This window comes from Pundamilia nyererei, unplaced genomic scaffold (assembly GCF_000239375.1).
Source record: "Pundamilia nyererei isolate P.nyererei 1_Seehausen unplaced genomic scaffold, PunNye1.0 scaffold00093, whole genome shotgun sequence".
Taxonomy (NCBI): domain Eukaryota; kingdom Metazoa; phylum Chordata; class Actinopteri; order Cichliformes; family Cichlidae; genus Pundamilia; species Pundamilia nyererei.
In genome coordinates this window covers 629208-693328 of record NW_005187494.1, presented here as the reverse complement: position 1 = coordinate 693328, position 64121 = coordinate 629208, and the positions used below count along the sequence as shown (strand labels likewise).

At 42.0% G+C, this 64121-nt stretch overlaps 1 protein-coding gene across 1 annotated transcript; it reads right to left on the bottom strand.

Moving 5' to 3' along the window:
* Positions 1–5287: 5287 nt before the first annotated feature.
* tmem170b (transmembrane protein 170B) lies at positions 5288–19293 on the bottom strand. Its single transcript, XM_005739719.2, has 3 exons — positions 18636–19293; positions 9924–10094; positions 5288–6230 (listed from the first exon to the last, which is right to left on the bottom strand). The coding sequence occupies exons 1-3, from the start codon at positions 18796–18798 to the stop codon at positions 6100–6102; spliced, it is 465 nt and encodes a 154-aa protein (XP_005739776.1). The 5' UTR covers positions 18799–19293; the 3' UTR covers positions 5288–6099.
* Positions 19294–64121: the final 44828 nt, after the last annotated feature.

Sequence of the window (64121 nt, the reverse complement as noted above, 5' to 3'; positions counted from 1 at the left end):
AAGCTGTGTGCTGTGCCTCACCTGTGCATCCTTATTCATAGCCTGCCCTGTCCTCTGCAGGAACTGAGACATCCTTCAATACATGCACTGAGAGTGATTGAGATTGTGCTGGCAGGAGGAGACACAGAGGCACAGATATAAGAAAACTCCGGAAAATCTCGGTCCCGCCATACATGTGGATGTCACCTACCTGAACATCCTTGCACATGGTTTACTCGTCACAGCAAACAGGACTCAAAGGATCTGTTGCTAATGTCTTGCTCTCAGATACGAGAGGACAGAAGTCTTGCAAATTCCAAGCACTGACAGGTTAGAGGTGTTTTGGTGACATAAGGAAAATACGTTGCTGGTGGATGATCTTTGTACAGTTTCCAAAGAAATCCCAACCTGTCACATATTTTTGCAACAATTTATAAAAAGCTTGTATTTATGTGCTGTACCGGGTGACACGCTGTAATAATACATCGATGCATCAATTTCAGTGTGATTTAAGGTCAGTTAAGAGCATAAACATCATTGTTTCTGCTCCCGAGTTTACCAAACATCCATCAAACACTCATAAATACCACAGCTACATTCCCTGGCCTTTTATGAAACACTTCCTGCCTCCGTAGCGGCCGCTGACTTCTTATCAGTTCACCTCAGCCTCTCTCTCCGATTGGTCGTTGTGGCTGATGAGTGGAAACCAAAGCCGCAGTCACAGGCTCTGTTCTCAGCCATTAAAGAATAAAATAACAAAAAACAAGGTGATAACAACTCGAGACCTTTGTCCTTTTGAGCCCACAAGAATGCTGACTAAATTCCATCACAGTTATTCACAGCCCTCCTCCTCCTCCTCTCCTCCTCGTCCCTGCAGAATTAAAAATACATTACACTCAGCAGCAACGTGTGTGTGCAGTGGGCTGGATATGCAACCCAAAAAAGGGAAAGAAAACCTTGTTCAAGCCAAAGAGGAAAGCAGATCACACGGCTGGAACAGCAACCAAATGTCAAATCAGATATGAGAATGAGCAATTGTGTGTTGGAGTCACAGCCACAATCAAAATGTTTCAGGAGGCGATGCCCCCACCGTTACAATGAGGAGGCATCACGTACCGGAGGTTTTTTTTGGGTATCATACCAGCAAATGAAAACAGCCAACTTCCTCGAGTCTGCGCGGAGACAAAACATGACTTTACCTTCTCTAAAAATGGTTGCTGCGGGAGGGCACGTACAGCAGAGCCAGGGAACGCCGGGAGACGAGCACTGGGCGGAGGCGATGGGCAAAAGACACATTGGCGTTCACAAAGAACAAACAGTGATTGCACAGGAAGACATCTTTACGTTTACAGCTAATAATTAGCCCAACTAAATGTACCTGCATGTAAACATAGAAGACAGATTTCACAGAATATGAGCAATCAGCAAACATGTGGCAGGCCTACTGCCAACAATCACAACAACACAATGTAAAAAATAATGAGAGTTTAAATACATAACAGAGGCTCAAAGCTGCAGTGCAAGCATGTGCGATAACTGCTCAGTAAAGTGCACCATATTCATATGTTAGTGGTTAACAAAGCTAGAAAAATGCTGTGTCTGGCTTATTTTCTGTCATTAAAAAGGTTTGAAATAATGAGGCGAGCACACGGGCAAGTAATCCCTATAAGAGCAAAGCTTGACACAGTTTTTCTGATCTTGGCTCTTCATGATGTCAGTGAGAGCGGATACCCTTAATAAACCCCTTGAATTAAAGCTGAAAGTCTTGATTTCAAATCAACTGAGGTGGTGCTCAAAAGAAAAAAAAGTGCCACCACTCAAATGCTTCTGGACCTGACTGTTCATCTCCATCAAAAGTATCCAAAAGACTAATTTTTTTCTGCTGAATCTACACTTTAAAAACCTTCCTCTTAATTTCTAACCACATACAGTATAAAAGACAGACACAGCCACCATAATGTAACTCACTAGCTGGTGGCCTGATGGAGGACTGCTCACTTGTTAATGATCCTCCTTTCTCACTCAGTGACCAATAATTTACTAAATTAACTTCATTTTTTATTCAGTATGACCTGAAATTATTGACTGAGCCCACAGGAAAGAGTTTCAATGAGGTCACAGAACCAGAGAGCAGAGGGCCGCTGTCCCCGCTGACTCTTCCACACCCAGCAGAGTCGCCCCCTGCTGGCCATCAGTTTACCCAAAGAAGGCGTAGGTTTCCTGGCTATTATGAAAACATATAACGGGGTTGCAGTTAAGACAAATCACACTGATGATGTAGAGGTATCAAAAACTGATGCATTAAATATGATACACATATCATAACATTATCCCCGGGGTCCCTCCACACTCCTGTTTGTGCTGTGAGACGAAGCAGATTGATAAAGAGCAGAAACAACACTCCTGAGCTTTTTATGCTGCAAAAGAGTTTTATTTCAACCGCCTGCTGAGTATGTACAGGAGAACAGTTTGTACATAAATAGGCAATAGTTATAAATATCAGCAGTTTGGCTGGTACAAAATTAAAAAAGAAGATATTGTACATTATCTACAGGAGAAGTGCCACTTTGGGTTTTATGTACAGCTTTGTCTCTGGGTGGATTGTCCATGTTAGTCCATTCACATGTTACCTGAGCTGCGTTGCACATGCAGCCACAGCGGCGGGTACACAGTATGTGTCCGGGGTTGGGAAGAGAGGGGGGCGGGATTTGTGGCATTTGGGCAGCAGCAGACTTGAGGTGGTGGCTGTGGTGGTACGAATGGTGGGTGCAGCTTCTATCATAAGCCTATTGAAAGAGACAGGATTATTGAGCTGGGTGTCTCCCTGCAGCGTGATGGCGTTACTTTTTTAAAAGTCTAGAGGGGATTATTAGTTGCTGGGTGTCTCCTTTAGATATTACAGCGCACACTCACGGTCACACGGCTCAATCACAGAACCTGGAGCGGAAAAACACACACATATATCCGTCATGACCAGTAATGGCACCGGGTGCGAATGCTATTCAGCGGTTAGTTTGTTTATGAAGCACACTGCGGCTATGTACAGCTCTGGATGTGCAGATCTGACAGCATCGAGTCCATTCTTGCAGTTTTAATCGCCACATAAAAAAAATCACTTTATGTAAAGACAGTAAAACTGCTGTCACTTGTAGTAGGTCCTCACACCCCTTCTCCGACCACCAGCGCAATGAAAGAAAACACATGGAAATCCTTTTATTCTAGTCACAAGCACGACTGCGCAGACCGACACCGAACACGGCGACAACGATGCTCATCAGTCTCCTGTGAGCCGCATACGAACATGCACAAAGTGCCCGCAGAAACAGATTTCACCGACAGCAGGTGAGTCACGATTGGTCCCTGAAGGCTGAGCTTACACATTCAAACGGGCGGTGCAGACCACGTGCAGAGCAACCCAGCGGTACAGGAAGAAAATAAACAGGGGGAGGGGCTTCAGGTCGTTTACCTTTTTTTTTTTTGTTCAATATTTCCAAACCCCACAATCATCTCACAGGCATTCAGGCTCCTGCTGCTACTTCATTCCAGTGCAATATCGCCCTCTTGTGTGCTGAGCTGGTAGTGAAGGTAAACTGTTACATCATTACATAATTTACCTTCAGAGCCACAAAACCGCAAAAAAAAGAAAAGAAATAAAAATCACACAATCTGAACAGCACGAGCATATTTTTGAATGTGCAAATGTCCCTAAAAAGTACATAAAACCACTAACTCTTTATGTTGAGTCAGTAAGATGAGAAAACGGGATGAGTAAAGCTGGACTGTGAGCGATACTTTGGTATTTCGACCTCCTGGGTGAAGGTTTGGGCAAAGTTGAACTTTCTTCGGCACCGCCTGTGTCTGGCATCTACATACAGTAACTTCGAGCACAGTCTTCACATTATTTTGTTTTTTTCCAAAGCATCATCATCATCATAATCTGTGTCTGCGTGTGTATAGCATCGGGTCAATGCACACTGATTTAAAACAAGGCAGATTAAAGTCAGTGCAACGTGCAAAGTTAAACTTAAGGAGCATGGGTTCATAAACAAAACAATAAAGAAAAAAGTAGGCATAGAATAAAAGAAGAAGAAGAAGAAGAAAATAAATCAGAGCAGCACAATCTGTGACCTTCTCCGGGGAGGGAGGGATGGCTTTCCACGGGGAGTTTATACTGAAACAGTGCAGACATAAGCAGCACTACGGTGAGCCGAGGAGGACCGGGGCTCCAGAAAATCTGCACCTGCAGGACTCACAGACTCACTCGGAGCGATTTCTCTGGGAATATGCTGATTCTCAAGCAGCAAAGTGACCCTTTTCAATGCTGACGCACCTTTACTCCTCTTACCCTGAATAAGGAAGAATTAATCTATAAAGAGCCAAACCAAATCACTCCCTATTACAGACGCCTCCTGTTTTGTTCAACAAACCGTTTATTCGCCTTCTTGCTAAAAGTTTTGATGATGCCCCTCTGATGTCTGTACCGTGAATATGAAGCTAAGGATGTTTTCAGTCAACAGGATGCCAATCAGGTGTATTTATTTAAACAAAGGGGATCTATCAAACACGTTAGAGCAGGGGTAGGGAACTCCAGGCCTCGAGAGCCGGTGTCCTGCAGGTTTTAGATGTGTCCTTGATCCAAAACAGCTGATTTAAGTGGCTAAATGACCTCCTCAATGTCTTGAAGTTCTCCAGAGGCCTGGTAATGAACTAATCATTTGATTCAGGTGTGTTGACCAACGGCTCTCGAGGCTCTCGAGGCCTGGAGCTCTCTACCACTGCGTTAGAGGGACGTTAGAGGGTAAAATGTAAGAGGGGTGTCAAGGTTTGAGCCTGGCCCGCTGCCTCTCAGCAGGAAGGCGTGCGTGATCTGAACCTCAAAGAAGGATCAAAGAAAAATAAAGGTCATGTGTTGAAAATACAATCCCTGACCGAAGTAAGACCTGAAGCGAGGCGTTCACACGAGGAAACGCGCCGTAATCTCAGAGTCTGAACGCTCCTGTACGGAAGAACGGGCTAAAAACCCCTCCGAGTTGATGCGCAGGACTGATCGATGATTACAGGAACGCTTAGCTGCCTTTACTGCTGCTCATGGGCGTAAAACCTGCATACTGACAGCACAGGTACACCTACTTTTGCCTCACACACACTGGAAATACTGGATGGTCAAATTTCCGTTTCTTTTCTCTAATCTGGTTCTTTTCCAACTTTTCGAATGAAAATATTTTTATTATTACAGCAAATTCCTGCAACTCGATTATCATTATGTCCTGTTATATTATGTTATGTTATATTGTTTAATAGAGATAAATCAGATGCAGGTAGATAACTTTACTGTCTCCCGGCTCCACCTTTGTTTACAGTAAAGACATCAGAGTGACATTGATCTCATCCTCTCTCTCTGTCTGTGGAAGAAAGCCAATAAACACACTCCCCAAACTACTCCTCTGACTCCGCTCAGAGTTGTTGTTGGCACGCTTTAAAATCGATCATCACATGCTGGTTTTCCTCTGCCACTTCGCCAACATTTACAAAGTGCAAAAATTCAAAGCTTCTTCCTGCTCGTGAGTCGGATGCTGCGGCTTTCGAGCCATCTCAGGAGAAGGAGCGAGAAGCTGTATGCAGGCCTAGAGGCGCGGCGGCGGTTCAATACTGATGAAGGTGTTTTACTGCTGATGGACACTGCTGTTCTTTTGTTTGTTTGCCGAACTTTTGTTCCGATCGCCAAAGATCATCAGCTCACGATTACAGGTCGCTGTTTAAAAAATAGATTTTTTTCCCTCCTCCCTCAAAAGTTCAACAGAAAGCCTTTGAGAGTCAGTCGGCCACCGAGGCTTGCTGTTTTCACAGAGAAGGCTTTTGGCACGAAGAAGTGGCATAACTCTGGAAACTCAGAAACATGGCTTTCAGGTCCAGAAGCTGAGGCCGAGCCTCTGCCCGGCGCTGCTCTCTGACACGATGACGACCTTCCTGCACAGTGCAGAGACGCTGGGGGGGGCGCTCTACCCTGGATCCGGCCCTCAAAAGGTCCAGAGGACTTGTGCCTCATGTCCTTCCATAAAAGCAGGCCTAAAGTCTCTGCCCGGCTCGGTTTGCCCGCTTTCACCCCGTCATGGGTTTTCTTCACAGCGTGGCCAGGATCCGCGAGAAGGATATGACGACGGAGAGGGTGGTCTGGCCCACGCCGAGCACCAGCGCCTCCAGCGGTGCCATGCCTTTCCCCGCCACGCGGTAAACGCCCGCCACGGCCGCGCCTGAGGGAGATAAAAAAAATGTAAAAGTCAATGTTAATACAAGATCTGGCAAAGACAAAGACACACACACAGCTGCCTGTCACCATTAAACCCAACTGAACATCCACAGTCAGGGGATCAGCGGACAAACATGTCCCTCCTGGTCTCGCCCTTCTGTCAGTGATGGAGGAGCGTTCGTGCATGCCTCCTCGCGGCCACACTCTGAGCGGACTCGCTGCTCTTCCTGCAGCAGTTCTCACTGCACGCTGTCCGTCTAGTCGTGATTGAGACAAACAGCAGGAGAGGACGTTTCTCTAATCCAGGCACCAAAGCCGAGTGAGCTATTTTTAAACTGCTGGACTCGAAGGCTAAACAAAGTTTACCAGTTAAAGCTACCAGCAGCGCTCCAGCGAATCCTCCCTTCATCAAGGTTATCATATTTACGGTGTGGAGGATGCAATCTCTGCTGCGTTTACAGAAAACAAAGTGATCACGTTACATTTTTCAGTAACAGTAATGTAACAGGTTACTGTGCTATACTCAGCAATTAGATTAGAGTTATATCATGTTGTTACATGCGTTACAAAAGGCTCCTCAGTAATCTGCACGTCAGGCGGATAGAAAGAAAAAATAATGTGTGGAGAAGGAAAACCAGTATTTCTAAAGTAGCATCACACTGGCTTTAAAGTCGGAGTGTTTCTCATCTTTTCTTTGTGTTTGTATTAAAAATTAAAAGAAAAATTGCACGTGTGTCCTGATTGAAAAGAGAAAGAGGTTGGTTTCTGTGTCTAAATCTTCAGCTTTTAGTATCAACAGGGGTTTAGTGTTCAGGTCTTAAACATCAGTCTGGCACTGGAAGGTGCCCGGACCCATTGGCTGCAAACCAAGCCCAAAGGATCACGCCTCTTCCATTGTGCATGACACTAACATTTATTTGTGCTGCTGATATTATGCACTTTGCATTATTACCAAACATCTCCGATTTGGACTCATTTGTCTAAAGGACAATGTGCTTGTGGTTTTCTTAGTTGAAACACACGAAGCTGTTCCATCATGCAAAACCTTCCAAACACAACATAAACTTAAACATGTAACATGTCAACTGAGGCCTGTAGACTCTAAACTGTAGCTCAAATCAGAGTCCTGGACATTTAATGTTATAGAAAAGGACTTTAAACAACTATTAAAGGCTGACATTTCCTCTGTGCTGCATGACCTTTCTTTTACTTCTACTCAGCTGCGACTGCTGCCTTTGCAGTCTCCACACACACACACACACACACACACACACTCTGATTTTGTGCCGGGCTCGCGTACACATGGCTGGTGACGCTGTCAATAGTCTAGCTCACTCTGATTGCTACACATTAATAATAAAGCGGCTTTTCTATTTTTGGGGCACCAGCTCACATCTGTGACGGTGAGTGAGTCATCCACAGAGCCCTACGCTACGATAGACGCAGGTCTATTTACACACCCTGTGCTCTCACACTGATACAGTGAGGGGAAGGTAAAGGCAAATAAACAAAGCCTGGATATCAGCTTCACCTGCAGTGTTTAAAAAAATAATAAAGTGAATATTTTTGTCTTTCAAAAATATGATTTACGAATAAATTCTTTACAAATCCTACCATGTGGATTCATGGATTTTTTTTTTCACATTCTGTCTCTCACAGTTGAAGTGTACCTCTGGTGCAAATTACTGACCTCTGTCATCATGTTAGGTCGGGGAACTTGCACAATCGGTGGCTGACTAAATACTTTTTGCCCCACTGTATTGGATACAAAATACTGATATTTGTCCTAGCTCAAGATAACATATCACACCTGGTATAACAATGAAAACAAGTGCCAGTTATTAAAACGTGCAGACAGCGAACAGATTTCCTCACCGTTTTGATTCACAGTAGAAAATAAATGATTAATGATTCCTGATTTCTGCCTTTTTGGAGTCTTATAGGGTATTTTTACTTCACAGTCACCACAGATGTCATCATATATTATAGATAACTATCTGCACCACTCTACTGTGTTATATTAAGTGTTAACAAAGAGAGATGAATTAGATGGCCTCAGACTAATTACCCCTGGTCTTCAAGGATCCGCTGCCCCTCATTTCTAATGCAGACTTGCAGGTATCATCATTAGTGCTGAAATGTGATACCCATGGACTCTGCAGGGAACGTGACCTGAGGTGCACTGGGACTTTTTACCTTCTTACCCTAATGGATCAGTCACACTAGAGTAAAAATAGGACAGCACCTTTTTTGCGACTAGAAAAAGGAAAAGAAAAATGTTTTGCTCTGAGTGAGTAGTTGCAGCGACCAACAGCTCCTGGCCTGAGGATGCATGCTTACTTTCCACCACTTTCAATCGACTGACTGCACCCCATCTAATCACAGACAGACTTCATCTTATTGCTGTTTTATTGCCGTCTTGACACATCAAATTGTCAGCTGCGTTCATTTTGGTTGTGTTCCATTCTCCAACCACTGTTTTTCCCTACTGTGACTGTAACAGCCTGTCGCTACTTGAGAATTTGTCTCAAAGCCGCCCAAACCTTAACACATTCACTTGGATGTAATGATGTAGCTCTTAGACTTGACTAAAGGAACTGACTGTTAACTTAAAGTGGGGTGGTGTCAAGAAATAAGACTGTATTTTGTTTTTTGTTTTTCCCCATTTGTTCTGAGGTTACTGCAGATATCTGATGAACAGCAACATGTAGAAAATCTGTAGATGCAGCTAAAAGTCTGCTTCAAGCAAAAGACTAAACACCCACATTTAAATCGTTTGAGCATTTGGAACAAAAAAAGGAAACATGCCAGACTTCTCCAAGCAGCTCAAAGACCAGGTAGGAGTGTAATTTGTTAACTTTATACTAGCATGTCACAGCTCATCCCCATACCACCCTAAACACGCCCAATCTCTGCTGATCTTGGCCAGGGTGGGCCTGGTTAGTACTTGGATGGGAGGCTGCCTAGCTGGGGGGGCAGTAACTGTAGCCCAGGAGGAAGCAAAGATGGGAAAGATACTGAACTTGTGCCCGTACAGAACATTACATCACTGGGATGGTTGGTTGGACCACTGACTGCTTAAGAGACAGAGTGAAAGTAGACAGTATATCCTTGATTTCTTAACATAAAACGTTGTAATAGTCAGGTGAAGATTAGTTAGAGGTCTTTGTTACAGTGCATAGACTAATCTAACACTCAGTGGCGTGAATTTAAAAAAAAAAATCTGAATAGGGATTTTACAAAATGTACCTTTAAATGTTATTGTTGTTTGGAATATCTTCAAAGTTAGTGTTTAGGTCATTTGTGTGTGTGTGTGTGTGTGTGTGTGTGTGTGTGGTTGGTATTTTTTGGGTGCAAACTCTTCCTACCAGCGACAACAGTCCAGCCAATCACAAAAATGTTGTTAAATTAAATGAACCCTTATCGTGCCGACACGTTGAAGTTTCCTGGGCCACATAAACAAACAGGCAGGTAAACACAGAAGCAGATTAGTCTAAAAATCTTCCTCCTCCATGTCTCTCTGTCAGCTTCTGTTTTCTTCTAGTTGACACGAGTTAACACACGGTCACCTCACCCAGCGCTCGCTCTGCCTTCCTGTCACCTCTCGTCTTCTTCTGGGTGCTGAACGCCGCACTCTGAGGTCGCTCTAAAAATAACCCGTCAGCAAGAAAACAAAAGGGGAAGTAAATGGGCTTACTAGTGATGACGCCTCCGGAGAGCGAGGCCAGGAAACCCACGCTGACCAGCACCAGGGTGATGAGGCGTCCCCGCTTGTGGCGCTGCAGCATGACTAACATGAGCAGCCCCACCGCCCCGTGGACGAAGAGCGAGGAGAAGAGACACCACAGGAAGACCCAGTACCACATCTCTGCAGGGAGAGAGAGCCAACAACACAGATCAGATACAGCCTGAAAGCACAGGATTTACCGCTTACATTAAAGGTGCTCTACGTACAATTTACCAAAAGCTTTCACCAGCAGGGGGCAGTGTGCTGAAATGTTCTCATCTAAATGCTTTTTTCTTTTACTTGCTGAATTAAGGTTAAACTGACCACCTGCACCATCTATTATATTATAGTATTATATAAAAGTACAGCCCAGCTTCAGAAGTTAAATATCAGGTAATATCTCTCGAGCACAATGCGTAGTTGCTCCAGATATAGTATAAGTATAGCACATAGTAGTATAAGTATATACTACAGTACAGTATGATATAATGTCTTAGGGGTTCTTAATGTAACAACTGCAGCAAATAAATTATCGATTAGTTTCATAAATATTAATCAGACAATTACATTTTTTTAGCCTGAACATCAAACATGGCAACAAATTAGAGAAATCACCGCTTGCACTGAAATAAATATTTTTACATTTTCACATTTTTTTATATTTACTGGTTAATAACAATGATGATGTATAATGATAGTTACTGCAAACATAAAGACTACTTTTTTTCCTATTTGTTGGTTTACATCACCAAAATCAGTCAGCTGGCACATTAAAGTAACAACAATCCCCTATTCTAATATATATGACTTTAACAGAGTACTTTCATTTCTGGTGAAGCATGAAATTAAATATCGATCTGAGGAACAGAAGCAGCTTTCACTTACAAAATGAATTATGAATTGTTTACCAAAGAAACCATCTTGAAGCAGACTGGTCCCAGCTTTTAATGTTTTTATGTGTTTCTGACCGTTTCACAGAGTATATATAAAAGTCGCCTCCTGCTGGTCTGTAAACAGAAAGCACGTTTAAGGCTTCGCTTTTCTTTTTCTATACTTTTACAATGCTTTTCCTTGTGTTGGAGCACTTTAACACAGTTGTATTGGGACTTCTGAATATTCCTTCCACCATCATGGAGCACAAACACAGATGGATGACCTCGACACCCACCGAGGACCAAATGTCAGTGAAATCTGCCTTTAGTGGATAAATCTGTAATGGTCTCTGTAAAACTCTGGCCAAAATAACATTTGAATTCTTAGTCAGAGTCTGTCTGTTGCACTTATTGATAAATTACAAGCTTGATTTAATCTAATTACGTTTTAAAGCAGTGATCATGTCCATCCTTGATGTACAGTGATTTGATTTGACATCACAATGATCAAAACAACCATACTGGGAAACGGTGATTTAAGCCCTTGTGATTTATTTTGCTTCCTTTATTTTAGTGAAATAGCTGCATTTACATATAAAGGTCAGCTTTGGTTTGCATAACGTCGATTACACATGAAACTTGAAACAGGACTTACTAAAGCCAGACTAGGTCAAATATACCCCAACCTTAGCCCTGATTGCGACCGTTGTCATCAAACACCTGCCTCTCTAATACATGTTTTGGTCATGTCCATCCCTCAAACAATACTGGATTAATATTTTTCTGACTTTATCAAAGATCATCCAGCTAACCCTCCAACCTGTGCCCTTAACTGCTTTGTTTGGGGTTCTTCCTGATACAGTTGCCTTGCCGACGCCCCAAGCGGATCTGGTAGCATTTCTCACCTTATTGGCAAGACGCAGAATATTGTTATGTTGGAAGTCAACTTCTCCCCCATCCTGGTAAATCTGGATCAGAGACGCTTTGCATTTTAGCAAACTCAAAAAGATTAAATTCACCCTGCGTGGGTCTATGGCCAAACTTTTTAAGACCTGGCAACCCTTTTTTGACCATGTTCAGACTTTGCGGTCTCGCAACGCTCCCAATTAGCCAGCTCAGACTTTATTATATTTTATTTTATCTTATGTTTAAGTAAGATGTTTAAGTATATGGACTCTATTGTGCCTGCGCCTTATGATGCCATTTACTTACCTACTTTATACATATTTCTTTTCTCTTACAGAATTGACTTATCTCTACAACTAAGCTGACCACTCATTATGTTTGTGTTTTTTTTGTTTGTGTGTTTTGTTTTTTCTGTGTCTGTGTGGGGGTGTGGGCTTTGAAACTCTCCACATCTCTCTTGTACACTCAGGAACTGTTATCTTGTACTCCAGGGTTTGCTACTCGTGTTATTAGATTGGACCCTTTCTTTTTTCTTTTTGTACACCCACTGGTACTCCTATAATTATGAGGTGGGAGTGTATGTTTCATATTGTTTTATGTTCTTCAAAAAGAAAACGGCATATTGTTCAATTTGTCTTTTGTAAAAATGGATGCAGAAACTTTAATAAAAATATCTGAGGAAGAAACAGGACTTAAAGACAACAGGTTTGTAACAGAAAACCTGCTTTATAGATAAAAGCTGCTTATTTACTACTGCAACCTGAACACAGACAGAAGCAGGGGCTTAGTGGGATATCTGTACATCAGCTGCTTTAATTTTTTTTTAACCATCTCAATAAACTTTATCCCAGCTTTCAGCAACAACCTCAGGTTATAAAAAAATATACAGTCAATAAATAAACAGCAAATACACAATAAAAATCAACAAATAAAACTAATTAAATAAGGTCGTATTTGCATCAGGCTATCCTGCTCATCTAGACCTGAAAGAAAACAAGAATAAGCAGTTGTTTTAAAATGACTGAGCTGTACGTGGGAAGTTTGGTTGTTCCAAAAGTTAGGAGCTGCCACTACAAAGACTTTGTAGACTTTGCTTTTAAGCCTGGACTGGACTATCTGGTCAGAGGCTCCGAAAGTTCTGTTAAGTAAGGTGGCACCAAACCAATAAGGCTTTTAAAAACAAGTAAATTTTAAACTGGATCCTGATGGACAGGAAGACAGTGTAAGGAGGCCAGAAAAGGTGTGATCACCATGTTTCTTTCCTGTCTAAAGGCGAGCTGCTGCATTTTCTACAGCCTGCTGACAACGAAGTAACGACTGATCAGAGCCGACAAATAAAGAGCTACGAAAGTCTAAGAGAGGTAATAAAAGCGTGAGACTCTGTCTCAGAGTCATGCAGTGGTGGGAGGCAGGCCTTCACCTTACTGAGCCGCATTAGTGATAAGAAGCTCTTCTGAACAAAAGAGCTTCATGCAAACAAACAAACGCCGACAATAAGTGATCCCGAGGGGGAAGACACAACTTATAATATTCCGTTCTAGTCTTGAAAAATTCACATTTACTGCTTATAAAGAGTGCTTCCAAGATGAAGCACTGCAGCTCAGCCAAGATGCAGAGGTACAGCCGCTGCTGCACGTCTGTGAGGCGAGGGGAGGATTTCAATCTACAGCAGCCTCATCAAAGAGGCAACCGACCGTGGCGATGGACCCGTGGCGGAGATGTATAAAACCGCTCAGAGCGACATTTCAGACAGCGAGCCCGACATGAAGCGGTAAATGGAAAATCTCGTCTGAAACAATAGCATACGGCCGCCTTTTGTGACCATCCTGACTGGAGATAAGCTTTCTGAAAAAAAAAAAAATGTAATCGTAGAAACAAACGTCTGCAAACTAAAAATGCTGTTAATTCCTAAAATGCCAGCAAAATCATCTAATTAGCTTCCACCAAACTCGACTGTTCTCCTAGAATACACATAATGCACCCTGCAGGGTCCAGACTGTGCTGCCGTTATAACGGACTCCACTGAAAATGAGAACAGTAAACAGCATTTAAAAATCACACTCTTCCTCCTCCTCCTCCTCCTCCTCGTTCTCCCTGTCTTTCTGTGGCACAGGCCAGCTTTGTCTAAAAAGGCTCCGGCTTCATTGCACTTTGCCAGCGAGGGGCCTTTGGTTGAACCCCTGGCACCGTGGGAGCCAGAAGGAGCCAGCTGGCTGTGAGATAACTGAAGAAGAAAAGACACCAAGTGAGAAAGGATGACCCAGCCGAAGCATGGCAATGCTGTCTGTGTGTGGGCGCGATGCAAACAGGAAACGTGACATTATTTTGCAGTGTAAACATCACAACGCCCAATTCTATTACCAAGTATTTCTCAGAGCTCTGGGACACGAGGACCTCTTTAGCATATCCATTTAACCGAGCTCCTCCACAGTCCACTGAGTGCCTACATCTACTTATTGATCCGGCAGGCGAGCGCCGGGCCAGGCGGAGAGAGACGTGACAGCGGAGTAACACAATGGCTTTTTGTCTTAAATGACTGAGCACGCAGATCACGCTGCAGTGTATCCACTGCTGTCTTTCTGCAAGCATCCAGCAGCAGAGGAGAGAGGGATATCTGTGATGGGACCCAAGAGTTAAGAGAGACACACATACAGGAAGTACAGGGAGAGAGAGCGCCGCTTAACTGTAGCCCCCGACGACACGAAAGCTGATCAGGATTCAGCATCGTGTAGAGAGAGCCGGCCTTTAATGCAGGCTGGAAAAGATGAAACTCAAAGATCCTGGAGGAGGTTATGCAATGCTAACATCATCGCACACAGACTGTGATATCGCCCACTCGGTCTAAAGAACTACAGACATCCACAGGTTAAACAGACAATCACAAACACCATTAGTTTATGTGTAGTTAAGGGAATGAGTTGGTTAGCAGAAGTCTGAGAAAAAGAAAAGAAAAATGCGGAGTTCAACGTAACTAACGGTGAATGGCAGGTAAGCTGATTGGCCGCAAATGCTAGAAGTTTCTCCTCTAAACCTCACGGTTAGATTCAATATGTAAGGGTTCAGTGAGATCAACTTTGCCAAAAATTTCACAAATGGAGAGGACAGCTGGGATACTCTGTGTTTCTACTTACTGATAAAATAATCCGTATAGTCTTCCACCATCACTGATGGATGGAGGCTGACCCGGACACCTACTGAGGACCAAATGTCAGCGTGATCTCTCTTCTGTAACAGTAACCTGTCATGCTGGTCAGAATAATATTTAATAGCATAGCTGGAGGAAATCTGTTGCATTTCTTGATGAATTACAAGCTCGATTTAGAGAGAAAATGGGTCGGGTGAAATGTTCAGTGGAGACACGAGGCTCGTTATTTATCTCAGCCGACTAAAATTATCCATGGCAGCTCATTTTTTTTGCATTGCAGCAGATGCTGGAAGGTGAGGTGCACATTTAGTTTCAGGGGACAGCAGGCAGCGCAGGTGGTCACGGCTATGAAGAAGCACCTATAGGGTGAGAAATGAGTGCAGTAAAGTGCTGTGTCATGTTCAGAGATAGGAGCGAACACAGGCTAAAACACAGTGAGAGCACAGTATTAACTTCTGCTAATCCGCAACTACAGGCCGAGGTCTTTGTCAGCACGGCGGCTTTAGAGCTCGCCTGTCAACAGGACAGAATTTTAAAAAAGCAGGGGCTCGTGTATTTGGTGCCTCGTCAGAGGTTGGAGTACACAGGCGGCTGCAGAACATGAACCATTCCCGTGTTGAAGCCGCAGCTTCTCGAAGCAGAAGGCTGCCGAGTTCACCTCTCAAGACGACGAAGGATGGGTTTGTCCAAACGTGGAGAGAGGGAGAGCCAGCCTGACACATCTGGCAGTGACTCTGTCCTGTGATGCAGAACAAGAAGAGGACTATGCTAATGTTGATTCCATTTCGGATGATGCTTCTTCTTTTTCGGAGAACCGAGCTACTATGACGTGATGTATCGTTAAATTGTACACATGCACCACACAGAAAAGCATACCTGCTAATTAGTGCAAAGTAAAAGACCAATAAGATAATGCCACTGCAAATGCTCCAAAAGGCACCAACAGCACAAACATGGCAGTGGAGGTGAGGCCCAGCAGACTGTGATCAAATCCAGGTGCCTTGGGAACGCCTGTCACTCAAAGCGACCACGATCTTCACTTTAGCATCCAGATGCATAAATTTATTTACAAAAAGAAAGAAAGAAAAGAAAATTTAAGCCTGTGTTGATAGTTATGATGTGGGAAAACATCCACTGAGGCTGTAAAGATGCTTTTAATGCTTTAAAGTTTATTTTAACACAGGAGTCTATGGGGATTGACTTGTTTTAGGAGAAAGCCTCAAGTGGCCACTGGAGGAACTGCAGCTTTTGCCACTTCAGCATTGGTGCAATGTTTTTAAATCCTGAAGGTTGCTGCTTGGCATTCACACAAAGCTTTAACTCCTAATATAGCTGCATGTGCCCATACATAGACTCGATGCTTTTATCTGAACCTGCTAAACTCCACTATACCTTCTGTTTAGTTGTTTGCCAACTCCTGACAGAAATATCTGGACCTTTAACTGAGCAGCCAAGTTGCGCTTTCTGTTTTTGTGTGTATGTTTTACAGCTTCACCTGAGCTCTTTTTGCTTTTGTGTGCTTGTTTGCAAAGAGATAAAGGCTAAAGCAAACAGCTAAACACCAGACATGCTGAGCTAAAAAGCTGCAGATCAGGGAACGTGCAGAGTGAACACAACTGATTAGCTTTACACGAAGAACAGCTACACAACATGTTACCGTGTGAGATAATAAAATGACTTTTTAGCAATCTGATCATCGCGTAATCACAGCAGGCAAACAATTAAAACTAAGAAAGCCTTCTGACATTATGATTGTGAACTGATAATACAGGATTTCTGCAAGTCTATTGCAAGTTCATTAACCCGCTGGGTGTCAATTAACCACCCCCCAAGTACGCTAATGCATTGAATATTTTTCATTTTCTAAGACCAAAGCTGGGAAAAAACTACAAAAAAAGGGATAAAAGCGCAAAATAAACATGATGTTGTATGAGTTTCCCTGTTCAACCGATATTCATACACTTATTTATTCTAATCAAGACAGGCTAAAGCACTCATTGCTGTAATAAATGAGGTTAAATACATTTCAGTGCCCTCCAGCTGGTAAATATCTATGCATATGCAATGCATTACACTGGCGCCGGCAGATTAACAGCATCTGGTCCAGGCTGGATTAAGAATTGGATATTTATCTGCATTCTAATGGAAAAAGAACTGCCCAGATTTCTAAAGTTACACACTTGTGAGTAAAAGACACTTCCTTAAATGCACCTCGATCGTACCACAAATCCCACAGATAGATAATAAATGAGTGACAAGAACAGCATGTTTTTATTGACTGTGATTCATCAAAGTGAGACAATTTCAAAGTAGCTGTTCACATTTAAATATGTTCTTTTCACTGGTTTTCTGAAGTGAAACCGCCTGCTGCGCACGCCTCATAAACAGGAAGCACTCCCCAGGGGCACAGATAAAAGTTTATCTATCCGTTTAGGGCTCCCCAACTGTCCCCCCTGACCTTCTTTAATGTCTCAGGAGGTCGTTTTTCACCTGTCTGGGGGGTCAGGTGTGAGATTTGTGAACAGTATTCTGTAAAGCCCCGGGGCGTTAGCTCCTCACAGCTCTCTTCTCGCCGCTGCAGCTCAGATACCACAAACTTCTACATTGCACTACAACTTCCTGCTGAGTCAGCGTGATCAACTGTGCCTTTTTTTTTCCTTCCATCCCTGCATGATGTGTTTCTCAACACAGGATGTCAGCTGCATATTAGACAACCGGTCTGTGCCAAGCCAGCCATGACTACACATCCGGCTCCACACTTTGCAGAGTGAAATGCAAGAATTTCTATAATCTTGTGTTTGTGCAACACACACGGTCCCCCGTCCACTTCCTCAAAAAAAGAAAAAAGAAAAGTGATGACAATGCTTTGAACAGCTGGCAAGTAATAATATTTCTTGCTGAGGAAGTTCATTCTGCTTGGAAAGAAGAGATAAAATGCCCACACATTGCTTTTTTGGTGCCCCGTGATCTGTTTTTGTGTCATAGGAACTTTCATGCATTTCTTCCACTTTTCTTAAACCTCCTTACAAATAAAAAAGGAGGAAGAAAGTCATCTTGTAAGCATTTTGTTTTGGTACAAAGCACATAATTGATGGCAGCAGCTCAATCATCTGTATCAACAAGTGACAGTTCAGCCATCAGCCCGCAGAGATGCCCTCATCTCGTATTTACAGCTGCATATTACCTTCAATATCAAAGCAGACATGCTCTGGCTCAACTGCATTCAAATAAAACAGGGAATTGAACTCAGCCTCACTACTTCTAGAGTCAGGACCATCCCAGACAGCATCCCTGCCCGCTAAGAGGACCCTCCCTCTAATTGCCCCTTTACTGAAAGACAAAGGAGGGGGAGGAGGCCACATTTACTACGCATTCACGAAGCAGAAAGATTAATTAGCCGAATGTTGTCATTATTTTTCCTGACGGACTCCTGAATAAAAGAGTGAGATTTTGTTTTGTTTTGTTGATGTTGTGGTTCAGGCCCAGCATCACCAATAAAACACACCAGCTTGCAGAGACAGAGATGGGGAGGTGGGATGGAAAGGTGGCACACAGATGCCCCCTATACATAACAGCAGCCATGCCCTTCCTGCTGGCTACAAGAAAAATGACCACATATATTTGAATGATATTTATATATATTCTTCTTTAAAAAGGAAGCTGCACATGCTGCTGGTGGTGATGACTTTTTCACTGAACACATTTAAAAATAAAATAAAAATGAAGCAGCAGAATAGCGGCACCTTTCATTCCGCATACCTGTGAAGTGGTGCAGCGCCGAGCCTTGCACCCAAAGGCTCAGCACTTGCTGCACCGACAGATTAAGAGAATAATCCTTGTCCGTTGTCATGTTTCCGCCGCCGCCGCCCGGGTTCGCACCCCTCTTTATCGTATAGCTGTACTTGGCTTTAAACGAAGGCATGGATGAGGAAACCGGGGTGGCATTTGGATGTGAGGCGGCTCTCCCCGGCGCGGCTCGCCTCTACCGGTGCCTCTGCTTCGGCTTGACGTCCGTCTCCGCTCCGGGAAGGGAAGGGTCGATGGCTGGTCGGTTCATCCTCGGTGGTGGTGTCGGTGGCGGGTGTACGGAGGCCATGACGAGGATGGCAGCGGGAGCTCGAGCAGAGAAACGCACGGTCGGCTCGTCCTACATCAGCTAGCCCTGCTACATAACCCTTAAAGGGCCAGCGGTCCTTTCCGTGCGAGGGGTTCACGGTGACACATCCCCGTGCTCGTGAAGCCGCTTTATGAATGAGGAACAAAGGACAGCACGGTGGCGTGTGCGCAGAAAGCGTGCGTAGTGGCCATGGCGGCTCGGGACGGCTACGAGGGGGACGCTGTAACGTAATTACGACGCACTGTGACTAATATTAGGATATTAATAAAATACTAATAATAACAACAGCAATATTTTGACAAAAGCTAAATAAAAACTATCATTTTAGACGCTGTGGAAAGATTTAATGTTTTTTTTTTAATTTTTATTTTACGTTATACAGTATTTGCCAGCAGAAAGCGAAAGAGTGGTTGCTAGGCAACGTAATAACGTTAGCTCTTGAACGAATAACCAAATCAATGCTAATGCTAAAGACTACTTTAACAGAGAATATATAAATAAATACCATATACACTAAAAGTATTATTTGTTGATTTCTTAATGTTTATTTTATTTCAACTGTTGTGATATTAAAATTAAGTCTACATAAATAAAATTAAATGACCTTAGAAGCAGCCTTGGTCATGACGTCAGTGGAAGGTGGCGCTTATTGGTCACCCCGAAACACCTGATATAAAAAAGTAATATGACAGGATGAAAGTAAGCAGAGGAATAGAGGGTATTAGTGGCAGGGTTATCTGGTAATATGAAGAAAGAACCCCTAAATGCTTAAATCTGATTTAGAGCTTTAACTTAGATGGAATAAAATATTCAGAAAACTCTGTGGTGAGCCAGTCTGACAAACCCAGTAAGACAGAAATCAGAGCAGGTGAAAGCTATTTTAAAAAGTGTGAACCTTTACATAATTTTTTTTCATCCTCATCCTCATCTCATATCAGATGTTTAATAAAAAAAGAAGAAGATAACAGTGTGATATGGGGAGGCAGGGAGGGAACAAGGTGTTACGTAGACGCTGAATGTTCTGGCACATTTCTCTGAGGAGCGCAGTATTTTAAGACGAACTGGCCCAGTTCAGAGGTACGAGGGCGAGGAAGCGTCTGACATCTGACATCTTTTAAATCTGTAGATCTTTCTCTAAACGCAAACAGAGGGGGGAATAAACAGACAGCTGGATCACGAGGAGATTCGTGCAACAAAAGAAAATACAATTACGGGTACTGTTAAAGAACGTTCACTGTAGAGGAGACAGGAGGCAAGTTTAATACTTTATTTACACTTTCCTCCAAAACAGCAATCTTTTTGATACACATAAGTGTACTAGCTTAAATCAGTCTATATGTTTATTATGCATCCACAAATAAGGACAAGACTAAAACTCAAAATTAACAAGTCATAGCAGGCAATTTCAGCTGTGATTAGGTATGACGAAAGCACAGTAAGTCATTTCATTTCAAATGAAGCCAAAATAAGTAGTCACATTACTTCTTTAAATCTAATCATGTCACATTTTTGGATATATTTGTTTTAAATGATGGTTTTTGAAAGGTAACAAGTTATCCTTTTGGTTCGCCGAGTCTGTACTATAGTGCACAGTGTACTATAAATTCACTTATATGACCAGTGACAGTAAAAGAACGCTTGCTTTTGCTGACTTTTGTATTGCCTGGGAGCTTTGGAGATGTCACCATAGTAAAGTGAAATTCACATTACATTCAGAGTCCAGCCAGAACATCATACATCTGATACAGAAATTCCTCTACAACATGGCGATTTAACTGTAAAATTAATATGAATGATTCATATGAATTAATAGGAATGGTCAGCAAACAGTTGGCAACGAGTTAATGCTGAGTCCCTACTGCAAAGAGACGTGCAACAATACAGACTGATGCAACAAGGCGGAGCTTGTCAGCAACAAATTTTCATTATTACCACCTAGAAGTTGCGTGCTATGTATTAGCCTTTAACCATTTGCTTACTGACTCAGATTTGCTGCAATATCTTGGCAACCTGTCTGCATTTCTAAGTTAGTCAGTAATTAATTTCAATACAATTTAATTTTATTTATACAGTGCTAAATCACAACAGTAGTTGCCTCAAGGCATTTTATATTGCAAGGTAAAGATTCTACAATAGTACCAAGAAAACAGAGAGAATCTCAACAATCATATGATGCCCTATGAGCAAGCTCTTTGGCAACAGTGGGAAGGAAAAACTCCCTTTTAACAGGAAGAAACCTCCAGCAGAACCAAGGTCAGGGAGGGGGGGGCCATTGCTGCAACCGGTGGGGTAAGAGGAGGAAGACAGGTCGTTTGGTGATTGATATCAGTTGAAGTTGGACCACAATTGTTTGGAGACAGGTTGTCTCACACCAGACAACCTGTGCACTCCCAGTTGCAGTTGTACATGGTTGCACAAAAGTTGAGGGAGTTGCATGCTCAACCTGTAGGCAACCAACTGATTGCAGCAACTACTTGCAATTGGTCTCAGGCACCAATAAAGTCCAATGCAATATATATGTATATATATATGTGTGTGTGTGTGTGTGTGTGTGTGGATGTTGGTTCTCAGCCTTTCAGTAATCAGATACACATTTGTTTAATTCAGTGCGATGCTAAGAAATATTTCTCTCCCTTTTAGAGACCGCCTGAGTGGATTACTACTGTTTGTGGAAATGTCAGCATTTTCCATCTGTGTAGCAGTTTTAGCCATCATACCACGAATAGTTTCACAAACAGCATCACTGTTTTAACCACGTTTGCTGGGTTGCCTCTGTGGTCACTCAGCAGATTGCTTTGTCCTGTCAGGTTTTCACAAGGTTGCATTATCTTTGCATTTCACTGCAACTATAGGCATGTTGTCTGGTAGAGAGTAAATTAAAATTTCTAAAACACAGCCAAGTGCTGTCCTGAATAGTGGATAATGGATTTCAGGGTAAATTGGTTTAAAAAAAACAGAACCAGTGATATGGTTGTGAATCATGTGTTTCTATCACAAATGTAAGAAGACGTTTCACCCGTATCCTGTATTTACACACTGAAATAAGATACATACAAAGTGTTGGTGAAATGCTTCTAGCACTTTTCTTCTTCCTTCCTCCATGTTTCATCACAGCTCTGTTGAAACCTTTTCTTGCATCTCTTCCTGCCCTCGGGGCTTAAGATAGACTAACATGCTTAGGAAAAGGTTCAGAGAAGAAGAAAGAACAAAACACCAAACATTGTGGTTTTTCTTACATGGATCTTATGTTGTTAAATACATGCAATATAATCTACTAAAGAAATAAAGCGCTGTTTTACTCTAGCACTGGGCTTTGGGAGAACGAGCAGACAAGACAGCAAAGACTCAGTGAGGACCTTGTGTGGTTTGCTAAGCAAATGTCAACCTCTGTTTCCACGGGATGCTTGACTTTTCAAACAACATCCACCACAAGTGCACATTTTTCCACTATGAAATTCCCCAGAAAGAATATTTTCCCCCTTGGTTACGTCATAGCAACACAGCCAGAATCCAGTCCATCTCTATAACAGGGTTCACATCAGATGAACATAAATGATCAAATAAATATTTAAATATTTAACTCTCTAAACAATCCTAAACAGGATCCCAAAAGCAGAATAAAATGAGCTATGTCAAAACTAAAATACATTTAATAACAAATGAAAACACTGATTTGCAAACACTGCAATCCTAAAATTGAACTTCTGATATAGAAAGGGTGAAGTATTAGTTCAGTTAGAAAAAGATATTTGCTGTTTTCTCCCTACTATGGGCATAGGCATTATAAAAACAGCACATAACACAGCATGGAAAAAGGAGAAGTGGTGGAAATGGGTTGCAAAGGGGTTTGCAGTAGTCCAGCAACTGTGATGTTTGCTTTGAGAGTGTTGGTGGAGGAGTGTAGTGAAGGTCACAAGGAACTGCTGTGTGGTTTTGTGGATCTGGAGAAATATGATAAGGAAGGACCTGTGGTACTGCATGAAGAAGTCAGGGTGGTCAAACAGCATGCAGGACCATCCAAGGTGCAGGGCATGGATGACAACAGTGAGACAGTGGCTAAGAATGACAGATGGGTTCAAGGTGGGGGTGGGATTACATCAGGGATCAGCTCTTAGACACTTCTTGTCTGCAGCAGTGATGGACAGACTGACAGATGAGATCAAGCAGGAGTCACTGGTATGGTGTTCACACATGGCACTGTGATGGGTCCTGAGAATATTAATCGCAGTATTGAATTTTAGATCAAAGTGGAGGTCAAAAGGTCAGACGGAGATAATATGATACCGTTTCAGTACAGTTGAGGAAGAACATTTGCACTCACCCTCATTTGCGTCATTTTAACCAGAATTCAAGTGTATTTTAGTCACTTCTGTTTTCGGTTAAGAGCGTTGGTCCTGGATCTGACTTAGCAGCAAACCATGAACACTAGAGTCAACTGACAATTTTAAGCATCCGCTTCAGTTTTGGTGACCCAAATATTAGCAGTTTTACTACATTTATTTCAGAAGACTTCAGAGCAGTCAGTACAAAGTTAATCAGTCTCGGGAGGTTGCCCTTGTTTATCTGTTTTTATCCTTCCTTATTATACTGTGGTGGATTTTATGGTAAATTTACTGTGGATGCTCTTTTTCTCTTTTTCTGTTGATCCTGCTGACCGATGTGAGGGTCAGCTCTATGTGGGGCAGACGGGCTATGACGGTGCAGAGACATCAGTGGGTCCAGGAGTGGGATGAAAGAGTCCTTTGACTCTCCCACAGCTTTGGCCGCATCTTTGAATTGATCTGTCCTGGAGCATGAATCTAAGAACAAAAAGAGTCTCGCCTTTTAGTTTGCTGTCAGCTAATAACCACAAACACCAGCTGGGAAAAATAATTCTGCTTTACCCCCGAGACACCCCAATTTTGTTTACTGAAGGAACACATGAAAAACAAGCAAGTTATTAACATATCAAATGCAGTCTGAGTCGTGCTGATTTAATGAACTGCCGGCTGGATGCTAAAATAAAGGTCAAACCCGAATTAGGTCAGAACCACGATTAATGAGTCTCACTGAATAGGGCAGCAGACAGATTAAAATGTCATGTTAAACATCTCCTGTCTTTGAAGAACTTCCTCAATTATAAATCTGCCTGCTCTAATCAGAGTGATGATTCCTCCTGTTGGCCAGTAGGTGGATTCCTTCTCCCATTTTTCAAAGCGATCTTTACTTGTAGTTTTCCATAAGAGGGCTGCTGGGTTTTTTCTCTCCTTTTTCCAACAAAGACGTCTGGAAAACAAAATGACATAAGGTTAGTGGGTTACAAGGCCATTGAATTACTGTGTTTGGCTTTTTTCGGGGACGTGACTCATGACTGACTGCTATTGTCATATTCTCACACATGTGTTATTGCATACTGTTGAAGTGTCACTCTGTGCTTTTGAAAAGTGAGGACATGTGAGCCCCCTTTCACACAAGCGGGGGATTTTTTCCTTTGGGGTGGGGGCAACATGAGATGTCACCGTATCCTTCACAGATCCATTCAGTCAGCTTGAGGTTCTGTGAGGACCTGCAGTATTTTGGACCTGTTTCTTTTACCTAACATATATATGAAGGCTATTGTGCTCATTTCTGCCTCTGTGTAACTCGATCTGCCAGGTGAGATATCGTCCCCCGTGAACCCATTTATCTGCTGACGCTGCGGTCTTTCTGTCATCCCTTCTCTCAGCGTGCTTGTCTTCTAGCGTTTCTGCCCTCCACCCCCCTTCAGGCAGATGGTCGTGGCCTCAGGTGAGTCATCTGGAAAAGCCCCCTCATCTGGCTAACATCCCTGTCACAGTGAGGACATTAACTGGAAGCAACCGGCTGTGTGATGAGTCAAAATGTAGCTGACTTACTATTAGACATGCAATCGCTTTCCTGGAAGTGAAAGCACCTGAGCAAGAAATTGCCTCAACCTCATTAACCCAAGAGGATGGTGAATATTTTTACCTGTTCCTGTACAGGTTACCCTCTCCCCTCCAAGGAATTCAAGCCCTTTGACAAATTCTGATTTTAATTTCATTATGAGGTCAGCTACAGTAGTCTCTAAGTACTTTGTAGCTATTTTGTGATTGTATTTTGTTTTTTTGTTTTTTTCATAACGACAGGTAAATTAACCTGTTGTAAAAGTAGTCTTACAGCCACCTCCAGGGCTGAAAATCAGACCCACTTGAGGGAGGCTTCAAAAGCTAATCAGTCTCCAGAGACTCTCGGGAATAAGCATGTTTGCAGCTTAGTACAAAAACTGGTTATAGTTCACTCCTCACAACAAATGTAAGACACTGAATTTTTAAAAATAACTCCTTTTAACTGAACGGTGTTCCTCATTGTCTGCTAGGCTTCAAATTAACTACTCTAATTCAAGTTACCGAACGGGACTATCAGTGTTATTGGAGCCTTTTCAAACATTTTTATAGAAACTAAACGATAAATGAGGCTTTCTGTATGGTACGACACCAGTATTATAAATTTAACAGGTATCTGCTAATAAATAAATGCAGCTTGCTAATTAAGCTTGTTAGTATCAGCTTGTAACTCAGTCACTCAGAAAGAACTGATATTATGCCTATGGCTCTAAAATAGTCTGAAACCATCAACCACAGTCTATATTTCCTATACCTACAATCATCAGTATAAATAGGACACTACTCACATTATTTCGAAATTCAAGTTGACATCCAGAAATATAAAAGTTTATTTTCCCTACATGACAATTATTTTTATATTGTTCCTATGATAAGTTGTTATTTTGAAGAAAACACTCTATTTAAACTATGTTCTAGATCAGCGGTCCCCAACCTTTTTTACGCCACGGACCGGTTTATGCCCGACAATATTTTCATGGCCTTTAAGGTGTTGCGGATAAATACAACAAAATAAAACTAGTACCGGTACCGAAAAAAAAGAAAATGTATTCATAACACACGTGAAAAGACGCAGGAAAACCAAGTAAACGATAAAAATGATAACAAAATAAAGCTGAAAACCGATAAAAACCCTGAAAACTATACATTTCGCACCTGAGCCTCAACTCTCGCGGCCCAGTACCAAACGACTCACGGACCGGTACCGGTCCGAGGCCCGGGGGTTGGAGACCGCTGTTCTAGATTAAACTAGTTTCATCTAACTCATTTCAATAAGTAGTCTAAATTAATTGAACTTTAATGGTGTTCATAGTGAATTTTGCCACCTTTAGGCAAATCCAGGCTAGCTGGTTCCCATCTGTCATGCTAAGCTAACCATTGCTGGGTGCAACGTTACCTTAATACTCGCTGCACAGATATAGATAAGGTTTCAGTCTTTCATTCTCTTAGTAAGAAAGCACAGCATACCTTATCTGTCTTTCTTTCATTGAATCTATTTAGACCAGTTATGGCCAGTCTGTGGTTTCAGTGCAGAGACCCACATGATGAAAATGTCATAATTTGTATTTCCAACTATGTATTTTTGACTGATTGAGACGTTATCTCATCCTGTTGTGATGTTTACTGCTCAGTAGGGAGTTTTTGTACTAATTCAGCGCTTATCTTAGATAAGGCTGACGCAACTCTGTGACCTTAATCTGACCTGAGGTCAGACAAGGAAGATGTCACACAGAGGCCACTGGGACCCTTTGACCTTTGCAATCACATGGCGAGACATGTGTTACACAGCAACATCTTTCACATGAACTGAACACAGACTCTTCAACCGAAGGCTGTAAATAAAAGATGGAAATAGCCACCATGATGTCACCAGTTCGATTCAATTTAGTTTTATTTATTTAGTACAGCATGACAGCAGTCCCCTAAAGGCACTTTATATTGCAATGTAAAAACCCTACAATAGCTAAAAAAGACAACAACAATCAAAAACCCCTTCAGAGCAACTACTTGGTGACAGTGGGAAGGAAAACCTCCTTTTTAACAGGAAGAAACCTCCAGCAGAACCAGACTTGGAAGCAGCAATCACCTGCTGTGACCGACGGGGGTCAGTTGGTCAGTGAAGTCCAGTTTTGAAGCCTGAAGTTTAGAAATCAGAACCGACTATATTTGGATCTAATGTTACCTGATGCTAAAATTCTTCGAGAACAGCAGCACCTAGCATTTAGTGAAAAAATGCAGGTCTCTAAAAAGCAAAACTTTCCACCCTTTCCGTGCGTGGGGCGCTAACGCGTTAACGAGCTAACTGCGCTAACGTGTTGACACCGCTCAGCCCCACACACGGGCGGTCCGCGCTAACTCGCTAATGAAGATTTGCCTCGTTAATGGGGTTATGGCGTTAACGTCATTTTAACAAGATTAACACTGACAGCTCTACTATAAAGACTAAAACAATGGACGATGTGGCCCTTCTGGAAACCTTCATCTCACACTGGGCTGCCCAGTGTGAAGCCGCTGGGATGAGATTAGGCACCTCCAAGTCTGAGCCTAAAGTTCTCAGCTGGAAAAGGTTGCAGTGGAGTCTCCAGGTTGGGGATGAGTTGCTCCCCCAAGTGTAGGAGTTTGAGAGTCTTGTTCATGAGTCGGATGAGAAGGGAGATAAACAAAGTGACTGGTGCAGTGTTGGCAGTGATGCAGATGCTCTACTGGTCTGTTGTGGTGAATAGAGAAGAGAATGAAGGCAAAGCTGTCTATTTATTGGTAAATCTGTGGTTCTTTATCACTTTATAAAATGTAAGTCTTTTCAAGCACCTTCTGTATATCTCAGATGGCTACTAACAACACAAAGCTGATAAGGTACTTCAACTGTAGCATTTGTATCTTTAAAAAATCCTCAAAGGCCAAAACTGGGACCACTGCGGTTGTAATACACTGACAGAAACCCCAAAGAAAACTCATTTGACCTACAAAACCAACACACTGATAAATTAACTCATCTCCAACCACAAGTATTTAAAGGTAGAATATGTGTTGGAAAGCTGTTTCTGGATCTGGCATATACACTATGTGTCTGTTTGATTGATAGCCAGCAGTACCAACACTAATCCACCCAAAAGTTCAGACACAAACACTGAAACTCTATTGTTCAGAACCGCACTGGTGCACAAACGTGAAGTCAAACAGAGTTCACCGGGGCAGGCTCTCTGACTCCCTTTGTAGTGAGAACAAGGAGCTCCCACAGGATCACAAGCAGGGTTATTGTAGCTCACCTTTGATGGCTCTCTGGAGGCAGGTGTTCACAATCGCAGTTTAAACAACCGCCCCGTTTGAAGTGGCACGAGTTGAATCAGGGAACGAACGAGGGTTTGATCTCCCCTTGGCTCTACATGAAAATAGCTGCACCTGAGAGAGCCCGCGCTTGACCACAACCAACGGCTACACCTGCATCAGAGAAAATCTTCCCCCGAGGATGCAGCTGACTTCATCCCGTCTGTGATTTTTCTCCCTATAAAAACTCAATAAAAGGTCTCATAAAATTGTGATGCCGTTTTTAGCGCTCTTATCCTTTAAATGAGCCGTTTCTGTTTGCTTATTGTTTTCAGTTTCCTTCGAGTCCTGGGAAACAACAAAAAGACATAACTGATTAACAGCTGCGTATTAGAAGAGGAAATTTATTGCAGCGAGCGGTTGACCTCATGGTTTACTGTGTGTGATTAGAGGGATCTTCTCCCTTTGAAGGTTTACATCAAATAAGCGTTGAGTGACCAGTGATGAGGCGGTTCAGCTGTGGGAATCTGGGATCCTCACTGCTTCCTTCAGGCAGTGCAGTTCTGATGAAAGACGCCCGAATCTTCACTACTGGCAAGAAATGTTAGGCAAAAAAAAAAAAAAGTGGAGCAGAGGGTGAGTCATTACAGAGGACGAGCTGCTTCATGCCGCGCACGTGGGCGGATCTGGCCTCTCATTGAGAAAACGCTCCCTCGGGGCACAGACTTTCTGTTTTGGTCAATGTCAAAACAGGGAGTTAATCACTCACTGCAAGAGTGTAATTTTCTTGTCCTCATTAATAACTTTTTACTTTGATGTGTTTCTATATTGCAAAAAGAACAACAACGCAGCATTTTTGTGGTGGTGAAAAGTGTTTGAGTGTAAGTTAAAAATAACTGAATGGAGACCAAAAAGAGCATTTAATATAAGCTTTAATAAATGTAGGCGGCAATTAGGTTTGCCCACTTAACATTTTCTATCCATCCATATCTGTTCCCGTTTGTGTTGCTTTATGGGTTTTCCATATAAGGTGCTGGGCAAAAGTCTTGAGCCACCCCTCATATCTATATTTTCTTGGAAATTGGGAAATAGCTGCAGCGATGTATTGAAACGTGTGCAAACGTGCATACATGGAAATACAGTATATAAGGCAAAAACAGAGTTTTCACAGTTTAACAAGCTTGAAAGTCATTATGAAGATTCTCCACCCATACCACAGGGATGGCCCGTCCCTATGACAGTATTCAGAACCAAGAGTATAAAAACAAAAAACCTTGAATCTGAGTGTTTGAAGCCATCTTCTAGCCTGAGCTTTTGCCTGACAAGGAGTTCACAACCCTGACCTCATTGCTTGAAACTCTGGCCTTGTTAATTATGAGCAATCCAACCGTGTACCAGTATAAATATAATGGAAAATAAGGCAAAGCACAATAGGGCCCTGTGACATCTGCAGCTATACAACACTTGCACAGAGACACAAACATAAATGACAACATATAATTAATTTAAAATATTCATGATTATCCTGCTTTATAAACTTTGTTAAATGTTGACTTCTTCCTTTGGTTTTATGGTGCAGGGGTGATCTGGCTGAAGCTGGCGTGTTTAATCATTTGGATTTATTTTCAGCTCAATCAAAGAAGCTTAACTGACTGATGAGTTTGTTTTTTATTATTGGATCATTTCTTAGTGTTTATTCCCAGTGTTTCATCGGCCTGCATGTAAGTGTTTACTTACTACGCCGTGCTGGCATAACAACTCAAGTTTAGTTCTGTTAAATTAGCCTTTTGTGGGTCCAAAGAATCATTTTGGTTTTTGCAATGTCTTTTTTTCACTTGGGGGTAAAATAAAAGACATTTTGTTTAGAAACTACACTGAGTTCCTTGTGCACATCCAGCTCGGCCCCTTACGGCTCCCCTTTAATGATTTACTTCACCCAACACTCAAACTACTGTGTCTCTAAACCTGTAATCATCTACCAAAGAATTTTGTGTTTGACAGAAAACTGGAGCACGGCCAGTTTTGCTAGAGGTACAAATGGTGAGCTCGAAGGCCTCGTGCTGCTCACAGCACTCTTAAGTATCTGCGCTTGTCTAGTGTGTATTGAGTCTATACGGTTGATAAGAGTGACACATTGTTAGCCTGAGATACGCTAACAGATATACTGAGGTATTTGTCCTCTAAAACACACTCATCTCCTGTCTGAGGCCTCCTCAACAAAACATGAGGGCTCTTATCTCAGTGGAGGTCTTTGTTGGTAACCCCAAAGCTTTTTGTCTCAAACTGTATGTACGTATACTCAGTGGAAACTATAAATACCTCTCAGTCCTTTGTAGAATGGTTGAATACTGCTGCTGTTTAGCGACACAGGCTGCTGCATTTCATAGCTTACCTGGACCTTTAAAAGGAGCTGTGATGGAAAGAGGCCAGACAGGCTGCAGCGTGATCTACACAGCAGGTTTATGCAGGTCACTGTGTCTCACTCGTCCTGCAGCAGGATCTGTAAGGCCAGATCCCAGACACTGATAGGACTACTGGGACGGGATGGTTTTGGCTGCTCCGCTGAGTAAAAATGCGTCGGGAACATTTATACTTCTGGAAAGTTCGGTGTTAAGCTTGTCTGTATCACCCACATACCGCTGGCATCCTTTTCCCCGACTCTCCAGACGAGTTATAGAGGCCCTGGGATGAATATAGGCCTCCTGGGGGGAGTTAAGTTATTATAAGTGAAGTTTCAGATTTTGGCTGTTCCTCTGTATGAATCCACTGCTGCACGGTGAAGTTTACAACATAGGGATGAAACATGCTGCATTTGTGTTTCTTTTCTGTTGTAGGTTAGTTTTTATTCCGAATTTCTAAACTGCCATCTACTCTGACACTGACGTATCTCAACAAATGCTCTCTGTTGGTGAAATGCTCCTGACTGTGAGACTCTTGATCTTTCCAATGACACCATCACACTGTTGACTGTATTGCCATGAAATTTAGCACATTAATGATTCACAGAGAGTTTATCTTTGGCTTTTGTAGTCATCTTTTTGTTTTTAAAGTGAAATATTGGACTGATTGCCATTTATTTTGTTACACACTTTTCTGTCCCACTCACAAGGAATCGTATTAAGTTTGGGAATCTCTCAGTACTCTTTGTACTTCCATTATTAAATCAAGATTACATTCAAAGCTGTTTGTCTCAGGTGCTTTTTTCTATTTAGTGTTAAATAATAAAATATAGCATGCTAAGTCACAGCCCAATTAGAAACTCCACTCAAGTCAAGAACAGATCCCTGCTCCACCCATTTTTCAGGAAGCTAAGAGTCAGCTGTAATGATCGGTTCCAAGTTGTTATAATTTTTGTCAAAGTTGCTTTTAAATCACTTTAAGATTGTTTTGTTTCAGGGAGAAATTCATCCTTTACATTCTTCATGTTTAGCCAGTTATCCCAGTAATGCATATTCTGAAATAAGTGTCCAAGGTTTCGCAACTGTGGTGCCACCAACAAGTCGAGACAGCAGCTAAATCACAGTTTTTGTTAACTGCTGTGTCTGGCTTGGATTATTGCCTCACTTTACCGTTACTCTTTTTTTTCCCTTTAGTTTCCTTTTAACTCACTTTTTACTTCCACTTTCATTTGCTGTTGAAGTTTAGGAAAAGGTCGTGGTTTGGTTGCACGCTGAAAAATGCAACCTAATCTGACTCACTGTATGCAGATGAAGCCAAGAGGTCATGTTAAAGCATTGATTCCAAAGGACACATTGTTGGTTTCTCTGTGATGCCACCAACTTCTCCCAAAACTGCAGCGCTCGATGGCCTTGGAGGGAGAATAGGTTGAAATGGTAACGTTCCAATAATAATAATTAAAGAAGTTTAAATTCACCACAAGTGGAACTTGGAAGCTCTATTTGGTAAATAATGTACTTGGTGATTGTTTTAGCATTTAGCCCAAAACCAAGTACAACAGTGTGTTGTGCAGCCTCACAGAGCAGCTTATGTGTTTCTGGAAGTTTGTTTTTACATATTTCAAATTGAAGTCAATAAAATAATTCATTTTCCAGTTTAGTTATACACTCACAAAGAAAATCAAACAATAAAGAAAACAGATTATGAATTAAAAAAAACATGGAAAGGATTTCCATTTGATTAAATGTCTTTCTTTCAGTATGAACCACTTGGTGTTGCATTTACATAAAGGTGGACCCAATAGTAGAAAGTTTGTTGGACCAAGACATTGCAAATTTGGACACCCTCTTTAAAAAGAGCTGACACAGAACCGGAGTGAATCAGCGGGCCCTTCAGTTAGTTCCATCTACTGTTCACTGAAGCCTCATCACAAATGGCCTCAGTGGAAGGGTGGCTGTCACGATGATGTTCTTAAGTAAGGGAAACGTGCAGGGTGAGGTATTCCAAATTACACAAGAACTGGACTGAAAATCAGTGGCAGCAGGTTTCATGGAGTGATGAATTCAAATTTTAAAATTTTATTTCAAATTGCAGTCAATATGTACAGAAGACCTCAGGAGAGCGCTACAACAGTGTTTGTCATCCGTTTGGGGCTGCATTTCAGCCGGTGGTGTTGGAGACTTTGTCAGAAATATAGTGTGAGATTTTGATCCACTTTGCAATACCATCTGGACAACATCTGATTGGCAGTAGCTTCAGTTTCCAGCATAATAATGATCCCAAACACAGTGCCAGTGCACTAAAAGGATGCCTGGATAGAAAAACGCACAGTGGAACACCATCAGTCATGGACTGTCCTTCCCAGAGCCCGGACCTCGGCATTATTAAAGCAGTGTGGGATCATCTTGACAAAGAACAGAAGAAAAGAACAGAAGGTCCTTCAAGAAGAACTTTCCCTGAAGAATACTTAAAGAATTTACCAGAATGCTTCCCTGAGAGAGTTCATGCTGTGATGAAGGTTAAAGGTGGTCATACCGGCTGGTCAAACCGTCTGTTTGCAAGGATCAGAAGAAAGTTGACTTAAAACAAATGGATTTAAGGCTAGATCCACATGCACAAAATTATTTTTTAAAACAAAGAGTTTTGCTTCATTTTTGGAAAAATCTCTCGGTCAATGTGAAAATGCAACAAACAATGTCAAGAGCTTCACAAAGCAACAGGTGTTGATACATATTGTCCTCCCCTCACCCCTAATGGGTCGCAGCAGATTGCTGCCCCTCCTTGAGCCTGGTTCTGCTCAAAGAGGTTTCTTCCTGTTAAAAGGGAGTTTTTGTTTCCTACTGTCATGTGCTTGCTCACAGAGGACCCTCTGATAGTTAGGCCTTACAAATCACGACCGCTGTTGTGATTTGTCGCCATAGAAAACGAACAGAATTGAATAAACCCTAAGTATACATCAGAAGACTGCAAACAAGAACACAGTGCACATGTGGACAAATACCCGAAAAGCTGCTCCCAAGTACGCGTGGAGAAATGGCTTGTTTTAGACAAAGGATTAGCTGAGGCGCTACAACCAAGGTCCGTTTAAAAAGACGGATTTTAAAATGTGAATCAGGCAAAGTAACTCTAGTGCAGAATAAAAATATGATATATAAAACCTAGAAATGAGCATAACAGGTCCAAATTAAGAATCCCACAGCTACAGCTGTTTTAAGACCTTAAAGAAGCCAAAGTCAACATAGTAAGATTCAGTTTTTAATTTATCGCATTGTGAAGTTTGAGTTATCTGAGTCTGGGAGAGCTCCAAATGTTTTGAAATATGTTATAAATAAAGGCGAAAGACTTCATAACGTTCATAAGTGTTAGCTCGGCTGGTTAGCATGCAAACATTTCCTAATTAGGAATGGTCAAAAACACAGAAACAAAAGTGTGCAACAGTAAAAGTCCAAAGACCAGGAAAGTTATTCAAGTCTATCCTGTGCAGATGAATACCCCGCTGTATGTATGGATGCAAACCCAGCCACACCGATGCACTTCTGGTGTATTTAAGAAGTGAAACCACCACTACTGTCACTTATTTGTAACCAGAGAATAAATTGGGATGTAAACATTTGGACAAACAGTGCAGTCTGACTCACTTTTAAAACCATCTACACTGGTTCAACCCACCCTTTAACCAATCATTTTCTATGCATCGTAATGACACATTTGTCACATGTTTTCTGTTTGTACATGGATCCTTTTGAAATATGTGTATATAGGTATTTTGTCTTTTAAGATTTCGCTGATGTTTTAAAGAAAGGCTGGTACACAACATTAAATTACAGAGATCATCAGTCCTGTATAACACAACATAGAAAACATGTCTCATTCACATAAGATAAAACGGGCCCCAGCATCATTATTCTAGCCTATGTAAGAAAAATCCATCTGGTCAATAGTATATAGAGAGATAACTCAACTCATCCTCTCGATAAATACTACCAGCGTGTTTGATATCATCTACACGTTGATAAATGAACAGGGTTTGTCTTAAAGTACAGCACGTATTTCGGTGCTTTGTCAGCAGTCTGGGAAGATACTGTTTTACACTTTAAGCTCAACGTCAACTCTTGATAAAAGCCTTAAAACACATAGTTGTCGGCTGTCTCGCTGTCTCAGAGATCATGTCTTCACTGATAAGACTGTCAGAGAGAAAAAAAACTCACAGACAACGTTGACGCTGCCTTTTCCAGCAAGAGGAGGAACCACAGTACTCACTGTGGGTGTACATATGATCTAGTCTGAGTAAAATGTGTATGACTCCATGCAAATATTTAGACTCAGCTACACAGTAACTTTCCCCCGAATTCATTAAGTCATAAAACCAGGGGTGAATCATTCTTACATTAAGCACCGGCAAGACTAAACAAAATTTACAGAGCTCAGAGGGCTGATGCAATCGGTGGACGCCTGAGCTATTTCTGTTTCACTTTGTGCTCTCCTCATTCCCAAACACCACGTGGAGGCAACTGACTGCTTCTGCTGACCATTTATACACTTTAAGCCCATAAAATAAGGCCTGTTAAAAAAACAACTTGACTTTATATATGGCTTCTGCCCCCAAAACAGCGAATGTCCTGTCCAATTTTCACAACTGGGTCTGACCTGATTCAATTAAAATACTACCAATAGATTTTTATGACGTCTATGAAGAAAAAAACAGAAGAGAACAGCTGTAAAGTTTGCATGCTAAAGTGACAAACACATAGAGCGGTCATAAGTTATCATAAAAAATGGAAGAATTCAAATGGTGGGATATCAAAGTTCAGTGTAACATTAACACTGAACTTTAAAAAAACAAGAACCTTTTATTGGAGCGACTAGCATTAGGGCCAAAAACCCCTTACAATCAGCCCTCTGCCACTGGATCGATTGGTTTTTCAGTCAAGATGCATTCAGTCAAGTCAGTCGGTGGAACAGCACAAAGGTCTGCCATGTTAGCCAAACGACTGTGTGATTCGTCATTTTAAATGGATTTCTTTTTATGAAGCAGAGAAGCACTGTGTTTTAAAATATAACAAACATTTTAAAGAGTAGTTACATAGTTAACTTCTTACAAAGAGGAATGCTGAGGACATTAGGATTAATTCCAGCATTATAATGTGGCAAAAGTCTGCTAATATGTTACAGAATCAATCAATATTACCCTGTTATTATGGGGATACTACCATAAGTTAGTATGTAAAAGTTCAAATATATAGATTTATTTACAGCAGGTTAATATGTTCTCATAAATATATATATGTTGCTAATAGGCATATGTTTGTTTCCACAATGTCCCCCCAGTTTCTGGCCTGTTGTTACTCAATTAAATACATTTAAGTGTAATATTATTCAGCTGTTGATACAAGATAAATACTTGAATGTTACTGATATTACTTTGTAGTTAAGTGTCAAGGCTAAAAGGCTGGTATGTGGGAGTGGACCCAAAACAGACTCAATGGACACACGAGTAATGAATTTAACAAGCTTTACAGAGAAGGGGTGGGAAAACCACAGAGTCCAAGCAGAATGTCACCCAGATCGTGACATTAGGTCAGGGGTGTCAAACTCCAGGCCTCAAGGGCCTGTATCCTGCAGGTTTTAGATGTGTGCTTGATCCAACACGGCTGGTGTAAATGGCTTGATGACCTCCTCAACATGCCTGGAAGTTCTCCAGAGGCCTGGTAATGAACTAATCATTTGATTCAGGTGTGTTGACCCAGGGTGAAATCTAAAACCTGCAGGACACCGGCCCTCGAGGCCTGGACTTGGACACCCCTGCATTAGGTGGTAATAACAAGCTATTTTCATACTTTCTTGTTGCCTTGTTTTCAACTTATTTCTCCACGATTACCACAATGTTACTGAGCTGTAAGAGAAAATGCAACAATGTTTCTATTTTTGTGTTCTCTACACGGCTCATCAGCCACAGTCATGAAAAAACGCACACATTTTCCATGAAAAAGTGGCTTTTCTGACTTTATTCACTTTGATGCCGTGCCTACAGATAAAAGTGATACACAGCCACAAGGAAATGTGCTTTTTTTATGATTTAATCAACAAATACATCAAGAGATTGAAAACGTAAGTATAGCATTGGTATCAGGAGCTAATCTTGTCCCTTTTAATTACTTAAGAAGTAACTTCTTGTAGGTGTTATGCATGACTGTCGACTCGTTTGCTGAAATTTCTGATCATTCTGCCATGTAAAATCCTTTCAACTGGAAGCTGTGAAGGTTTCCTTTCATGTACAGCCAGTTTCAAATCCTCCCCACAACATTTCAATATGAGTCAAATCCTCCGTTTCCCCCTTTCCGAGCCATCCCTTGGTGGTTTTTCTGCTGTGCTTGAGATCATTACCCAGCTCCTCGGAAACTGACAACTGTTTGCTTTAAGAGTCAGATGAAAACAGACAGGCTGGAAGTGAAATATTTCTGTGAATGATTAAATTTTCCGTACAGACATGTGATCGTCTTTGGTTTCGTGCCTGGGCGGTTTAATCTAGAAGTGGGGGGCAGGTGCAGGCAGAGTCTAACGCCAGGTGTGATGAGAAATTGCTCAAGCACGAGTAAAGAAAGCAGTCCTATTAATTATTAAAGACAATTCAAGAGAACAGAGAGGAGCAGCAAGGGGCGGTGATTTACTGTATATATCTGAACTAAAATGTAAAAAACACCATCAATTTAAAGAAGGAATACAAAATCGTGCTTTTATCTAAAAGATACAGCAGAAAGCCTGAGCTCAGCTGAGACAGAAAGTGATACCATTAATAATCTTGACAAACTGTGACCCGATGCTGAGCGAAGGGCAGTTTATAACCGCAGAGAGACTTTTCTTTCTGGTGCACAGTAAATGGAAGCCACTGTGCACATTTTGTTTGTTGTTCTGGAGCGAGTTTCTGCTTCTAAGGTCAAATTATATGATCATACTGCTATTTTATGACACTTGAGTGCATATTTAGGGATAATAAAAACAACTAGAATGTGCTGTTTTCTTACCGGCATCTCAATTCAGCAGTGTTTTTGGGGCCCGAGAGGCATGTGCTTAAAAGACAAACACCCCCACCGAGTTACCTCCATATAAGGCTGCCATGCAAGCCTCACTGCATAACACAGCTAACCCCAGAATTACCCAATACCTGCACAAACAGAGAAGAAGTAGGAACACATTTTGTACTGTTTGTCTTTGTGGTGCTGACAGAGCGAGCGCTGCCAGGTAAAATTAGTTCACGTCTGGGTTTCGGAGGGTTGATGTCATCGGGTGGTGACGCTGCCAGTCTGCAGCAGCTGAAAATTACAGGGCACGACCAATAACATGGATACATAACAGGGACAAACAACAAAACAATGCTCAGCTGGGATCTGTTGACTCTGGAATTTTTTTCCTGCTTCTCTGTCCAAACAGACAAAATGAGTTTTGGCTCTAATAAAAGATGAGGATGGTTAAAATAAAGCATTTGCGTGCTCACCAGGTTATAAAAACCCGCTATTATTAGCTGCAGTGAGCCCTATCTGCTATAAATAGAAGAAGTCAGTGTTTCGCATCAGATGGAAAGTAGCAGTAACATATGTGTCAGCTTCCTTTACAGAGAGAGCAACATCTGGGATTAACATGTGGCTCTGGCTACGTGTGACTAAGCAGATCCTTCCATGGAAGTCTATGTTTGAGCCACTTCTGATTGAATCTCGAATCAAATCGAATCTCTTTAAAGGTCTGTTTCAATGACTAATCCCCCAACTTGGGGTGTCACACTTCTCAGTTCATGAGCTTATAAATTTAAATTTGAAATCTTAAAATATGCAAAATATAAGTGTAATTTCAAGAATAAATATTTGAATTCACGGTGGCTTTACAAAAGCACAAAAAACCTTTACATGAAGTCCATAAATACACTAGTTTACTCTTCATTGTTCAAATCACGCTGACATCACCACCCCAGGAATTGAAATACTTTTTTTTTTAATTAAAGGATTTCCCTGCCATTTTTACACTTTCACATACAAGGTCTTGAATAACCATCTAATCTTAAAGACCTCAAAGAACGTATCACCCCAGTAGAGCACTTTGCTCCCAGACTGCTGGTTTACTTGTGGTTTCTAGACATTTAAAAGGAGAATGGGAGGTGGAGCTTTCAGCTTTCAGGTCTTTCTTCTGTGGAACCAGCTTCCAGTTTGGAGACAGACTCTATCTCGACTTTTAAGAATAGGCTTAAAACTTTCATTTTTGATAGAGCCTATAGTTAGGGCTGGATCAGATGACCCTGAATTCTCTGCAATAGTAACAGGCTCCTGGGGTATTCCCATAAATGTTTCTTCTTCACTGACCTTTTTTTCTGTCCCTGTATATTTGCACACTAATCTGCATTGGCAGATAGCTGCAGCTCCCTGAGCCTGGTTCTGCTTGAGGTTTCTTCCTGTTCAAAGGGAGTTTGAACAGCTTGCTCAGAGGGGCCCATCTGATTGTTGGGGTTTTCCTCTGTATCATTATATATTGTTGTGATTTGGCGCTATATGAATAAAACTTTATTGAAATGAGCTGTACAATGAATGTTTGAATCATCAGCTGGATTTGGTGAAACCCTCCATTCCTATTCTTTGAGTGTGCATTTTTATAATAATTAAATGTTTAGTACTGTTTGCAGTTCGTTCAGTGACTTCTTGGGTTGTTTTTTTTTTGACTAAAATGAATAATAGTGAATAAATTCTTTATCTGGGGTGATGGATGGCTTAATTCACTCAGGCAAACCCACTGACGGCTGTTTTGGATCTTTGATATTCAGAAAATGGGACCATGGTTACAACTTCAAACTCCAAATCAGCTCATAACAACAAGAGCATTAGGCCATGAAAACATACACAATGTGCCAGACAATCCAATAATATCTGTCCCTTCTTGAAATGCAGCTGAAAGGAATTAAAATCATGCTCTGATTCGCTCTTGTCCTGCTGCACTGAGGACGGTGCGGATACATCATGTGACCATTTTATATGGCATTTCTTCTCTTTACACCACAATGATGCCGTTTCCTAAAATATAGTAGCTCATCATCTCAAATCCCCTCAACTAAATCTACGTTTAACTCAATCAGATTGCATTCTTTCTAATAAAGAATGAAGCAGCGCATTCATGAACGGGAGGCTGCTGGGGTGGATGGAGGGGACGTAGCACAGAGCAAATGACTCATGTCCAGAATCCCGTCTGTGGTCAGGTTCAGACAACAAAAGTAGTCCAGTTAAAGTCAGGGAAAGATTGTGGCTTCGATTAAATATGAATAAAAACATTGTGTCTCAATGTACTCTGGCATTTTCTTCTTTCCCATAATCACGGATCGCTGTGGGGAGATTACTACGCCGCAGGATCAGATATCTTGGCACAAAAATATAAAAAACATTTTCACATCTTTCTGATAGAAAATGAAATAAATTTGAAAATGCATTATCTTGGAAAAGACTTATGAGGGATGATGAATGAAGTCAATCAGTGAAGTAACCCCCCCACCCCACCCACACGACTAATACCGTGAGACAGAGAGTAAGGGAGAAGAGGAAAGTAAACAGATTGGATCCATGGAGACTTCAACTCCAAACATTCAGGGGAATCCTGGGACGATGGCATCAGATCAGCTGAATCTCAAATGTTGCAGGGGGCAACCTGTCACTGCTTTAGGCTTTGCCCATGTGGATGGAGTAGCGTGGACGTGGGGCTTTATGAGGTCATAATTTAAAGTAAGTCAGTCATCATGAATGAAAATCTGAACCCAAACTCTACCAGAATATAAAATTTTGGCAATAAGGAGACAAAGAAAGTCATTCTACCTTACACAAAAGTAAAAGTCCTTCCTGCTTTTCCCCCCCAAAAAACACAGGATCAGGATGTGGTTCTGTGGCTGGTGTTGTCACTGATGCAGACTTAAACCTGCACAGAGAAAATTCATCTTACAACCAACATATTCCAAAAGGTCCGACTTTTATTTTGAAGGCAACTGATCTCCGTTTCCTGTTTTCCTGCATCACACTTTTTCAACTCCCGCTACAGCTCTGCGATTAGTTTGCAAGTGTTTGCAGAGAAGTCAGAGTCTTCCATGCAAACTACAGGCAACCCTGACAATCTAATAGCAACCAAAGAAACCACAGAGAGGCTTTTTTAGTGCAGCATCGTCTTTGCAACCAGTTTTACCCTGCTTGAAGAAGACACCTAGCAACGTTGTCGGACGGTATGTTATTGTTGAGGTTAATGAGTGTCTAAGAGTGGCTTAAATCATGATTGTATACGGAGAGCTGGATGTGTAGCAGCCAGAGTTTGGCCTAGAGGTCATTCACAGTATTACAACCGAAACAATCCCCTTCAAAAAGCTTTATCCCTGTAGACCACAATTATAAAAATGCAAGCAAGCAAGGCAGCTTATCTTTTTATAATTCACTTTTAAAGCATGAAGGTTTTCCTATTTTAGCTTTTCCTCAGCACTGTGACCTTATCCGGCAGCATACAGGATTATTTAATAACAATTTTAGAAAACAAGATTAATATCCCTTTTTTCAGCCCTGAACAGCTGATCCATTTTAATCCTGTGTGTTTACAAAACAATTGATATCTGCTCTACTAAGCTTACACCTTCACTCGAAAATAACTTTCCTCTGAGGAAATTGGATCTTTGTGAATTTGTGTTTTTTGTGTTCGGCTCCTTTTAAACATTTCATGAAGGTTCAGATGTGCAACAGATGCCCCCCTTTCTCGCTTTCCAATTTCTTTGCATGCGTGCAGTGGAAGCTGAGGTGGGGGTCATTACTGCATCTTGGCTGAGCGACTTGATGGGTCACAGTTCAGCGGTGGAGCTTCAAATGAGGAGGAAGGGAGGCCCGGCGGGGATGGCTGCTTCTTCCATCTGCTTTACCTGCGTCTCTGATGGTTGCTCGCTCACTTACAGACCCTCTGTGTCTTTAATCAGTGAACAACACAAAACAGAAAACATAAAGGACACGCACAAAGGATGAGGCATACCAGGCTTTTACAGCCTTCATCTGAGAGTATTAGAAACACACACTGGGCACAGTGGGCCTGTTAGGGTGGGAGGAGGCGCGCCAGGGGTTAAAACGTGGTTGGAAAATAGTTTTTGTGTGCGTGAGAGAAGAAAAGTCCTCTGCGTAATTCGCCCTCCTTCTCTATCTGATATATTTAGCAGAGCTGGCCCATCTGAAAGCCCCCAGAATGCTGGGCATTTTTTTTGATCCATGCTGAGTTAAAGGGGAAGGCATGCAGGCCTGATCCCAGGGTCACCACACTTAAAAGCTGCCGTGGACAGCAGCCAGCCGAGTGAAGGCGCTGACGAGATTCTGACTCAGTGCGAACTTGTCGGCATGTATATTTGTGTTTGTCCTCATCTGAGTCAGGCTCAGCAGAACATCAGCGAGTGACTCAGGCCCTCAGGTATGAAGTATTTGGGCTTTAAGCCTCGTCACAGAGCGAGGACTCCCTTCATCGGGAGAAAACGGTGGGTGTGCCTGAAAAGTTTGTGTTATTTTGGTTCTTAAACCTTTATTAAATTCTCTTTGATGGTGACATGAGCTGGTGGTTACTCGTGAAAGTTCCCCTTTCCTGGGCACCCTCACAGCTGTTGTGCATCAGTGACGCTGTAGTTAAAGACTGCCTTTTGCACCCACTCTCTGCTGTCGCTATCATTGTGGTAAATACCCTAACTTCAGTGCTTTGTGCTCAGTAATATTTTTTTATCCTTTGTTCCCTGCTTTAAATCTCTATGTTGTTTCCCAAAGTAGTTACCAGCTTTTCCCCAAGGAGTATGTAGAGCCGGCTTCTCTCACCGGATCCAAATGGACTACTGCTACAACAACAAAGGCAAAGACTTACCTTTAACCGACATAGCTGCCCACACTACATCGACACTCTCTCTCCCTGGATGGAAAATCCCAACCGCAAATTATTAAGACTTCTGAATCAAATCAAAACTTGCACCAAAATCTTCAGTCAACTTCTTTTCTCTTCTTCTGCAGACCTCCCTGCTCTGCACCATTAACCAGTCTTTTCATCATTCACTCCATTCTCTATGACTAATGACTAAGTATTTTAAACCCTTCATCAGTGGTTTGAGCTCTTTGGGTCCAGCTTATGCAAAGAAAAAAAAATGGCAGTAATCATCAGGAAACTGCACAAGGACTGCAAATATGACTGAAAGATTCAGATTCTTGCATATTCCCAACCAATGACTTTATTCAACACCGTCTCATCTCAGTGTGTTACATAGTGCTATTCTGCTCCCTTGATTTATTATTTTACTTTTCTGCATCAGTGTGGACATTTTCAGCAAACAGCAAACAGAGCATTCGCTAAAGCCGCCTCACGCTGGTGTTTTAAACGGGTTAAAATTGTCACTACAATCGTCTATAAACACAGAACTCAAAGCCCTAAATTTTAGGGCACAACAAGCAAATGAAAAACCGTCTTTGCTTTGAGCGTGTTCAGCTTCACAGCCACAACAGAGGGCATCAAAAAGCACTGCGCTAAATGAAAAACAACCTCCGACCTTTGGCCATCAATGAAAAGAAAAGAAAAAAGGCCACAAAAACCTGAAAGTTGGAGTTACCAGGTCTAACATGGTAACAGCTTCATGTTTAACACAGCACCAGTGCAATAACTATGTACGCAGATGGCCATAATAACAGGGTTCCCATCATAAATCGCCCCCTCCCTCCCGTTCAGAGATGGATCCACCCTCGTGGCTCACCCGCCAGGAAGCACATCTCAACTCCACGACACTCCTGAACCCCAAGCCGCAGAGCTTTCACCACCATGGCTCCATGGAAAAATTAAACTGGACACTGCGAGGAGGCCCAGCTCTGTGGTCGTGGCAGGGAAATATGATTGGATAAACATACGGCAGAGCTTTGAGCTGCTTCCCTAAGTGCCCGGGGGTGATGTGACGAGAAGCAGGCAGAGGTAGGGGTGGGCTTTGGATCTGAAGGGCGTATGCTATTCACGGAAGAATTGGTGGGGCTGATTTTCACAGAAGGTGGAAAAGGACATTCATCCATGCAGAGCAGAGCAGGCAGCAGTGCCATCCTCAGTCAGTGTTTATTAAAAACAGACCTCATTATCAGCCCACTCTGCCTGCCTGGGCTATTTCAGTCTGCAACGAGCAGGTGATTCATGCTAGAGTGATCGGTGCCACGTCTTCCTACGTCACTCACCTCCTAACCTGAGCGTGCCCTCTCTAGGAAGAGTCTCATTTTTCAATTAAAGCCAATCATTAGAGTGTTATTTCCTGTCTCAGTCTGTAACCAGCTGGGTTCCTGCGAGCATCAATCTGTGGCCCGACAGCAAATGTGGGTTTGTCTGCTCGCTGCATCGGAAACTAAGCCTCCAGAGGCACACATGCAACAAATCATGTCCATCACAGCTGGATCTGGGTGCTTTGAAGACAATTATTGCTAGTTTGAGGCATCCACACAAAGTGCATTCAGATGTAATGGTTTTTATATTCTCCTTTGATTTGGATATAAAAAATAAGACTAATGAAATGCATATAAAAGCTTTGGATAGTATTTTTATAATCGCATATGTGAATATATGAAAAGTAATACATCTTATTTAATGGGATTTAATACGTACAAAATTGTAACCGCAGGTGTTCGGTGAAAGTAAACACATTTTGATGTTAGACAAAGATGTATATGCAAAATATAGTTTTTAAACAATGACTTCATTTTTTAGGGGAAAAAAAAATCTGTGATCCTAAAAAACGTAATCCTACATATGAAAAATTAATTCCCCACAAAGCATAATAACTGGCTGTGCCGACCATGAGATCAAGAACTGTAATAAAGTGTTTACAATAACTGGTAAACGCTGTTCAACATCACCGTGGAGGAATTTTGGCTCGTTTAACATCAACCTGAGCATCTAAATCACACCAAAGACCAGACTTTGACTAGACCACTCCAAAATCTTCATTTGGTTTTTTAGCCATTCACAGGTGAACTTACTGGAGTGTTCTGGATCATTGTCCTGCTTCATAACCGAAGTATGCTTCAGCTTCTGGGCACCGACTCATAGTCGGACATTCTCCTTCAGGATCTAGTAGAATGCGAGACGAGCCTGTGTGTTCTTTTTGGTGAGCAGTGATTTTCTCCTTAGATGCCATTTCCGCCCAGTCTCCTTTTTATTGTGGAGTCATGAACTCTGATCTTAACTGAGATAAGTGGGTCCTGCAGTTCTTTAGATGATGTTTTCATTGATGCTCTCTTGGACTAAATTTGGAAAGCCGGCCACTTCTGCCAAGGTTCACTACTCTTCCAAGTTTTTTCCATTTGTGGATAATGGCTCTCACTGGGGTTCAATAGAGTCTTAACGCCTTAGAAATGGCTTTTTGTCCAGTTCCAGACTGATAGATGTTAATGATTTTATTTCTCAGCTGTTTCTTAGAGCATGATATGGAATGTATGTTCCATCCTGTGCCCTCCGATCTCAGGATACTGACCTTCTAAAAGTTCCTAAAGCCAAAAAAAAAAGACTATTGAGGAGCGTGCTTTTTTGTTTGAAAGCGATTTATAAATAAAGTTATTATTATTATTAGTATTATTATTATTGTTATGTTACCTTTTGAGATCTTTTAATCTAGACTAAAAGGTGAAAAATACTTTTTTCACAGCACTGACGACGTGCTTTAAGGAATTCAACTTTATAAGGACGGTAGCATCGTTTGGTTTCTGAAAATGTGCATACTTAACAAATAGAACTTTGTTAACTATAAGACATTTTCCCATCATTCATAACGCTTCTCTTGCTGATAATTGTAATGCTAAATATGCTGCAGGCATCAGGAAATTCCCTGCATACACACTTAAAATCCAACTGAGAGGGATATTAACTGGCTGCAGTTGTAAATGACTAACATGCTGAAAGTGCTGCAGGGGTAAGGGGGTTTTTTGTAGGCTAACCTGGAAGTTAGCCTACAGAAAAGAAACCCCAGTCGTTCATAGTTATTACATCTTCTTTGATACTTTGACAAAAAGCCAATCGAAAATGTCACGTTTGCAGATTTTATCACACAAAGTCTTCTATGGGAAGCACCGTTTTATGATGCTTTGTTCAGCAAGGTAATCTTCACAAAATGATGACACATTTGTAAGTGTAATAAACTAAACAAACTGCTAAATACTGTGCTGCAGAACAAAAACAAATGAAGACAAATGAAACATCTGAAGTTTGTGTTAACTTTATTTCAGACATCTAACCAGGACTGATTACTGCAATGCCCTAACACAGGGGTGGGCAACTCCAGGCCTCGAGGGCCGGTGTCCTTGCAGGTTTGAGATGTGTCCTTGAACCAACACAGCTGATTTAAATTACTAAATTAGCTCCAGAGGCCTGGTAACGAACTAATCATGTGATTCAGGTGTGTTGACCCAAGGTGAGATCTAAAACCTGCAGGACATCGGCCCTCGAGGCCTGGAATTGCCCACCCCTGCCCTAACACCTACAGCACACTAACCGGTTATCGAGACTGAGAATGCCTGCAGTACACAGGCTGATCTGGACATGAACAGTGTAACATATGAAGAGAGTTACCTGACATCACCCACTGGTTTGGGAATTCTTGTGATAAATCCTTAATTCCTGGATGTTTTTGCCATCACCATCTTGGTGTTTAAGAGCCAATGAGATGATTGAAGGGTGGATCTGACTGAGAAAATAAGCACACTCATTGGCTAACAAGTTGTGACTGACAACCCTTCAGCTAGTGAACATATCCTTGGTATTCCTCCTTTCTGATTATTTGGGAAACCACCATTACAAAATGAACTTCCTGTTTTATTCAGTATCATCTTAAACTAACAACTGAGCTGTAAACTCTTCAGGCCTAACAATGCTATACCCAACTTGTAAACTCTGAAGCATTTACGTGTCCCAGAGTTTATCAGCAAGGGGTTAAAAAAATCCAACATCACAGTAGGGCTGAGACACCTGTTGTTCATGTCAGATTTATAGAAATTAGTGAAATTTGTGTGATAAAAATGATATCACCAAATCTGATTATGCACCTTGTTCACCTAAAACTAGCACAAGTGATGGTTTAGTCTGTTTTTAAACACAAATCGACATTTAGTAGTTTGGGCGATGCTAGCCTAAAAACCTGTCATCCCTGCAGCGTGCTGCATGTACTGTTATGGTTCAACAAGTTGCAAATATTAGAATATTAGAAATTAGGCCCTCGTAACTGAACAAGAAACCTAAAAACAATTATGTAAGTGCTTTTGGCTGCTCTCTTATTTCTAAAGAGGTTGCTGTGGCTCCTACAGCCTGCAGGCTAAAGTATCCTTGGGCCAGAGTTTGGGATGATCTGATATCCTCGTGTTGGTGTTGTTCCCAGACCATCATGAAAATGTTGTTCCAGGTTCAACATTGCAAGTGACCAATCACATTGTTGTGACGTTATTCTTTTGCGCGCCAAGCCATTCGTGCATTTATCAAATTCCAATGTTGCAAGGACAATATCAATTCTGCTTACTGTTTATTAAAGGGTTACGGTTAGGGTTAGGGTCAGGGTCTGTTGGTCGCAAAAGTATGACGTCACAACATTCTGATTGGTCACTTGCAATGTTGATCCTGGAACAACATTTTCATGATGGTCTGGGAACAACACCAACACGAGGATATCAGATCAACCCAGAGTTTGAGTGTTAGAAAGCATTTAGATGCTGAATGAATGTGTGACTGTGAATGCCCTTATTGACCCACCGGCACTGAGAGTGCACTACTGTGATCCCTTGAGTCTGGATTCGTGTCTCTTTCTGGACTTGAACCGGGGATCTTGTAAAGCGAATCTATTAACCACAACGTGCTGCTGTTTTTCTGATTACAACTGTAAGCATCAAAGTTTAATTAAGCCTCAAACTTTATCTCATGAACCAGCCATAATTTTTGGGGTGACAGTGACAAATTCACAGGAGAAAACCAAGAGGTGCAGTTTTTTGTTTCGCTTTCTTATTCCTGAACTGAATATGAAACAATTTGGATGCAAACTCGTCCTTTGTCTCCATCCATCGCAGTAAAATAAACTCATCAGTTCCCCAAATTATCCGGAGCACCAAGAATAAAATTCCTGCTATCTGTTCCTCATCATGGTGTTTTTCCCCCTCCTCCCCCCTCACTGATGAGCTCATTTGCATGTCATTATCCCACCATCCGTGAAACGAAATGTGGAATTACTTACTGTGAGACAGGGAAAGGAGAAGCAAGAGTAATCTGTCTGCCAGTGAGAGGGAATCGAATTTGAAATGCAAATCATAGAAATAATTACGGCTTTGCATTGCTAATGGCATCACAGAATAAACAGTAATGAAGGTTTTTTTTTGTTTATCTGCAAAAATCTTTCAATCTTTGTGTACTTTTATTCCATTTTGAGCTCCTCTTTCAGAAATTAATTGCTTACCCAGAGAGGAAAGTTCATTAACTAGTCATTAGTCTGTCTTTGTCAAAGTAAACCTTCGGTAACTGTGAGTCGCAGCAGTGTATTTTAACAGATTGGTGCGATAATGAATTTGAATTCCACACAGACGTTTTCCTCCACACTGAACGCTCTCCAGCCAAAACAGATGCCTGCATCACCGCCGCTGCTGTAAACACAAATAAATCACCGAGGCAGATGGAAACTTTTCATTTTTGTGATTTAAAGTTGGACAAAAAGACGTGAGGAAAGTTTTAACTGATGTGAAACACAGTGATGTTGTGGTGAAAGCATTGTGATGATTGAATCAAACATTCAGACAAGTTTTGACAAAGAAATAAACTCCACATCCAGCCACAAAGAAAGCTAAAGCTTGATTACGCTTAATTTTCAGGCACACGGGCCTAGATACCAGTTGGCAGCTGCCTGGCAACCTCTGGTCACCAGAGAAATGGAAAATTCGTCAAACCAGTTCAGAGTGGTTGCTGGAGTTTGACGGCAGTTGCTGGGAAAATTATTGCTAAAGCTTCAGTCAAACAAGCTAACAGACCAGTCAATGACCCCCTGGCGACCTCATGTTGCTAGGGAAAAATGTGTATTTCTCAACCACTTGGTAAAAAAATTTCCCCGGTGCATGTTTTGGTTGCTGCCATATTGTTGCATTCCCAGTTTGAATGGAAGTGATGGGCTTGTCTACCAACAAACACTGACCAGCTTCTCTCCAAGCTGCAGTGAACCTGTGAAAATTGTGAGGCGAACAAGAAATGGATAAGGTTCGTCTTCAGCAGCAGCTAACGTGTTTCAAAAGGCACAACTTTTACTCCATTTCCACGTCATGTTCCACTTTTTTGAGTTTTATATGCTAGGACTTAGCATTTGTAGACAAATAAGAAAAACTATAGGCAACCGTGGCAATCCACGAGCAACCAAATCGATCACAAGGAGGTTTTTGAAGAAGCACCTTCTTTGTAATTGATTTCACACAGTGCGAGCCAGCAACCACCAGGAACAACTGCCAAGCATTTGGGAAATACAAATTTTTCCCTATCAAGCAGTGGTTGTATCAAGCCCAGTATGACGGACATCTCTTGAGCAAAGTGCATATGACGTTGCATAATAAACTTCTATACTGTGCTTCACTGAAAACCGTGCAATAGTTTAGGTCAGCCGTAGTTTGTGTGGAAGATGACACAACTCTCACCAACCAGGCCTCACACAGGACTAGAGACCTGTCAGTGACCCCCTGGTAACCTCGGGCAGTATTCCCTGATTGACTGACAGGTGGCTGTTGTAGGTTGCTGGCTGTCAGTGGGAGAAATAAAGCAAAAAGACCTTTCCTTAGCCTTCTTGGGATTGCTTGCATTGCTTGCAGATTGCCAAAGATGTACAGTTTGCGTGAAAGATACTGGCTTATAAAAACCCAACATTTAATGTCCAAATTTCAGTGACCAACAACCAACATATTTCAAAAGGTGCAGCTTTTACTCTGAAGGTGGTTCAGATGTTTTTTTAACAAAAAGAAGAGAAATATTCCAGGAAATTACACAGCATGTGATACTGAAGCTTGCTGATAGACTGAGAAGAAAGTGAAATACCTAAAGTTTGTCTTCAGTGACATTAACAGACTTTAAGCTGTTTGTCACAGATGTCACTTACATCTTGACTTTTACTAATAGATTCACCATTTGTGTTTATGTGACACCCGCCTCTAACCAAGCGACAGAGATGAACCTCCAGTCGTGTTTAGACAGGCTTGGCGGGAGTCTAGCGGGGAAGCTAATGGCTGGTTTTTGCTTTTTCAGGTGGAACCACAGACAGACGCTGAGGTCAGTCAGAGCTGGCGGCTCCGGTAACCACTGCTGCTGCTTCTGGCCCACATGGTCGACACTACAGCCCTTCAAACACAACTTTATCAAGCACTATTTTCTCATTATTAAACATTTCACTCACAGCCACATCATTAGGTGCACCTTTCTAGTACTGGGTGAGACCGGCTCTTCTCTTCAGGACCGCCTTCATGTTTTATACCATAGATTCAACAAGGTGCTGGAGACATTCAGAGATTTTGGTCCATGTTGGCATGACAGCATCGCACAGTCACTGCAGATTTATGACCTCTCTTCCACCAGAGATAATAATCACTCATCATAAGACACTTGTTAACTGCTGCATTTTGACTGAAATTTCAATACAGTGAGAAAAGACTGTGGGCGGCTTTTACACGTACACGGTATTTTGGTAAATGTGTAATGTGTTTTGGGTTCACACTTAACTGGTTTATTGGACTACTGAAAACTGAGCTTTTGAGAAATTCCTGTCAGGGTGAAGAATTTAGAAACCAAGATTCTGTCGTGTTATTGTTTGTGGCCTTTGGATTGGGCAACATTTCTTCACGGTTAGTTTTTTTAGTTTAAATGTGTGAGATATTTTTCAAAACAAACTCATAAAAATCCCTGTTTTTAAAAAAAATAAAAAATATATCCATGTGGCTTCGTGACATAGCCCTGCCCTACTTTATGTGGGACTGCACAGCACTTTTTGTATCTGTTTTCCTGCATCCCACATATTGTGACGTTGTCCCGCGTTTTGAAGCGTTCTATGGCTCTCAAAAATCAACACTGAATGGCGTTTTTCTAAAGACTGGCTCTTATCCAATGCTGCAAAGGAAGTAGAGGAGACTGTCTCCCCAGGGGTTTCATTTGATGTCAATCAAGCTGTGCACACGAGAGGTTAGAGGCATCAGGAAAATCAGGAGTCAAACCAAAGTTAAATGTTATGCAAATTTCAGTGGGATGTGTTGGAAACAGTTTCACAAAGAGAACGTGAAACTATTTATATTTATAGTTGGTTAAAAGTGGTTATTTTTCCAGTTGATACAAGGAGAATATGTGAAGTGACACAAAAAAGTGTCTCAAAAAGAGATACGTCATTTTACTTAAAAAAAGATAAATTCCCCTCTCACCCTTGTGAGCAGGCTGTCCTTCAAGCTCGGGTCCTCTACCAGAGGCCTGGGAGCTTGAGGGTCCTGTGCAGTATCTTTGCTGTTCGCAGGACTGCGCTCTTCTGGACAGAGATCTCTGATGTTGTTCCTGGGATCTGCTGGAGCCAATTATCTAGCTTGGGGGTCACTGCACCGAGCACTCCGATTACCACTGGGACCACCGTTACCTTCACCCTCCAGATCCTCTCCAGCTTTTCTCTGAGCTCTTGGTACTTCTCCAGCGTCTCCTGTTCCTTCTTCCTGATGTTGCTGTCATTCAGTATCGTTGCATCTATCACTACACTCGTCTTTTCTGTTTGTCTACCACCACTATGTCCTGCAGGTTAGCCATCACCATTTCGTCCGTCTGTATCTGGAAGTCTCACAGGATCTTAGCTCGGTCATTCTCGACCACCTTAGTTGGCGTCTCCCATTTTGACCTCGGGACTTCCAGGTTATACTCGGCACAGATGTTCCTGTATACTGTTGCCAGGCACTTGGTTATGGCGTTCCATGTATGCCTTGCCTGCTAGCATCTTGCACCCTGCTGTTATGTGCTGGACTGTCTCAGGGGCATTGCCTGGTGTGATAGACCTCAGCCTCTATAGATCTTGTGCTCAGAGATTGTTCCTGCTGCCATGATTAGTGATATATTAGTGCTGTGGCATTAATAACGTTAAAATGACATTAACGCCATAAATGCAGCCCCACGCACGGGGCGATCCGTGCTAACTCGTTAACGGAGATTTGCAGATTTGCAGATTTAACGAGACTAATGCTGACAGCACTAATATATATACATGCTGTGTGGGCTTGTATGGAGTGATGGACCAAACAGAAAAGCTCTTTTTGAGTCTTTGTTCCCTCCTGACTGGTTTTAATTTGCGTTTGATTTTTTCTTATATTATTTAATATTTTATTTTGTGCATTGTGAACACTGGATTGAGGTTAGGAGGGTGGACTGGGGGACTTCAGGTGGATAATGACCTTTAGGTATATGGTTATACTTCATAATACAGTTCTAAAAGAAACATTTCTATAAATTATAAATTGCCGTGTCACTGAGGTGTTGATTCTACTTTATTCCTGGATTTTTTGTGCATCTGCTCAGATTGACTGCTTATGAAAAGGCGCTTTCATGAATTACAATAGAAAGAGGTGATATCCAAGTGCGAGGGAAACTAGACCTGTGTCTGTTGTGTGCTATTTTTAAAAGACAGCTGTAGCAAAATTTTTGCCTACCACAAAATTTTGTGTGGTAAATAATCTCTTCATCCCACTCTTGGTTTGTTGGAGTCTGGTCACTATAGGAAAGACACAGAGATGCATTTTGAATGTGGAGCCCTCTTTCTTCTCGAAATGTGACTAAATCCCGAAACTTACAAAACGCTTTGCTGACTGTGACTTGGCCACTGGTCACAGTCACCAGCAAACTACCAGTGTTATTAAGAACCATAAATATGGTTCTAAACATGCAGGGTGATGACTCAATGAGCCGCCATCAGAGTGAGTCAAAGCTTATCTCTCTTATCGCCCCGTGTCATTCCAAGTTGAGCAAAACCACATCCACCACAAAATAAGACGCGCTCTTCTTTAGTGTTAAATTCAGTGCAGTTTGCACTAAATTGCATGCTTCGTGCTTAGAAAGTCACATTTGCATGATTTTTTTAAATTTTGCACTCTGAAAGACAAACGCTTACCTGCATCCACACCTTTCATTAAGGAAACTGACAGTTCACCTTAAGCCAAATCAGACACTTGCATTTTAATGCCAGACTTGTGCACTTGTATCTCCTTTGTGAGCAAACAGGACACGTAAGTTGCTTTGATAAAGCACAATCAGAAGGGGTTGGTGCATGAGTTATACTGGAACCAGCCAGCCTTATCGCACTTTTCAGGCAACAATGTTTTGGGATGTAAGATAGTGGCTGATTTGTTCCTTCAAAAGTTCACTTCCTCGTTATGCTAAAAACTCCTTTTGAAAAGCGTCTCTGGGGCCAGTGTGCGTCACATTATGCATACAAAGGTTTCAGTAACACAACCCAGCACTGATCCTCAAGACTCTGCTCACGTCGTCGGCCTTTTCTCTTTCTGTGCCTCTCTCTCACCCACATATATGCAAACACAGCAGGGAGCTGAGATAATCCTCAGCCTGTGATGACACAAGCCCGCGGGTGGTCCAAGTGGTCAACAACTTCTGTTCACTCAAATAAACTGAAGGTGATGGGAATCAACAGGCAGCCTCTTCAGCTGATGCTTAGAGAATTACTTTTGGAGCTGGAAGTAGCCGGGCAATTTGAATCGGTGTGAAACTGTATAACCGGCCTCTCGATGCAACTGGACAACGAATAATCAGAGCACCAAAACGTGCAGAATCACGCTGGGCAAACACATCCTTCTTATCTCTGGAGGCTTTAAGGCAATGAAAACACACTGTATCGTTATTTCAACAAGGACAAACATAAAAGCAGCTCAGACTTTTCCACATCAGCACTTTTACGCAGTCATATATCAAACCTGTCTCTGTTAGATAAACAGTGTTACGATTGAATTGGCTGGATGGAGTCTCAACGAGAGGGGCACCCAGACGTCTGCTTGTACCAGCAGTTTGGAAATTCGCCAAAAAGTACACCAAATATAGTTTTGCATGCCTGTAAAAATGGGCATAAAAACATAAATTAGTAGAAAACAAGTAACCTTTTCTTCTCTGTTTTCTTAAACTTGGTTTAATGGTGTTGAGCAAAGAGGCACACTGCATCCACCTCAGGTACACAGATTGATATAAAACATCTAAATAAACATCTTTAAAAACAGGCTTAATGCTTCCATATACGGGGTTGTCTCGATCTGTCTTGAATGATGAGCTTATCTGTACGAGCCTGTTGACGGAGCCGATTGTTACCACATGCTAGGGTAGGATGCTGGTGCAGTGCTAAGTGATGCTGGCTGAGAGCAAGAATGTCCTGGTCAAAGGTTACATTTAAAACAACAGAGTTGACCAAACATTAAAGGGAAAACTGCACTAAAGTCCCAAAATATTAAAACATTAATACAACGTTAAAGGATAAAAGCGGACATCTATTCGGATGTCACACTAGAGCCAAAGTCCAAGGAGAATAGACGTGTTTTCAAGATTTAAATGTTTGTACCGCCTCCGTATCCGCTGTGCAGGTATGGAGGGGTAGATCAGTCCGTCGATCTGGTTCTGTTGCTACAAAACCTCGATCACCTCCCAGTTTTAATCTGCTTTCATGCTTGCATAAGAGCAACTGGTTAGATGACCTTAGAGCTCTCACAGATGCGTGAATGTGAAACAGCTCAGACAGACACAAAGATGCCATATCATTTAAAACTTTAAAGGAAGCAATGCAATCTTAAAATCAATTCTTAAATGGATAGGCAGCCAGAGTCGTGACAGGACCGGGGGGATGTGTCTGACATTTAACACCAGTTAGAAGACGAGATGCTGCAAGCAGCACACATAACAAAGTAGAGGAGACTAAATAATTGATAACAGCAACTGAAAAAGTTCTTATGAAGTCCTTCATGAGAAGAACCTTTCCACAAAGTTTGGATATAACTGGACCTCCTTTTCTGGACATCTTCTAATCAATGATCTGCACACATGGCTTTTTGCATTGGGGTGGATCAGGATTAGACAGGATGCATACTGTAGATAATATAGTAGTTAATGTGTGAAGGGAGTAGGCATCCTTGTACTTTACAGGTACATAAACTTGAGTATCATCTGGATAACAATGGAAAGTGATTTTGAGCTTTCTAAGAACTGAACTGAAAATGAAGGCTCCACAGAGGCAGAATAAAAGACAGAGAAGGCCAGAGACAAAAACCACAGTCCTTAAGAGTCCAAAAAGGTCATACATGAGGGAAATTAACAAAACCATGTGAACCACTGGAAAAGACAAGAAGATCTGACAACTGAGGAGTGCAGGGCAGGAGGTAGGCTCTGTACACTGGGGAGGGCGATGAGTTGATGAGACTGACATTTAGGGGGGAAAAACAGGAATTTCCCCAACATTATAACGGTCAACACCAGCTAAACTGGTAATATAGTGAGCAAAAATAGTAATATAGTAAGACAGCATTCTTTGACAACATCATTTGACATTTAACTTGAATTCAAGGTGAGGCGTCAGGTTTAATCAGCGCCAGACGGCGGACTGCAAACAGCGCTTTCTTGTTTAAAAGGTGGCAAAAAAAAGCTGGAAGTTTAAAGAATGAGTAACAGATTTGATAACAGTGGATCGTTTCAGTATTTTCCATCTCTATTGTTGGATTTTAAACAAAGATGGAAAAACAGACATTAGCCTCTCAATAATCATTTCTCTCCGTCTGTCATCTCCTGACCCTCGTCCAGCTCTAAAGTATTTCCAGTTAACCCAGTGGGATCAGCGCTGTTTCTCAGCATGTTTCCACGCTCATCCTGCTCCATGTCAAATCGCTGATGACTACGACCTCGACCTTGTAAATCTCATGGTGAAGCACTGGCTAGCCTCTTGTCAAATGATAAACTGCACATGTGTAATGTCTGCTGGAGTAAGTGGCGGTCTGCGAGCAGTGAAGCAAAGGCTGCTTGATGCTGAGGTAATGCTCGTCTGCACAGCTATTGTAGGAAAGGAGCGCCGAGCGAGGAGCCATAACAGACGGCTGAAGCTGCGATAGCACGATAAGATAAAACCTCTGCTGCTTCAGTCTTATTTACACTCTGACAGGGCTGTCATTGCATTTCATTGCTTGAACCTGAGCAGATCAGCAGGAGAAACGCTGCTGGAGAAACATCTTGATCAAGTAAAACAAATAAAACCCTTGTGATGCTAATTTCTTTCTAGCTTTATGTTTCAAGCACTAACTCGAGGTCTAAGCAGGTAAGATTTTGCATAATTCCACAAAATGTGCAGCTTTAAGACCAGTTAGGCAGCTTTACATTTGTAAATAAATGCCAAACTATCACTGCATGGGTCACCTGCTCAACCCAGTGAGCTAAACTTGAGCTTTAGAAGGTTTTGCTCAAATAAAATAAAAAATAATCAAATTCTTCTTTAATGTAAAGAAGTGGAATTAATAGATACATTTGTTAACTAATTGCCTACTTTACTCTATGTGATTTTTAACTTTCCATAATACTTAGTTGACACAAGAAAATACACCATCCAGCAGCTTTGATGCTTTGCTTGTGAAATAAAGTCTGATGTTCCCCACGGTTCATTTATAGAGCTGTCATCAAAGTGTGCGTATTTCACCATAACTACTCCTTAAACCTGCAGATTAAAGCATTGTAAAATGACTGAATTAGTTACTGTGTGCAGCATTTAAAGGATTTGGTTCAGTTTCTCAAGTACCCTTTCGTCTTATTTGAGGCTAATGCCATGCAAAGTGTTGCATTAAACCCAACACAGTTTGTTAACACGCTGACCTTTAATTAGAGTGCTGATGTATACAAACACAATACAAAAGGGCAGCTGGTGCATTAATAAACACTTCTGTTAGTGCTGTCAGTGGGACACAAAAAAAAGATTTAAACCTCGCCTGTGTGCAAAGAGTAAACAAACCGCAGTCATCAGCATCAGAGCTGTCGGGTTTAACATCTGAGTGACGGTTGTCTCTGCGCAGCTTTTATTTTCCACTGACTGAACTCTCCTGAGCCACACAAAGAACAAATGTGGTGTTTTTTTAACAGGAGACGTGCGCTTAAGAAAACACCCCCCCGCCCGGGCCTGCTTTCAGCTTAGGGTCCCTCAGCAGTTCTGCGAACACGCTGTGCTGTCAGTCTGTCTGGGGTGAATCTCTCGGGAGGGTCCGTAACGCGAAGGTTTAGATACATGTTGAGAGCAAAGGTCAGAGGTCGGGGAGGGGCAGCACAGTTCAGGGACAAACTCTGTGCAGCGAGGCGTGATTTTTACAGTTGGGTTTGTTGAATGCTTCAGTCATGCGCTCTGTACGTGCACTGCCTCGCAGACGCCACAGATTCAGTCATGTGAACCTGCAGACGGCTGAAGATGAGCAGCATGTAACACGTTTGAGGGGGCGGTGTTTAAGTTACGGGCAATTTAAGTGCACTAATGGTTTGTTTTTGCTCGAGTAGAATGAAGAGTATCTTTTCTGTAGTCTGGAGGCGTCGGAAGAGATTTTTGTGATTTCATAATTATAAGCAAGCAATCGAGGGCCCGTCTTCTAATAAATCAGCAAGACACCCACGCTGAAGCAAACTAAAACAAAGATAAATAAGATGGTTCGCTCCTCCTTTGAGTCGTTTTGTGTCCTGTAAATGTCACATCACAGCGTGTTTTTCTGTTAATTTTGCATCTGTTTGTGGTGGTTTTGAGTCATTTTCTAATTATTTTTGCTTCTGTCTTCCAGATCTTGTCACAGTTTGTAGTTTGGCACCTTTTGGTCGTCTCTTTGCTTTTAGTATGTCCTACTGTTTTGCTTTTTTTTTTTTTACAAGTTGTTGTAAGTCTTGCGTCTCATCTTTGTAGTTTTGAATGTGTCTGAAATAATTTAGTCTTTCTTTGTAGCTGTTGTTCTGCTGTGTCTGTTTTTGGTGTTTGCTTTGGTCTGATTTTTATTGATCTCTCTTTTATTATTGTGTGCCTAAAATTGTCTTGCATGTGCACTCACCAGACACTTTAGTAGGCAAACATTGCTTGTACTGAGCTGGACCCCGTTTCCTCTTCAGAACTGCATTGATTATTTGTGGCGTTCATTCAGGACAGCGTTGGAAACATTCCTCAGAAATCTCGGTCGTATTGACATGAAAACATTTGCTGCAGATTTGTCAGCTACATCCTGAAACTAGGAGGCATGTGCATTTTCTGGTACCCTGGGTTCACAAAGAGATGGACCTGGTCAGCAACAACACTCAGGTAGGCTGTGACATATAAATCATGCTCAGATGGTGCTAAGGGGGCCAAAGCGTGCCAAGAAAATATCCTATATCTTATTCAAAATTGAGTCTCAGCAGACCAGGCAACGTTCCAGCCTTTTGTTCTGTTCTGGTGAGCTTGTGTGATTTGTGCCCTCGGTTTCCTCTTAGATGACAGGAGTGACACCAGGTGTGGTCTCTGCTGCTGTATCCCATCTGCTTCAAGGATCGACCTGTTTGCAATAAAAAGCCGTTATCGGTATGGTGTACCTAATGATCTGAGTGTATCTGTGGTAAAAGTTTTGTGTCTGGTTCTTTTTTTTAAACATGTCTTTATAGCTGTGTGGGTGTTTTTTGTCTTTTTGTTGTCTTTTTGCATTTTTTTGTAGTTGTGTGTCTGCAAATCGTCTCTTAGGAATTTGTGTCTTTACGTGTGGTTTTGTAGTAGTAGCATCATTTTGTATTCATTTCATTAATCCAATTTTGCAGGTAACCTCTAATGATCTGCTGAAAATCAGGCCGTGAGGTCTGTTCTTATTTGATAATCCCTACATGATCGATGTTGCTTTGTAGTCTTAATCCTTCTGCGTGAAATGAGTCATAAAAGGACACGGCTTTCTTTTCCCTTTTGGCCATATGAGTCAACATGTCCTTGAGGTGCACAGTGGCATATGCCGTGCTCACTCATTGTGTTCCCTCTCCCATCCCTGAGGACTCCTTATAAAAAGGTGGGGAGAATACCTGATCTCTCTTGTGTTTTAAGTGGTTAAATCTCGGGTTACGCTCTCCGCTGGGGGTGAGCCTGTTGCATTTTGAGTCCTGTTTTCCCACAGAACCTCCAAGCGAGGAGGCCTCAGTACTTTCTGTCTTGCATGAAACACTGGAAACCCGACACTCTTCTGTCCTCAATCCCGGCTGAATGGATCCGAGCACGAAGGGAGATCGCCTTTCAGCTCCCACGTCTGACACCAGCTTTACCCAAAAGGGCCACACCAGGTTCAGGCTTGTCAGTGCTCCACAGCACACTCTGTACGAGTAGCTGCAGCTTTTGCAGCTCAAGTAGTTTAATCCATGACCTTTGCAGTTGCGCTTTGGCTTGCATGGCTCACTTTTTTGATAGTGGAAGAAGTAATCCTTCTGATTAAACAGAAAGCTGTAGGTAAAGTGCTTTTATACCTGAGATTTACATGAAAATAATCATCAACTCTGGTCTGAACAGGACTTTTTATGGCATTAATGTTAATCAGAAATAATGGACATAGTAGACAGCCACAATATAGCCTTCTGTTTATTACTATGTAAATTCCCTTGTGCCCCAGGTTGGACAGGGATCCAAAAGGGTGTCATGTTGTGTCTTGCATTCTGGGTCCTGTCGGGTGTCCTTGAGCCATTCCCGAGCTGTTTGCGTGAGGTGTCTTTAACATGCAGATAATCTTGAATTACACCAATGTTTAGATGAGTGGCACCTGTCAAAAAAACATTTGCATGACTTCTAGCACCAATGTTTTCCAAATTAAGTTTCTCAGTAGCTTCCAAATTCTTTAAAATTCTGGTTTTCTTGTAAGTCAAGGACCAAGTTTCATGCTCACAATCATTCATATGACATATTTCCTGACAGCTTTATGAAAAAAATACTAATGCACATTGGCTGTGACCCGATCAACAAAACTGCTTATTTTCATTAAGCAATAAATGTATATAGTAAAAGTGATCAGCACCATATTTTTTGTACTTATAACCACACCAAAACTGTAAAAAGATATCATAAACCTAAATCAAATCATAAATAGTGAACACCAGGTCTGAAATTTACCCATTCAACTTGACATGACCAACATACAGCCTAAGACCACCTTTACAACAAACAACAACCTGTCCTAGAAGTGACGATATGGCACAAACAGTACAGATCTCAACATCAAAGGTGTACTTCTGAGTGAAAAATTTTACTCAAATGTGTACCATAAAAGTGCCTTGCACCATTGCTTGAAACGCAGAACCATATAAAGTTATGAGAAAGTGACAACTGTAATCTTAAGTCAAATCAAACTGCCATCTGACATATCCCTCTGAGTGTAGCATTGTTAGTTTTACTTTATCAGTGCTTTTGTTCTTTGGTTTCTGGAGCCAGGCCTAAACGGGGTGCTCTAGGGCTAATGCCTGGTGGCCGGGTTAGGGTTAGGGCACAGCTCGAATAGGTGGCATGGGCCGACCCGGCTCCCCGGTAAGCCCACTATCTGCAGGAGGCACCTTAGGGGTCGGGTGCAGTGTGGGCTGCGTGGCAGCTGGGAGAACGCTACCCGACTACCAAAACTAGTCAGCTCTGGTGGGGAAGGAGCCTGAGAAAAACCTACTGGCCAGTGCAGCTCCACGTCAGGGAAAACAATTTAAAATCAAATTTCTGATATCTTCTGATTACCTTGGCAATGAGTCAGGGTTATGGTTAGGCTTGGGGTCGTCAGCGATTATGACTCAGACCTCAGAGCAGCAGTAAATCACTGGTTTGTAGCAGGGACACCACAGTTCGTGACCTTTTTGGTAATTTTTCAGTTTTACACTTTGTCTTCATCTGCTTTTATTTCGTTTCAGGCACCAAATGCTACTTGACTATTATGCTGTGTTTTGCATGAAAAAGCCCCTTCACAGCATTAACCGAACACGGTGAACCCAAGCAGTCCTTTACAAGCCTCCCAGTTTGACTAGTTAGGAGTAAAACCCGTCTCACTATCGCCATAAACCGAGTGCATCTAAAGGACACCTTCAGTGTATCTGTGAGACTCCAGCAGCTTCCACAAAAGGCGGTTTTTAACACTCTGTGACTGAGAACAGGCAGAATTTTACGGTTGTATTTCAGTAAGCATTATCGTGTCGGTGAGTGCAGATGTCAAACTTAAATCTTAGAAATATGTAATACTCTATAAATTGGTGTAATAATATATAAATATGCTATATTTTTATCTGAGCTGGATGGATTAGGGCTTTGACACACAGCTGGTTCTCGGCTCAGTTCAGCTGAGTTCAACAGGTGTTTTAACCATCAGACTTTTCAGCCTCGCTGCCAGCAGTTCTTCACTCAGTGTTTCACCCACTCGGCCTCAACGCTCATCTGCTGGGGACACATGGTCAACATCGGCTTGGGCTTCATAGCGCTGAACGAAGTGAGGAAATATTTTTCCACCAAAAAGATGCGCCTGTCTCCTGGAAGATGGTGATTTAGTGGCTCATTTAAAACTGCGTCCAGGCGCTACGTAAACCAATCATCATTTTAGTTTAGCTGCCAGTCAAATCTGATGAAAAACAGCAGAATATTTTCAGCACACGTACCCCACAAACATGAAGGGGTTTTTGGTTTATAAGTAGATGACTGGCTGATGATAACCAGACCTTCAGGTTATAATTTCACCACCTTCTCTTTTCCTCCTGCATCAGTGCTGACAGTGCATGTAGTGAATTTACAGCCTCTAAGGGAGCTAATGAACCCCTCTGGCATCGCACCAAAAGTCTGGTTCTAGATATAAAATAGGAATCCTACACTTCAGCACAATAGGGATGTTTTATTTTCCGGTGGAGATGCAGACACGCAGGGCTGATTTGTGGCTTGTGTGTGCTTACACACAATAACAGGTGTTAGCTGCTGTAACACAGAAACCAGGCCGAGGACAGTGTGAAAGCCAGCGTGCAAGACTTTTACACGTAATTTGTTGCCAAATGAGTTCACAGGATGCTGATTAAGGCTATCAGCGTGAAGTAAATTTCTGTTTTTGCAGTACGAAGGAGTTTTGATGTGGTGGGAGACGTTCCTGTGCTCTGTTAGTGATGTGTTTTACATCAAGCAGCAGCGATAAGTCTGCCAGAGCTAAAGAGGGGAGAGAGAAACTGTAGTGATGTAGAAACAATGGTGGAAAAACCGAGGGAGCGTCCAAGAAAGGATTCTCATGCTCAGCATTCAGAGGAAGAATAACATTTTAAACCTGCGAGTATATTTTAACATCGTAAGCACACATTTGTGATTACTCGCGCAGCCGGGGTGGAGGAACAGTTTCCGCACTGCAGCTTCAGCAAAGCGAGTTTCTGGAAGTGAAATTTTAACACCTTCATGTAAGACTCATATCCTGGCTGGATGCTCTGCTGCCAGAGATCAGAGAGAGAGTCTCCAGAGAAAGGCTGAATAGACACTGACCTCCTTGTGGAGTCAGTCTGTTAGTAACACCCACCCACTGTGAGCCAACAGATGTTTAGCCCAACGAGCAGGGGTGCCAGGGATCGTCTGTCGGTTAGCCCACTGCTTTGGTCAAGAGACAAAATGAATGAATTGTTGACTTACATGAAATTCAGTCAGTCATTGTCCCCAGAGGATGAATCCCAATGAATGAAGGTTTTCAGAAATCCCCCTAGAAAATAACTGGATGGATTTAGATTAAATTTAAAGGCATATTTTCCATCCATACATCTATCCATCCATTCTCTTCTGTTGGAAGTCTATCCCAGCTGGCACAGGGCAAGAGGTGGGGCACACCCAGGAAAGGTTGCCAGTTTACAGGTATTTGCCATTAACACTTTAACACCCATCATCATCTTCTTGTGGTTTCCTTTGTAATTTCATGGAAAATTTCTCACTTACTTTTGCATGTGCTCTAAGATGTGTTTAATGCTAATCATCAGCTGTCAGAATAGTATTTTTTTAACATTAGGATGTTTATTTTCCCTATAATATCATATTAATTTAACTATGACAGAAATCTGCAGTGGCTCCCTGCCCCTCGCCGGTGTTTCCCACGCCACAGTTCAACAAGTACAGCATTAAACTAAGATTAACCCTTTCATGCATGAATTATGACAACCTCAATGAGGATTTTTTCATCTTTAGGCATGAAAAAAGATTTTTGAACTTCATTTTTTTTAAAACATGTACTTTTCAAAGAGTTTTTTACATGTCCAGGTGGACAACTGATGTGTATGGAGTGAGTAAGCTGCCTTGAGTCGCTGCTAATGCCAAACCGGCATGTTGGATGATGCAGACAAAGAGCTCAGAGTCATGCTCAGCCGTGCTGTTAACTGCTTCTTTTGTTCAAAAGCGACTTAACCTTCCCAGGTTAGGTCACTTTACAGGTTCAAGATATCCAATCTGATCTGATCTATATTCACTAAGGAATACCAAACCAAATGTTGAAAGGTGAAAAACAGCGGGAGAGAGATTGCCAGCAAACAGTGGAATGGCCTAGTCAGTTATTTTAAAAACGCAACCTGGGACTCTGTCTATTGATTTCCATTAAACGGCTCTTATTTCATCAAAGCGTTTGAAATCTATGAAAGAGTCTAGCAACAGTTTTACTCTCCAGCTTTAATATTGAATGCAATTATTTAGCAGACAGACAGTCTGTAGTGTCCATGCTTCATAACCAGAGCAAAATAATTTCTTCCCCCAATCAGTTCATCATGAGGATAAATTGAATTAGATATGCTTCGAAATCTCTTGGACATCGTAACTGCAAATCTAAAATTCAGAGGCTTCAATTAACCGCCCGAGCACGGCAGAATAATTTCCTCCTACAGAAAAAACAATACCACATACTCCCACCGCCAGGCACAAAGCCACACCGTGGATTACTAAAGTACCTCGGACGCTGCACACTGGTTTCCAGCATGAACTCGTTCTGGAGGAACATAAGGATTGTTGGTTTCCCTCCTGAAGTGCAGTCTGTTCCTGCTAACGGGCTGCAGGGAGGGCATGGGAAACAAGCTTGTTAATTCATCTTACAGCAGCATTTCTATAGGCTTCTCTTCCACGACAAAAGGGAGGAGAAAACAAAGCCAACTGGGGATTTTCTTCGGTTTTGTTATGTAGTAAAACCGACTAGTCAGTGAAGCACATTCCTCACAGTGTGAACAGGAGTACAGACGTGGCTGGGAGTTTTACTGCTCTATGAAGCCAAATCCACAGACTTAAATTCTGAAAGGTCAAAACAATCACAGCTGAGGTTGGAAATATATCACAGTGAATTGTTTTATATTTGGACTGAGCTTCACTACAGAGGCTCGGGTGCAATTCTTTTTCTGTCTCTCCTCAGCTGTACCGGTCTGATAAAAGGCAAAACACATTATTTAAAACAGCCATGATCAAGCGTGGTTTTCTGTCTTTTTGTGTTAGCCCTGCAATGTTTTGGCAGTCTGTCTGATAGCCCTGACCCTTTGAGGCATGGACCCCTGAAGGTGTCTGTGGTTTCTGGCACCAAGATGTTG

What these genes read in the sequence shown, in the direction of transcription:
- tmem170b (XM_005739719.2), bottom strand. Translation starts at nt 18,798, where the DNA reads ATGCCTTCGTTTAAAGCCAAGTACAGCTATACGATAAAGAGGGGTGCG. An exon ending in GGCGCTGCACCACTTCACAG is followed by an intron (nt 10,095 to 18,635) that starts GTATGCGGAATG and finishes CTCTCCCTGCAG; the next exon opens with AGATGTGGTACTGGGTCTTC. An exon ending in CTCCGGAGGCGTCATCACTA is followed by an intron (nt 6,231 to 9,923) that starts GTAAGCCCATTT and finishes TATCTCCCTCAG; the next exon opens with GCGCGGCCGTGGCGGGCGTT.